Source organism: Abrus precatorius, unplaced genomic scaffold (assembly GCF_003935025.1).
Source record: "Abrus precatorius isolate BTA unplaced genomic scaffold, Abrus_2018 Scaffold6, whole genome shotgun sequence".
Classification (NCBI taxonomy): Eukaryota; Viridiplantae; Streptophyta; class Magnoliopsida; order Fabales; family Fabaceae; genus Abrus; species Abrus precatorius.
Window position 1 is genome coordinate 3,360,594 of NW_020874406.1, and position 72,089 is coordinate 3,432,682.

Here is a 72,089-nt window from a genome sequence, read left to right on the forward strand (position 1 = left end):
TTAAAATTAATGTTTTAACAAAAAAGTTAATGTGCATTGCAATGCAATAGTATAAGACTTCCACCTATCTATTTTATAAAAACTTCTAGAATTGTTTGTGGCCCTTTACAAAAACTTCAAAGCATTTACCATTTTTCACATTTTTTTTTCATTAATTAAATGTTTCTAATTATCTAGAAAAAAAAACTTGAAATATTATAATTATCTTTTAAAAAAAATCAATGTATTAACTACTTTTAACAACTTTTTAAATGTGTAATTTAGTTAAAAAATTCTTATTAAAAAAAATACTGGAAGCTGTGTAAAATTAATACAAATCATGATTTTTCAAAATAGAAAGCATATCTTTTTGAGAAAAATACAAATAAAAAAGAAGCATGAAGTTGTAATTATTGTAAATCTCTTACTAATGAATTTTTATAAAGATAAAGTGAACAATTAGTGGACTATGGAGTAGAATCAAAATTTTGAAGAATAAATATCAGCATAAATATTTAACTGAAATATTGTTTACAATTTGGGACAATTACAATTAGAGTCAAATTTTACATAAGAGAGAGGAAAAATGAACGGGTCAGAGCTAAATATGCCAACTTTCAAGTTTCTTTCATAATACTCTCCACCACATTTAGATTTTACTATAATGATGAATTTTTTTTCTTTTTTTTTCAATCTCAATTTTAAAATTTTAAATTTCTAATACACATTAAACTTTAAACTTTGATGGATTTCATGTTAAGGAAGAAAGTGAAGAGGAAGGGAGGGATTAGTAATCACTAACCCTTATTTAGAAGTTAATTAGAGAATTTTTCTAAATCTTCCCAACTCTTTTAACCTTTTTTTTTTTTTTAAATTCTCTAGAGGGTTTTAGTGACTCATTTAATAAGCTTTATCATTTATATTTCTATTTGTTAAATAAAATATTTAATGCGATCTAGAGTTAGAATAGCAAGAAAATAAAAAATGATTTTTTTTCAAAAAAGTTAGTTTTTAGAGTAAATATTTTTAAAAATTATAAAAAATAGAAATAAAAGTTTTAAAAATATTAATTTTTAAATAGAGAAAAATATTTATTTTTTTATTTTTTGAAAAATAAAAAAATATATAAATGAAAAATATAAAAAAGTGATAATACAATTTATCTGTTAAACTCTTTCATTATTTTTTAATATTAAACATCTAAATAAAGAAAAAGTTTAATATCTTTTCCTCCTTACCTCCTTAAAATTTTTTCTTTCTTTCCAAATTTCAAAATAAAGCTTTAATTAAATATAATTATGCAAGGGTAGTCTTAGTAAATTTCATTCTAATACAATGCACATAAGTGCTTAAATTATTAAAATTTAAGAAAGATAAAAGCTCGTTTCTAAATAATCTTTCGAACTTCTTCCTTATAAATATGATCCAAATATTTATGTCACAATTAAAAAAAAATTTCTGTCAGTTTTTGACCTTATAACAATAAAATTATCAATTTTCAAAGATGACAAAATGTTATCAAAATTTAAAGATAATTTAAATAAACTATCCATTAAAATAAACGACAACTTGAGAGTTAAACATATGATTTATTTATTTATTTTTATCATCAAATGAAAAATGAAAACAAGTCTATCCAAACAAGATCGATATTAAAATCAAATTTCTTCTAAACAGGGATACTTAAAATATTTGCAATTAAAAGATGTATTTGTTACAATTTGTGAAAAACTATTATACTAGTATATCAAATTTTAATTTAACTTATCATATTAATTAAGTTTAATTTAATATATTTTAAATTTGTTATTTTAAAATCATTTTGTACATGTGCATATTCTAAATATAATTGTCATATTTTGTTTTTGTTTACCATGAAAATACTACGATTTGAGATTTTTTTTACGGCGTGTATTGGATTGTTAATTGCATCGTCACAACATATTTAATTATACTTTTTCAAATATTTTACCAATTGAGTAAATAATAACAATAATTTCATTCATCTTCAATATTTCAAAAAATTATAATTTACAACATGACTAATATCAAAAGTAATTTTTTGTAGTCAATAAAAAAATCAAGTGAAAATCAAAATAATTATGCAAAAAAAAAAATTGTGTAATATTCAGAAAAAAGAAAATCATAACATAGTTATGATTGAAATTCAAAACTAAACAAAATAAAAAATAATCACACAAATTCCTTAGAAGTACCCACAACAAAATTTGAAACAATCTTAGTATGTTTTATTTCTGGGCCTGGCAATGGCATTTATAACGAAATGTTATACTTAGAAGTGTTAGGCAAACACCAGAGTCATCATAACATGAAGATGTTCTTTTCTCCCTCTCAACCTTTTACTTTTCATTTTTCCATGAAACTTAGTATTGTCTAAATAAGTAAAGAATAAACAATTATAATAATCGGAATGTTAGCAGTACAGATATTAAAATATTAAATTAGAAGTGAAAAAAAAGTAAGATTAATACAAAAAAAAAAAAAGCATTTGGAAGGTTCTAATTTAACTTTATACTTGTAATTATCTTTTATTTGATAATAGTCATTTTGCTAAATTTATAATACAGTGAAGTATAGAAATACATGTTTTTAAGGTTAGAATATTATATGAATAAAAAAAATACAATTCATTCCACTCCGTTTACTATCTAAATAATTAAAATAAATTTTTTTATTCCATCCTAATACATCCAAACAATTTAATGGAATCTTTACTCCATCACGTTTTATTCCGGTCCATTCTATTTTAATCAATTCCATTTCTTACTCCATCTTCTATCAATCCAAAACATGACATTTGTGATATTAAAAGAAGTGACCGTTAAGAGGTAAATGTAATTGACCAAACCTTTCCTGTTTTTCACTGAGGCTATTTACTTCAAACGTCAAAAGTTCCCCATTCTTGTGCTAAATCGCAAAATATTCTATTCACGTCCCAGTCTAATGTAGCTGATTAAATCTTGGCTAATATCAGTTAGCCTCTATTGGCGAATGGAACTTGGACAATGTCCAAACGATCACCAAAATAATTGGAGCTATTATGGACGAAAAATTCTGATAGCCTTTGTAACCTGAAGCCGACAAAAAGGGCATCTTGATACTGCAGAAGAACATCTGCGACACAATACATGACCACAAGGAACTATTGTTATATCAACCTCAGCACTAAGACAAACCCGACAAATCCATGCTGCTTTTGCTGTATCAGCCTCTTTTGTTGCCTTCTCAACCTTTTCCTATACAATGCATTATATCATGTCATTTAAAACTTATCATATACGCTACCAGATATATGCATTACAAAGCATCAAGCAAACTACAATCACTTTTTTCTAATCTATAATAAAACCATCTCCAAAGCCTTAAAAAACTTTTAAGCAATATAGATGCAATTTTCTTCAATTGATTGTTAGAAGTGGCATGCTTCCTTATAATATCTGACTCAATCCATACATCAGTAGGCAATGATATCCAAATCCCCAATTAGAAACCTACTTAAAAGATAGTTGAGTCTGCAATGCAAAAAAATCTTCAAACTTTTCATGTTTGATATGTGATAACTAACAGGTTTGTATCTGTCATACTCATACTCAACAAAACTAGAAACAGGTTTCAAATAAGTGGAAAATAAAGAATGCCCTCCTATTCAGACAGAAAATATTAATTACAGGGTGGAAAAGAAATGGAAGAGGTGTGTGAAACTTATTGTTCAAGGAAATATCAATTGATTTAATACCAGGAATTGAAACATCAAAAACATTCATATTGATAATAGATTATATGATAAAGAAACAGAAAAATTTCAAGATTATCATGTGTCCCCGTTCATAACAGCATACAATTGCACAGAAATTGCAGTACTAAAATTAAAACCACCAACCTGCTCCAACAGAAGCGCTGCCTGAGATTCTTTGAGATTTTCTTGCAAATTTATTGTTCTTTGAAGTAGAGCCTGCTTCTCGACATCCATTTTGATCCCAGCAGCAGAGAGTATTTCATTAACAGCCTGCACCAGTTCTGCAGCTGATACTTTGTCAGACTGCTCTCTAACAGGCTGCATCTGTGCACACAAAGATATCTCATTTAGATTAAGCACAATGAGACATACAAGCAATACAAAAAATGTCACAACATGAATAAATATGTTTTGGGGGCTAATGAGATATGCAACAATTACAGGAAGATAAAAGGATTATGGCCCTGTTTGAACAAACTCCATATCGAAAGAAAATAGTGAGATAAAATGAATCAAACTTCTCCCATTAGTTAAAATCAAGTTATGCAGTTTAGCTTCAGTAGAAGTTAGTTGAGAAAGCTTCTATAGAAGTAAAGTGCATAAGTTTATTTCAAATTTTAGAAAAGTTTGATTCATTTTACCTTTTTTTTTTTTTTTTACTCCCAAGAGTACTTGATGAAAATTTTATCCAAACTGATCTTATCTGCTTGATTCAATGACCTTTGCCCCAAACTAAGCAAGAAAATATTCTTAATTGCATGCTTCATGTTTCTTCCCAACCGTAACAACTAAAAGATATCTCTCTCATGTGTGCTGACACACTGTTCATGTGCGTTATTGGAAAGCAAAGGATGGATCATGAATTACAATTCCCATAATGAATGCAAATATACAGAAACAAAAAATTCTAATTAGTAACAAGTTTCAAGGGCTGAACCTGAGAGTAGCTCTCTCCCCTTCCTGAACTCTCTGGGACATCAACTCGGGGCCTGTTACTGTCTAATACAGGGCTATCATGCACCAATGTTTCTTTCAGGGGACTGCTTGCTGATACACTTTTAAATGAAAATACTTGTGATGAAAGCAAAGCATGAATAACCCCTGTCCCAACTTCAATTTTAAGTCTGTACAGAGCTTGACCTGCGGATGGTCTTACATCTTCAGAAACGTTACCATATTTCAATTTTTCACCATGTTGAGACCGCCATGCCACTATTTCACCAGAATAAAAGGGTCTCAATGGATGGAACTGAACAAGACGGGCATCTTGTGCCAATATTTCCCTGCCAACCATATTGCTGCTGCCATTTATGGGTTCAACTTCTTTCTTATCAGAGCAAAGTTTTAAAACATTAAGAACTGAAATCTCTGATCCTTCAGGACAACCAAGTAAGGATCCAAAAGGCAATATGACAGGAGAGCTTAATACCTGGCTGACTATAATAGAAATGAGATCAAAAAGGGAAATATAAGTTGGTGGTTCAGCAACTAGAATACAGGTTCTTGATTGATTCATAAAATAAAGTGCTTGATGTCCAGATTCATTCTTCAACTCTGGGATGGTGAAATCTTTGCCTGTCCTAGTAACATCTACTAAATTGGGCAAAAGCATAAATTTTGTCTTAAGACTCTTAACAAATTGCAGTTTTTCTGCAGTAGAGATCAATAAGCGTTCTAGCTCCTCCAATGAAAAGCTATTGAATGCAGAAACATGACTGCCCATGCTATTAACAATAGTCCATACAGCAATTTGAAGAGATTTGCTTGATAACTTCTGTTTGATGGTCTCCAGAGAAATAGACCCTAGAGATCCCAAAGTCTCTAATGTGTGATTGTCATCTAGTTCCTAAACATCCAAAACAGAAACATTGCAGTAAGTAAAAGCCATTTGCAGACAAAACCTATATAACATTAAATAGGAAAATGTATCTTAAATCTAGGTACCTCTATGATGATGTCGGACAACTTTTTTATGCCTAGCACAATACAGACTCTCTCAGGAAGATCTGCATGGACAAATCTAATTCTTGAAGTATTGATACATTTTACATATCGAGAACCATAAGAATCAACATAGACACAGGATGCCGAATGAACAAGTCTGCAGCCATCATCAGGAACTATGGCTTCTGATTTCCAGTTTGACCCATCAGATGTGTTCCCCTCAAAAATCTGATCACAAATGAAATTTAAAATTTCCATCACAGCTCGTAGTTCATTGGGATTTAGACGCTGATATCCACAAGCTTTTTGAAGATTTAATAGAAGATCACTTGCAGCAGAAAGTGTTAGCATGTCCTGAAGTCCCAAATGTTTAAGAATCTTTACAAATGGGAGATATACAGCAGGAAGTTCAAAAGCAAATGGAGACAAATTAATCATCAAACGAGCAAAAAGAGCATCAGCAGTCACAAGCCGCGTTCCATTTGCAACAGGAAGAAAAGCCACTTCACGAAGCGATGCCACATCTGGAAATGCAAAAGTGATTAAAAATTCATCAATATAATGCATATACCATCTTTATGCTTTTTTTAATACATGATACATCATTAGATCAACAACCTAAGCAAAAGTGCTTAATCAATTCAACAGAGCATGAGAGGAAATTCAAAGACAAATGATGCCAAGGTGGTCAGGTCTGGTAATTATAGAAAGTGAAAGGAAAACATACAATGGTGGTTGAAAAAATATCCCACTGAAAAGGGAAAATAAAACACAACAGAGCCTAAAATGCTTAAAATTGAAAATCTCAGCATCAGCATATATGACTAGGAAACTTCCATGATAAGACTTAAAAATAGTGGGCAAAACAGACACAATACTATTTCCAAAAATTAAGAAGGGTCATTTAAGCACTTCCCCAACCAAATACACCAATGACCAGAATAAATTCCACCTTGCCACGAAGCTTTTGGCCTGTATTTTCATTCAAAATAGAACTCCAAACAGATTATGCCATAAGAAAGTAGCCACTGTACAATGCAAAAAGAGATAAACTCCTATTTCCCAATTAACCCACAACTAGGGAAATAGCATCGGAAGGTGCAATTTCAAATGAATTTCAATCCTATTGAGGATTTATCTTCAAATAAAATAAGGGTAAAACATGTTTTTAGTCCTTAGAAATATGGCTAAATTTGGTTCTTAGTCCTTTGAAAGAGTTTTTATCAATTTTATTCCTCAAAAATTTTAAAACTTTTTAAAATAGTCCATGTTACCCCTTACTAATAACATGACAACAGTACTTGTCACCTTAGAATGATCCCTAAGATGAAATGACTAGAAGCATGCCACATCATTGCAAAATAGTAATGTTGAGAAAAGAGAACAAAAAACATAGGATGAATCCGTGTGTCTTGACCACACATTAGAACATATATTTATAATAGAAATTATTGGCCGTATAGAGAGGGGCTGGCGATGGTGATATAGCTGCAGAGGGTGTGAATGAGGTGGTGCGGCAGAAGCATGAGATGGTTCTGGTGGAAAATAATGGAAAGGCACAGAAGCTAGAAGAGGAGAAGCAGGAGACTAAGACATTGAAACAGGAGAACTGGGTTTAAAGAAAGAAACAAATTCAAAGAAGGTGACATCAACTGAAACTAAACAGCGACGAAGAGCTGGAGAGTAACACTTATAACCTTTCTGAGACCTAGCTTAACCTAGAAAAACACATTTGTGAGAGCATGGTGAGAACATCACTCCAAAAGAGGAACCTAACTATGACACAATAGAGTATGAGCAGTTTTAATAAGATGTATATTTTTTCATTCAGCAACCCCATTTTGTTTGTAGAGTATGGGCACAAGAGGTCTTATGAATGATACCATTAGAAGCCATAAAATATTGAAATTGATTAGATAAAAACTCACGAGCATTATCACATTGTAAAGTATGAATTGAAACACCAAATTGAGTTTCAATTTCAAGAAGAAAGTCTTAAAAATAGAAAAACTCAGAACAATCTTTCATTAAAAATAACCAAGTACATTTAGAATAATCATCAATAAAAATAACAAAATATTTTGAACTTAAAGTAGATACAGTACGACTTATAACCCACACATCAGTGTGAACTAAAGAAAAGGGAGAAGTAGAACATCGATGGACACACCTAATAAAAGAATGAGTATGTTTTCCTAATTAACACGACTTACAGAACAAAATAGATAACTTAGGAAGACTTGGTAGTAAGTGTTGTAACTTGGTTAAACTAGGATGTCCTAACTGAGCATGAATAAGAGGTAAATCAATTACCGAACCAGCATGAGCAGAAGCATTTAAATGGTAAAGACCATAAGACTCACATCCGATGCCAATCATCTTCCCTGAGCTCCGGTCCTGCAGGTAAACAGAATCTTTGGTCAAAGAGATAACACAATGAAGGGAACGAGTGAGATGACTAATGGAAAGTTAAAAGGGGATCCGGGAAAAAGGGTGGACACTACCAATACCCTGAGATTGTGTTTGGGACTCATTAGTCATTGTGACAGAGGGTAAATAATCAAATGTAGAAACATTGGAGAAAAAGAATTTATTACTAGTGATGTGGTTAGTGGCCCTAGAACCAAGGACCCATGGTCCAAGGAGGAAGAGGGAGAGATACCAACAAAAGAATTACCCGTGTGCACAACAAAAGCAGTGGGACCAAAGGCCTGACACTCCTCCCATCGAAGAAAGCCACTGTATGTGGGTGAAGGAGCATGTGTTGGCAGTTGCTGAATTTTGATGTAGGAAGGAGTAGAGGCAGCCATGGCACAGCGTGAACAGTACCAAACAGGAAAAGAAATGCATAAAAAATTAGGGATCTGTAACCTAGATCGAAGAATAAAGGACAGATTGGAGGATAACAGCACAAAACAAGCAGTAGCCGGAGACAGTGTTGGATGCGCCACAGGAGAGAAAGCTGGTAAAAAAAGAAAAAAGCATGCAGAAAAGTTGCTGGTAGTAATCAGAGAGTCTCAAAAAAAATTTACCCCTATGAGCAATGGGCCCACAAGGAAAGGATGGATTATGGTTTCCTCCTTGTTAGGCTCTTGATATCATGTTGAGAAAAGAGAACAAGAATCAGGATGAACCCGTGTGTCTTGACTACATATCGGAACACATTTATAATAGGAATTATTGATACAAAATAAGAAGTTACTATAATTACAAAAATACTAATTTTCCTATTTATAATATTACTATAACAACATAATTCCAATAAGTAATGAGCCATTTTCAAAAATTATAAAATTTATAAGAACCAAAACTAATAAAAACAATTTAAAGGACTAAAACCAAATTTGGTAATTGTTTGAATCAAGTGTAAATTGAGTCGTACATAAAATGAGATATGGACAAGTTAGCGGTCTATAAGAAGATAGACCCATGCACTCATTGCCTTAAGGTTTTGGGATTGCATTGTGGTGTCCTACTTGTGAGGCTCCCTACCTAAACTCCTCTACCCATCAGTGGTATCAAAACTAGATCATTTCAGGTGACCGGCTCAAACAAGCAGATGAGCCATGATTAGTGTAAGAGTACACCGCAGGAAAAACGATGACACTAGATGAGCCTAAGTAGAGAGCTGGTGGCACTCACATGTGAAGGGTGTGGAGCCCAAAATGTATCGTTGAGTGGACGATAGCCCACGTGGAAGAGAGCAAGAATTGCTCTAGTATAGACCATGGATACTCGTGATAGAGAAAACTTTCGCTAGAGAAGGAGCCAATATGAAATAGATAGATTCATACTTGAGGAGAAGTGTTGGAATTAAGTGTGAATTGTGTCTCACAGAGAATAGGATATGGGCAAGTTAGGGGTCTATAAGGATATGAATCCATGCACCCATTGCCTTAAGGTTTTAGAGTTACATTGTGGTGTCCTTGTTGTGAGGCTCCTACCTAAACTCCTTTTACCCAATAGATAGTGTTAAGATGTCTCACATTAGTTAAGAATAGAGCTAGTATATTCCTTATAAGGGCTAGAGTAGTCCTCCTCCTATGAGCTAGCTTTTGGAAGTGAGTTAAGCCCAAGTTTCTTATTATAGCATCAAAGCCTATCCAATTTGAATGTTGAGCTACCCATAGATGTCCAGTCCTGTTGGAACTAAATATTCAGTCCTACAAATTTCATGCACCAGATGTCCAGTCGTGGGCGTGAGGAAAGTGTGTTAAGATGTCCTACATTGGTTAGAAATAAAGCCAGTATACTCCTTATAAAAGCTAGGATAGTCCTCTTCTCTCTCTTCCTATGAGCTAGCTTTTAGAAATGAGTTAGGTCCAAGTTTCTTAACACTCCTTATAAGGGCTAGAATAATCCTCTTCTTATGAGCTAGCTTTTGAGAGTAAGTTAGGCCCAAGTTTTTTAATAGTAATATTTAAAGGGACTACAAATATATTTAAGCCAAAAAATAATTAGACCATCAAAGAGGTATATATTTCTAATAAGACCTATCATGAAAATAGAATTTTTGCAAGCCAAGTTCTGTAGACCCAAACTCCTTTCCTATTCAAGTCTTCAAATAAGAGAATGTCACAATTTCTTTGCCACACTAGTCCATTGAATGTCCTCGTAATTTTCCCATCCTCTAAAACATTTCACCAAAACTCAAAAGATTAAACTACTGAAGAATACTGAATAACCAAATCCAAATATTATGAAAATGCCATCAATCTAATCATCCAATACCTTAAAGACAGTCTAAACCACTGGATTTCACCCCAGGGATTAGTCCAAAGAGAAATTCATAAATTATATGTAAATCAGCCATAGAAGCATTAGAGGAAAGGATTTGATTTTTATACGTAAATCAACCAAAGAACTGTCAAATTGATCCTAAAAATTAGAGATAAGTAGAGCAGCATAGGAGGAAAGGGTAGAACCAACCAACCCATTCTTAAACCAAATTAACCAACAAAACAAAGACAACTAGTAATAATATTCACAGAAGTTTCCCAGTCCATCCTTCAACCAAAACAACAAAGGCATCCCAATGCACAAAGCACAAACTGCCAATGTTAGGTTCTCGTTTAAATTATCATAAATTTAAAAATCTTTTGAATAAGTATCCAAACACAACATTTTTGTGTGAAAAAGTATTTTAAATTCACATAAAAATTATATTCCCTTCCTAAATTATTTTATCCAAACACTCAGACAAATATATCTTAAAAGTTAGAGATAACTAGAGTCTAGATAGGCAGAGGAGGAAAGAGTAGAACCAGCCAATCCACTCTAAACCAAATTACATTCCCCTCACAAGCCTGGCAGGACTTGTGAGCGGAGAGGCTGCTTCTGCAATCAGAACCTGTGTTACTCCCCTATCTTGCCCTCTACAACCACAAAAACCCAAGATTTAAGTTCAATATTCACAATCATTGTCAACCACAAAATAAAAACTGTATGTTAGCATCCATCACGTGCATTTGCAAGACTCATAAAAGGTCAGAATCAAATTCTCTCAGAAGCACAGGTTGTTAGGTATTAGGTAAGTGCTCAAGAATGGTTCAATATCTAACAAGAATAACGGGATGATCACAATGGCTCCACCTAAAACATTATCATGTCAACCCCCAAGAGCAATGCAGCATTAAATAGAAAATAAAAAGTACTATATTTGAGGTTGGTAGCAACAGACACCACTATTTTCCCTCAACCCGTAGCCCAAAAAGAATAGGTGAGAATAGTGAAGCACCTGAGGAAGAAAGCAAATCCCAATTTTTGTCTAAATATTTCAAAATCTCACAGATACATTCCTCAATGTTCATTCCTGAAGCAATGGGCCAATGAGCAAGAGTATCTTCACCTCTATTTCTCCCAATTACCTAGGGAAAAACAGAGCTAGCATAAATGCATGTAGATAAGTAATGCAGATATAAAAATGTAAAACCAAAAGTATCTTTTTACTTGCAAGTGCTTCAAAACTGTGGAAAAAGGAGGAGGACTCCGTAGATGGAGAGCTCCCCATGAATACTCTGGAGGAACAGTGTGTTGTCTGGACAGAATGGGAGCACAACTCCAAGCTAGAGGCCAATCTTTAGACAAAATAGCTTCATTATACGAAGCAAGCACCCTCTTGCAACCAACACTAGGAAACCCCAGTTCAGCAGGTACACATGCAATCTTGCCAAGTAGGTCACAGAAATTGTTGCTAAAGAAAAGAGCAAAGTTCGAGAAAACAAACTCAATGACAGATCCTCCCAATGCCCACACTTCTTGTGAAACTTCAGATGGAGAGTTGGACATGTCTGCCTCAAAATCATCCAAATCACCTGATTTCATGCACTCAAGTCCAAGAAACTCAACTCTTTTGGCACATTCAATTATTACATCTACTTCAGTAGCAGTTCGAAGGCCAAGTTTCCTTAATATTCGAAGCCACCCATCTGTACTAAACCTTTCTCCAGGGAATCTTCTTCTCTCACCAAAGAAAATAGATATTAAAATAGCATCACCTGGATCAAATAAATCTGTGGGCTTCAACAAATCCGTCGAAAACTCATCAGAATTTCTGACAAATTTAGTCTCTTTCAAAGCGTCAACCACCAATTGATCTGATTGAATATCATGCCAATTTTTATAAACATATATTAATATTTCCTCCTGATCATTCTGAGGTTTCCTCCCAAATCCAGGCAAGCCAAAGCGTACTAAGATCTGTTGATCATTCAACTCCAGAACCCCAAGAGCTCGAAGAAATGAACATTCAGTTGAATCGGTAGCATAAGAAAGACAATGCTCATCATATGGCTTTAAAAATGAATTTGAAGGGATCATACACTGATCTTGACCTTGCAACTTAGTGTAAGAACCAACAACTGTTTTATATATAGGGAGAGAACGCAAAGCTTCAATTTCTTCACGTGTATAGCCAGAGCCATTAGAAAAGAATTCATCAGAAAAAAATGAAAAAAGTGCATCACAATTTGAAGTTGAGAAGTTAGTAGGTTCAGTGAAATATCCAGATTGTTTAGCTGCCAAAAGTTTGGATGCAATAATTTGACCTAGGGATCGACCAGGCATAGCAAAACAATTGCTTGAAGCAGCACAATCTATAAATGCCTCATCAAATATGGGTATATTACATTGGTTTAACATTGGCAACAACCAGGGGTAACTAGTTTTGAATCGTTCAAAAGCTGAAACGTAGGAATCTAACTCAGCTTCAGAAGTACCATCCCTGGACACCCTAACCCCACCTGCATAACTTTCAGTGGATTCTCTTTCTGAAATCCCACTTGTCAATGTTGGTTGCTCCAAAGGAGGTGGAATGAAGACCAGATGCTGCTCTCTTACACGGCACAAGACTGGCCTCCCAAGAAAAGCAGGAATTAGGGGCCAATCAGAGAAAAGAGATAATTCTTCCTGTGAGCCCCTAAAGCTTTTCCAGAATAATCTAATCCATTCAGAAGAAGGACCCCCTTGACTACCAGAACTAGGCAGTTTCTCCCATGAAAGCCATGGAACCATATGTGATCCCATTACATGATTCACCCATTCTTCATGGAAAATTAGTTTCATATGATTGGCCAGCAGATTAAGAGAAAAGTTCTGCAGTTTCAACAGCAATTGAAGGGAACAGTTAGAAAAAATGTCACCTAAGAGAGGCCTGTCTAATATTTTCGGATGAATAAATTTTTCTCCCAAGGGAACCATTAATAACTGCTGCTCTTTATTCCCAATCCAAAGTTCTGTTAAGCCTAATTTTTTTAAATGGCTGGTTGCAGTTGGAAACGGTAAACCTTTGAGTTCTGCAGCAATTGATATAAACTTGTGATCCCTATTTTGGTCTATGCCTTTCACAGCATTCTTGTAAGCCAAGGGTGTTCCTGCTCTACCAATATCTTCAACAACACCTCGACCAAAATCAAATAAAGCCTTCCCTAAACTTGTCATCATTTCCAGTGCATCTCCAGAGCTGGCTGCTCCCTGTGTGGCTGTGCCAAAGGAGCTGTGGATATTAGACTCTGGCTGAGAAGAAGTAATTCTGACATCAGTTTCTCGACAAAGAACATTGGCACTAGCAGGATCATTATCTCTGGCTGAGCTGGATGATTCTGCTTGCTGAAAATCTGACAAACAATACTCAAGAACATCTATATACATGTCAACTGATCGTAGAACAATTGATTTTGAAGAAACTTTAAGGAGATCACGAACCATTTTTGGTCTAATTTCTCGCACTGAAAAACCCACTGCTTGAATTTCAGTTACCAATTCCCATGGTACCGAAAATACAGGATAATGCTCCTTTACAAAGCTGCAAACTGTAGCTGGAAGTAAATTACCAATCAACCCACTCCCAGGCTGTGAAAGAAACATGCCTTCTTCAGCCTTCACCAAATTTCCTGAGTACAGCTGCCACACTGGAAGGTCAATAATACGAGAATAAAATGGATGTATTACCTGTTCTTTAATGCATTCCCAGTCAGCTTTAAGAGCTGTTGTTCTATTTAAAGGAGTCTTATCCTGATTATCAAGTGGATCACCTGGAACATGCCTCTCAAAAGAACGTGGCCAAAAGGAGTAGGTTTGATCTCCATATGCCTTTAAAGAGAGACTGATTGCAGAACTGGAACTAGAATCAACTATAGAACTTGAAATATCTCTCCTTAGCTTTTGAATCTCCAAAACCATTTCAACATAGGAATCACAAACGCAAGACATCAGCTCTCTGTTCCAAGATTCAATTAATTGATTTCCAGCATCAAAGTGGCCCTCAGCTGAAGCCCCTCTGTCTTGGTATTTAAAGAGATAACGACCTCTATTGTGGCACACAAGGAAACAACCCAGGATAGTAACAGGCATGTTTATACAACCAGACAAGGGAAAAGGAGCCATAATTGAGTTCATTGAGTAAACATTTGCATGATGACCATTGCTGGATATAAGTGCTGCTATTCCAGCAACAGGAGTCAAGTTGTAGGCAAGATACCGCCTGAACAGAAAATTTGGAAGTTCAATAGATGCTATCAAACAAATTACTTCAGATTACAGAATTTTCATGAGATAGACAGAATATGGAACATGAAACTTCAATTGTGTTAATGAGTAATTGAATTTAAACATAAACCAAGCCTTATTTACTCTCCTTCAAACTTTAATTGAAAAAGACTACAGAATTAAAAATTTGAAGCATGAACTCTTGCTTAAGACCAAGACAAAGAAGCAATGCCCAAATAAATGAAAAACATCCAGAAATAGACCAAACTACGGAAAATATCTTCCACATTCATAAACTTCTCACTCTTTCCAATTCTTATTCTGTTTCATATTTGTGTGTTTTTTTTTATGCCTGCCCAAGGGACTCAATAAGAACCTATATATAGTAAGTTTAAGGTTTTAATAGAAATAACACAATGTCAAAGAATCTGATGCATTGAAACATTAAATGTACAATTTTCAATAAAAAATTACTATTTATTGATTTTTGTATTGTGTGCCCAAGCACATGTTAAAAAAATCATTTTATATTTTTGAGATTGCTTTCTCATGCTGAGCCATCAACAGGTGAAAAGGTCTTTTAAATCAAGTAGATAAAAGGAAAATAACAACCAAGTTATAGGAAGTCATCAACACAGATTCAACAAATGACATTGTCCTCTATTACAAAAACCAAGTTATTGTAGGACATCAAGATGCATTTTTGACATCCATGATATTTGAGCATAAATACCACATGATATCCACCACATTCTGCACTTAAAACCATACCGATCAAGAGCCATATTTCTTGTTTGACCAGAACCCAAGCTGAGTACAAGAAGCCATCGATCAATGATTGTATTTCCTTCTAAATATAAATTCACATCAATTACATGCATCTTTATCACAGCATTGGAGCTGCTAAATAGTCTTGATAATTGAAACTTTCTCCACTTTTTTTCTGAAAATGGATTCCTCAAAACAGAAGATGATGGATCAATGCTTATTGAAAAATTCTGGCATGGATGAGAATCTCCTTCTTCCCATGTTGATATTGAGACCTGAAAGGCAAGAGTCATGTCAATTTCACTGTGGCTCAAAATAGATTTATGAAAGCATTCCAGACAAGAGTTATCTCACAAGGTAGCAACAACAAACAAAACACAGGAAATATACAGGTGTCTTTCATAAAGAATTTTCTATTAATAATAGATAAAGTAAAAGAGCCAGTTAATAACAGAGGGTAAGGTATCCACAAAAAAAATTACCAAGATACTTAATTAGTGCTTTGACTATTCACCCCCCCAAAAAAATACTCCTTCATTAGATCCAATGTTGTTAAAATTGCGATTAAAATCACAAGATCGTACGATTTTACGACCCTAAACCTCCCTTGCGATCTTGATCGGAACTGGGTTCGCAAATCTGTAAGATCAGCTGGGATCCCAATTTTCTCCCATAGGATCGGTGATCCGATCCGATCCTAGGCGTGGGTTTCTGGGTCAGATTCTGGCCTTGGATTTTTAGGTTGGGCTTTTGCGGGTTGGATTTCCAGGTCGGGTTTTTCTGACCCAGTTTTTAAAAATAGTTCTAGGGTAATTTTTTCCCTTTCTCTCATCTTCTCTCTTCCATGCGACATAGTCTCCCATCTTCCCTCTTCTGTGCGACCCAGGCTGGTCTGGTTGGTCGGTGTTTGTTGCTGTTTGCTGTTCTGATTTGCTCTTCCTTTTGGTTTTGTGTTGATTAGTGTTTGCTGTTCTGGTTTGCTATTCTGGTTCGGTGCTCTGTCTCACAATTCTCCGTGGGTGTGCCGGTTCTATTTGGGTGAGTATGTCTCAGTTCTGTGTGGGTAGATCTGCATGGGTCTCAGTTCTTCATTTCCCCTCTTATTTTGTTCTTTCATTGCTGCATGGCAGATAATATTAGGAAGGAAGTTGGTAACTGTGGAAAAGGAAAGGGGATTCAATCAAGTAGAGCTGTAGAGCCTAACTTTGACATTGAGGATGTTGCTTCTGATGATGACTGGATTGTAGAGGAGGAGAATGAGCTACTATTAGATATGGATTTAGATGAGAACTTGATTCAAGATGGAGAAGCAAGTAGTAGTGTTGTTAGTGCAAGTACACCGATGGATGATTTGGACCTTCCACTTGCTGATGATGATGAAGAGGCTAATGTAAATAATATTGATAAAGATGACTATTTAGAAGATGATTATCCAGATTGAGGCTTGCAAAATTTATTGTAATAGGTTAGTACTAGTTTGACTAATTAGGTGTTGTATTGGATCTAGAATCTATGACTTTTAAGCAGTGTTGTCAAATGGCCGTTATGGCGGCGCCATGGCGGTATGGCGTGGCGGAAATGACGGACACCGTTACGAAGATGGCGTGGCGTGGCGGAATGACGTGGTGGCGCCATGGCGGCCGTTACGAGCATGGCGGTAACGGCCGGCCATGGCGGAAATCGTGATAAATGGCGTTTTTAAAAAAAAAAATGGATTTTCTGCACTTTTGGGCCAGATCCGACCCAGCTCAGAATCCAACTGCCTAAATCCAGGTTTTTTCTCTCTCTTCTCCTTACGATCTCACTCTCCCTCTCTTTGCAATCGCACTCTCTGCGATCTGACTCTCCACTCTGCTCATCTCTTTGAGCTCCCTCCATCTCTCTCTCTCTCTGCGACCACTTCTCTCTCTCTCTCTCTCTCTCTGCGACCACTTCTCTCTCTCTCTCTCTCTCTGCGACTGCTTTCTCTGAGATCTCGTTGCTGAGATCTCATTTTCTTGGGCTCTTTGTGTTTCTATTTTGGTGCATTTCGGTCTGTATTTTCGGCGACTGCAGCTGCATCTCCGGTGACTCCAACCTCCATTTTCGGCGACTGCACTTCCATCTCCGGCGACTCCATTTTTCTGGTAGTTATTTTTTTTCATTTTTCCTCTCAGTTTTTTCTTTATTTCCCCCATTTAAATTTTACCCTTTCCATCTTTCAACTTTTACCTCTCCCACATTTCTATTTTTCTCTGTTTTTTCTCTGTTTTTCCTCAAAAAAAAATTCTATTTATTTCAGCTACTCTTAACATGGCTCAACATGAGTCTTCATTAAATTGTTCAAGAACTTCTAATCGTTCTGACCCGGGATGGAAATATGCTCATTCGGTGAAAGATGGAGATACAAACAACATTGTATGTAATTTTTGTGGAAAAGTTATGAGTGCGGGAATCACTAGAGTGAAACAACATTTAATTGGAAAGAAGGGTAACGTGAAAGCTTGTCCCAAGTGTCCGGAAGAAGTTAGAAAAGAGATTGAGACATATCAAAAGGAAAAAAAGAATCAAAATAATTTTGAGATGCCAAATGTGAGAAGCTTTGAAGGTATATGCTATGATGTAAGTGAGAATGAAGAGGATACCCAAACCCGTAGCGTTGCCATTGGAAATCAGAAAGGGCCAATGGACTTGTTTTGTAGAAAGCCTGAAAGTGCAATTGAGAAAAGAAAAAAGGAAAAATTGAGAAAAACAAATATAAGAGAACGATGTGACAAAGAAGCCAAGGCAAGGGTCCATCAATACATAGCTCGATTTTGGTATCAAGCTGGCCTTTCCTTTTAACCTCATTAAAATGAAGAGCTTTCAAGAAATGCTTACAGCTATTGGTGCTTTCGGTCCAAATTTACCAGCTCCAAGTTATCATGATATTCGAGTTCCACTTCTAAAGAAAGAGCTAGAATATACCGATTCCCTCATGAAAGATCATAAAGAGCAATGGAGCAAACATGGCTGTTCCATAATATCAGATGCATGGACCGATCGAAAGCAAAGATGCTTGATTAATTTTTTGGTCAACTCTCCTGCTGGTACTATGTTTGTAAGGTCTATTGATGGATCTAATTTTGTGAAGACCGGTGAAAAATTATTTGAGATGCTTGATGCTCTTGTGGAAGAGATTGGAGAAGATAAAGTTGTGCAAGTGATAACGGATAATGGAAGCAATTATGTCTTGGCTGGTAAGATGTTAGAAGCGAAAAGACCACATCTTTATTGGACTCCTTATGCAGCTCATTGCATAGATCTTATGCTTGAAGATATTGGAAAGCTTCCTTTGATAAAGAAGACAATTCAAAGGGGAATATCGGTTGTTGGCTTTATCTACAGTCATTCAAGTACCTTGAGTTTGTTGAGAAATTTTACAAACAAGAGGGAATTGGTAAGACATGCAGTTACTCGATTTGCAACTTCTTTTCTATCATTAGAAAGACTTCACCAAGAAAAAGCAAATCTTAGAAAGATGTTTACTTTTGAGGAATGGTGTAAAAACAAGTTATCAAAGGAAGCTAAAGGGAAGCAAGCAACAAAAATTCTATTAAATCCTGTATTTTGGAATAATGTGGTGTATACTTTGAAAATCATGGCTCCTCTTGTCCGGGTGTTACGTTTGGTTGATGGAGAAAGAAGACCAGCTATGGGGTATATTTATGAAGCAATGGAGAAAAGTAAAGAAGCTATCATGAAGTCATTCAAAAATAATGAAAGTAAATACAAAGATGTGTTTGCAATCATTGATAACAGATGGACTTGTCAGCTTCACCGTCCATTACATGCTGGTCACATTTTAAACCCGGAATTTTACTATGATAACCCTCAAATTGAATTTGATTTGGAAGTTACAAATGGGTTGTATGATTGTATCAAGAGGTTGGTGCCAAGTCGGGATGTGCAACAAAGTATACTACTTGAATTACCAATTTACAAGAGCTGTGGTGGTCTCTTTGGGTACGACTTTGCAAAATCACAAAGAAAAAGCATTGCTCCCGGTAATTTATCAAATTCTTCAATATTTTAATTTTAAGGTTATACTTCATCTTCAGAGTTATAATTTGTCTTTCATTTTATAGCTCAATGGTGGAGAATGTATGGACATTCAGCTCCACATTTGCAGCAACTAGCTATCAAAATTTTGAGCTTGACATGTAGTGCATCCGGATGTGAACGCAACTGGAGTGTTTTTGAGCAAGTAATTTTTTATCTCTCGAGCCTACTATTTTCTCTTATAAATTAGAGAGAGAAACTGATTAATATTCTTATAATTAAACTCACGTTGCAGATTCATTCGAAGAAGAGAAATAGGCTTGATCACAAAAAATTACATGACTTGGTTTATGTGAAATACAACCAACAACTCAAAGAACGTTACAATCTTAAAGATGTAATTGATCCAATTACACTCAATGATATTGATGAGTGTAATGAGTGGTTGGTTGGAGAAATGGATGATGATGCTCTAGATGAGGATGCTGGAAATGACTTAGTTTTTGATGGTGATAACACTTTAAATTGGGCAACTGTTTATGAAGCTTCTGGAATTGGAGAGCCTACAACATATACTAGGCGTCATTCTAAGAAAAGAAAGAATCCATCAAGTGGTATCACTATCAAAGCTGCAAAAGTTTCCAAGATTAAGGCATGTTCAACAACAAAAGGAAAAGAGAAAATGGTTCTTGAAGATGATGATGAAGAATTAGAAGATGAAGAAATGTCGGAAGAAACAAAAGATGAATTAGAATTTAATCTTCCACAATCTGAAGGAGAAGAAGAGGAGGGATATGCCTTGGTGGATGAGAAAGAGGATGATTATGTTGGAGTTGAAGAAGAAGACTAAATTGATAATCTTTATTTTTATTGTTAACTTGACATTTGATAATTACATATTTTGTATTTAATTATACTTTAGATTGAAGGTTATGTTACATATATTTTTAGTTAATTATTTTCTATTATTTTCTGTGACCTATAGTATTTTTTTATATATTTTATTACATCCGCCATAAATCTGCCATAACCCGCCATGGCGGCCGCCATAACTTTATGGCAGTTTTTTGAGTTTCCGCCATGAACCGCCATCCGCCATTAATAACATTGCTTTTAAGTTATGTTTAATTAAGTTATGTGACTTTGATGTTAATTTCCTTATGTATGTTATTTTTTATGCTTTTATATATGTTTAAGTATAGTTTTACATGTTTGATAGGATCTTACGATCTATTTTATGATCCCACGATTTACGATTTTTGACCCCCCTCCCGATCCTAGGTAAGATCCCGATCTTGACAATATTGATTAGATCTATAGTTAATTGAGGTTAATTAACTTTGTAATTAATACTTGATTGGATCCTGTACTTAATGCACTAATGGTATGAATAAATTGGACTGTTGTAAACAATAGACACATTTCTCTCGAAAAAAGAAAAAAAGAAAGCCCCCAGGTCTGAAAAATCCTAAATAAGTTATTAAGCAGCTATAAAATAGTGAATGAAGAAATTTATATGGAAAAACCCTAGCTAGCACCAGGCATGTGTTGTAATGTTTTTCTATTGGACCTGATGCCTAAACAACTGTTATGACACTGAAAGAAATTTTCCTTTCTCATCCTTGACTCTAATTTCTTAGTTGCATCAACAACCCAATCGTATTTCCCCAGCAGAAAGCACAACACTTTTCACCATCACCATGTCAAATTCCTAGCATTTCTTACTTGTATTTGCCACAAAACCTAATCTAGCATGCATTACTCATATCCCATAATCCTCAATGGCTCAACCTAATACTTTCAAAACCACCTTTCCTCCACATATCCCATACAAACATTCAGTTCCCCAAGTTCTAATATCTACTTTTAATCAGAAGAAAAATTAATTTTAATCAAATCCCATGTTTTTTATCCAACCTGCATCAATCTACAGCAGAAAAGTTATAAATTTACCTGCAAAACTGACTTCAAGAACAGGAGTGCTCTAGATCCATGATCCATAAATAAGTTAGTAATATGCCTTATTCTGTTAGATCCAAAGTCAGGTCCAACGTTCAAGCAATCAGATGACAGAGGCATGCGAATAATGGTAGAATCAGCTAATGACCACAAGTCATTCCGATCAATAAGCATTGGACTAAATTGATCACAAAATCTTTGTGTCAGATCAGTTCCTGAAACCTCAAAATAAACAACTTAGTTTTCTAAAATTGTATGGGAAATTAACAATAAAATTAATAAATAATCAAAATTCATGAATTCATTCTTCAAACTGAAAAAAAGAATAAAAGAATAATTAAGTTGTTTTATTTTATAAAACAAAATAATTAATAGAAGGTGCATTAGACGATCAATACAATATACCTATCAAAGAGAACATTTTTGCTGAGGGGGCATTAGTTGAAGGTGCAGCAAGTACCAAACCACGAGGATCGAACATATAAAAGTAGCCACCAGAAATGACTGAGAGAAGGTCACATATGGAATAGCAGCAAACCAATCCCAAACCATAGTTAATTGTGTTGCCACGTAATCGCCATGGAGGACGGAGTTGGAAATTACAAAATTCCTCTCGACTCAAGCAAGCACCTTCAAAGATTGCTACAAGAGCAGGCCCTTGGAATTCACCTGTATAAATAAATCTTGCCGTGTTAACAGCAATTTAGGAAAGTTATCAAAAACAGTTGAAGCACACAGCATGGTCATTTCACAACCAACAAACAGCATAAACTTTGAAATTCCCTAAGCTGCAGATTGACTATTGGTATTCCATGAGGATGTAATTAGCTTATTAACACTGTTGCATACAATGATGTCCAAACTTATTTGTAAGGACAGTCCTGTGTACGAAGCTCCCACAAATAGAGTCTAGGATAGTCCAGTCTCTTACCTACTGGAGCAGAGAAGTTTCTGTGACTAGAACTTGTGGTCACCATGTCACAAGGCAGCAACATAACTGCTGGATGAGAACAAGAGAAAAAATACTTCCTGAACACTAGAAGAACATATGCATGAGTTACAGCAACTGAGCCACATCCTCCTACTTGATGAGTTAATTCTTTGATGGTTATTTATAGAAAACTTATGGTTCAAAACGCTTGACTCAGGCATGATGGGCTGGAAGTGTAGCAGGAAATATTCTCTACCCTGTGAAGCCAGACTGAGGCAGTGCCCCATCATTGATCCTCACAGAGCCTCCACCACTAACACAAAAAGAAAGGTGAATTTTCCATGTACTTTTACTTTTGACTAAAAATCTTAAAGTTGGCCTCAACAATTATTCTCTTTCTATTTAGGCCCCCACATCTCCAGTGAAGCAGAGCATCATTGATCCTCACAGTGCCTCCCTCAACCCCACAGATAAAAAAGGCAAATCCATGCATTTTGTCCTTTTGACCAAAAAAACTTAGCCTGAGCAAGGACTGTTTCTATTTGGGTCCCCTCAATAAAGTGGTCTAGCTCTCAAGGTAGTCAAAATCGACATTCTAAGTAGGATCGGAGAGGAGATGAAAAATCGTAACTCGTAGAATCGTAACACAAATCGTAAGATTCTACAAAATTATATAAATACATGTAAAATAGTATAAATATAAAGACCAGAGGACAAATGAGAGAAGTGAGCCACCCCACCTCAATCAGAGATACTAAGAACAGAAACATAGAGGGAAAAGATAGATTAAATATTGTATTCTGATAAAAGATTATTTTATCCTTAAAGAAACTTAAAACAGAACCACTTTAAGGGTAAAAAGGGAAAGCCAAATTATTTTTAAATGATGAGAAGTCTTGTTTTTACCCTTAAAAAACCCTAAAATCTGCTTCATAAATCCTAAACCCTAAAGAATATTTTATCCTTAAAAGAAACTTACAACAGAGCCACTTTAAGGGTAAAAAAGGAAAGCCAAATTATTTTTAAATGATAAGAAGTCTTGTTTTTACCCTTAAAAAACCCTAAACCCTAAATAACTTTTACTCCAGCCGCACTGTGAATTAGGCTACGTTGGCTGCAAATACAGCTGCGATGGCCACCACAGCAGAACACTATGCTATAACAAGGTCGCCGGCACAGAGCAGAGTCGCTGACACAGACAAGGTTGCCGGAGCAGACATAGTCATCATAGCGAAAGCTATAGGGATCGCAGAACAGAGGAATGAAGTTGCAAAGTCTTGGTCGCGTCCAAAAATAGTGGAGAAAGAGGCGATTTGAAGGAGAAAGGGTAGAGAATGGAATGAACAGATTTGCTGTGCTGAGGAAGAAGAGAAGTGCGCTTCACAGGTTGCAAAGAGGCAAGAAATCGGAAAGAAGAGTGAAAAAAAATACCCTAAAAATAGGGCAAACAACTCGCCCAGGATCGCAGATTCCACGATTTCACGAGGAAGATCGTGCGATCCCAGAAATCCCACCAAAACGAGTTCCAGCCCAGGATCGGGATCATTGGACCTGCGTTAGATCGTAAAATCGTATGATTTTACGTGTTAACTCGCGATTTTGACTACCATGCTAGTTCTGACTCTTCTCCAGTCTACAAAAGTAAGACCTAATAAGACGTGCCTTTTCTCATATCACATAGCTCAACTCCCAACTTGGAGTAGGCAGGTCATTATGGTCAATCCACCAGTCCAACCCAGACAGACAAAGCCAATTTCCATTACCTTGGTGACACCACTCCTTGAGTTAAAAAAATTAGCACCACCTCTCTGACCTAGAAGAACATCATCCTCCAAAACCATATAGAACAAAAGGAAAAAGAATAGAACCCTCCAAGTAAAAATCATAAAATCCTCCAATTATGCTAAGCATTTAGAAGGAGAGAAGCAGAGCACCGATTAAATTATCAAGTATTCAGCAACATAATCTGGTCTTTAAAGGCATCATCAGCATCCAACCATATAAACACTGCACTACAGCTAAAATTGACACATCACAAAATCTTCCATTTATTAATATTATTGGGGAAATGCTTAAAACCAGAGATCAAATTAGCACACCATAAAAAGTTTATATGACAAATAGCATGAGCTTCTCAAATGATGAGGATAACAACAAAACAAGATTACAAGAAGCATCAACCACATTAATATCTGCAGTTCTGTTGAAAGAAAAGCCTATATATTTTCCTTAACAAAAATATGAAAGTTTATTAAAAAAATAACTAAAAAAGTTACCTAAATTGTGCTGCAGCAAAGTTTGACAAGGATGTTCCCTCTTGTCATAAATCAGGTGCAATCTCTTTGCTTTGCAGCAATCTGCTAACTCGAGAAGATCAAACAACAGAAACTCATTGTTTCCATACAGGGCCAAAAGCTCATTTACTTTATTGTAGTCCATGCATGGCAGATCTTTAGTTAAATCTTCACTGACTAAAGAGAGGCATCGAACAGACTGTACACCCAGTCTGTCTGCCAATTCATTGCTGATACTTGGATGTACAAAATGTCTCCCAGTAAGAGAACTGTTTTCCATCCAAGGTGCATCATTATATACAAGATCTCCAGCATGCATCAGAACTCCAAAATCATTAGGAATCAACAAAGGACTATCAAAAGGCTCAAAATGTGGCTTCTCCAGGAAACATTCTGCTATGGCTTCAAGTACACAATGGACAAAATTTAACTGATCTGTTGAAAGAGGAAGTCCATGCACATCATTCTGCAACCTTTGCAATACATGAAGATAGTCTGAAATACCAAAACTTAATCTAACTCCTAACTTTATCATCAAATCTCTATACTCTGACAGTTCAGATGGAACAACATACAAATAAGGAGTAAATTTTACAGGTGAATCAAATGCAAGTGCATTTGGTGATACAAAATCATCACCAATCCAAACCCATGAAACACCATCTAACCCTGCTTTTAATTCATTCAAGTCATTGGTATTAATATATTCTTGCAATTTTGAATAAAGGCGAGGTATTTCCTTCTGTAACTGAGCATCAAAACCAGGATCCAGCAGTGAATGTGTCTTAAGCTCTTGATAGGACTTGGACAGCTCAATTAACTGTCTCGTTAAAACACCTATTGGGCAATCCATCCACCCAAGTTTATTTTGTAGGTATATCATGTCACATTCACAATCTAAAATGAACATTGAGGAAGATACCATCCACATCTGTGATTTAGGCCTCACACTAGTGGGGGGTGCTACTACTTGGTTACTGGGTTTTAACCATGGAAGTCCCCTAACAGCTGCATCAGAAATTACTGGACACCAAGAAATTAGCTTCAATTGAGACCAAAATTCATCCTCTACCATATCACAAATCGAGTTGCTTACAAATGAAGCAATATCAGTAAGTGAGTTCTCATCTTTAGGAAAGCCATCATATACAAAAGCATCATCCATTACAGTGCTACATCCTGCAGCCATGACTCCTTGTTGATCATCATTATTACTTTCTCCTTTATTTGAGAGCTTAAATGCTAATGTATCTAAAAAAACCAGTAATTGTCTACCATGCTTGAAGGCTTCAGTGTCCCCAGAATCATGCAACAGGCTGACTGATCTAGCGCAATCAACCAAACCAGTAAAACCCAGAGTTGTCCTAAGTCCAAGGCAAACTAAAGTATCCAAAATTTCAGGATCTAAGAATTTGTCACATGGAAAGAAAACATTCCCATTCAGCATTTTTCTAAGCTGCGGAACCCGAGGATCATAAAGCCTGCAATAACATTATAGTCAGCAATCCAAACAATGTCAGGCTTTAAGCAACTAAAATTCTTAATAAAGCAGCTTAACCCTTCCAGGATAAGACATCAACGATAGCTGCACCTGAAATTCAATGGATGCATTTAAAAAACTTAGTTGGATTAATCTACAAATATTTTGGTGTCTAATTAGTAATTACAGTATGATTTTATCAAAGTAATTGATTCATGACCTGTTTTGGTTGAGTCAAACTCCAACACAAACTGCAAACATATATTGATGTCAAAGCATGACTAAATTCCAATCAAGTTAAGGTAGCAGGTTAATGCCATTCTTTTAAATATTATTAAAGCTAATTAATTTAATATAGATCATTGAAATATCAATAAACTCCTCATTAATACAAATCATTGAAATCATATTACGTCTTCATATTTAAGCTAGCTTAGCTTTTGGTCCCACAAGCAGATTATATGTAAAGGGGGAACATCAGCAAGTTCAGATGGTACAAAATAGCATGGTTTCTTATAAGAGCTTCAGACTAGTACAAACACCATAAATATTAATCACATATACAATTATATTATACATCTATACCAAATATTGCAATTGTGGGAGATGAGTGACAGCTTAAAATAATGCTAAAATGGCAAATACTACTCAACCATAACAAACAGCCTTCTAATAAAAGGTTAGTAGACAACTCTTCAGATATGAAAGATGTTTCCTACCATTTATTTTAATGCCAAAATACGTCTAGTGTAATAAGTAATATCAACATTCAAGTTACACAAATGATTTTAAATAACCAAATTCATCAACCAATTAAAAAAGAATAAAGATGAGGAAACATCACAGACAACATACATGTTTGCATTATTTGTTGAAAGAATTTAAGTTCCAAATTTAAGAAACTTGAACAAGTTACATTGCAAATTTGAAATTAATGTTGTTCCTAGTACAAAACTGACCTACCAGTACTGAGCATTTAGAAGCAAAATCACAGAAAAGGAATTTTTTTATATAATAATGGAAGACGAGAGAATTTTTTGAAAATACACACACGTGATATTACCTAGCCGGTTGTTGCCAAGATCCATCAGCTGCTAGAACAAATGGTGCAGAAGAGAACAAAGGCTTGAGAGAGATATCCTCTTTAATCAAAAGCTGTACATCATGCAGAATGGCTGAAACAACTTCTTGCTTTGAACAGAAATCTGACATGTGATTGAAAATGTAATCTTTGTAGAATTCCGCTTTTGTCGGTTCTTTCATCCCCAAATACCTTTTCATAATGACCCGCTCCATTTCCGATTCAGTTCTTATGAAATTATCATTTAAAAGATCTTCACGAACACCAGTAGGACCAAGCCATTTAGTAGGCTTACTCAAACTTACTAGTTTTCTGCTTTTATATGACTCAAATATCGGGAGGTGTTTGATGATTTCAATGTGTGTGCTATAAATTTGCTCTTCGGAGAACCATTTCAACTGAAGAACAAAACTTCTGAGTTCATGAAGCTCCCCTTCAGACACATCAATGAAGAACCCCTCAATCTTCTGTGGCTCCCCGGCAATAGCTAGAAACACATTTAATACACCACTTGCTGTTGCTGACTGCACAAAGTATTCCAATTTAGGGTGATCTAATTGCAGGTCATGTCTCAAGAATAAACATCCAACCTTTAACAACAAAGAATACATCTTCTCACTCCATCCATCATTTTTTATCACTTTCAAATTTGGTGTTAACTGCATCAGGCAGTCATCCCCAACAGGCAATATAGGCCATTTAGAAAACATCACAAGATCATCACAATATGATCTCAGATAGTTCCACAGTAGTTGCAACCATTCTAAATTGGGTTGACCATGAATACCAGGAGTCCAACTTACTTGTCGAGCATGCTGCCACTCTACAGGCAGTAATTTCACAAGAAGTTTCTCAAGCAACTGGCATGACAAGAAAGAAATATTTGTGCCATCTGTTTGGGCAATGTAACAAAGTTTTCTATGAATTTCTTTTGGAATAGAACAATCTACAAGTTGATGAGGAATGGAATCTTTAAGAAGGCCGTATTCATCACCACGTGCAATGTAAACTCTTTCTCCAACCCCCTTCATATCAATTGAAGTAAAGGAGCCATCTGCAAGTGGTAACAAAGGCAAGCCAGATATAGCATCAAACTGCATGGATTCTTGTAAGTCATGTAAGCAATATTCGAGGGTCAAAATCATTGCATCCCTGTCCTTGAATTCACGCTTCTTTCTGATTAACAAAGTCCTTAACAGCTTCGGTGTCAGAAAATGCAATGATGGACAGATTTCCTTAAACCTTTCTAAAAGTAACTGTGGAAGTGTAATAACAGGTAGGGAAGCACCAGACAATGCTTTTATAAGCTCAGCTGCCTTGGGGAAAGTAAAATCGGGAAATATAGCATTCTTGGTTGAAATCCACTGACCTCCTCTTGCTTCAGTATACAATACACGAAGATTAAATTCAGCAACAAATTGATAAAGTTTTCGTACTACTGATGACCAAGGTTCTAAGCCTAATGTTGTTGGCCATAATGAGAAGAACAAATTGCAAGGGCCGACCTCTGATGCTATCTTCTCAAGTAAATGACCATAGGCAGGAGCAACAACATTTTCAAGGAGGTAAATATTCCAGTCTGAGCGCTTTCTTCCACCTCCAGTCATATCAGAACCAAACCAGATATCCCTGCGATTTGATGATAATTCGAAGTATGCATTTACATGGGCAGGAAGACCAGTACAGATTGGTAAAGGTAAGAAGCAGAATGCACGACCTTCAAAATTTTCCAGTAGATGTGTAGGAAAACTAGCACTTCGAAACAGATCAGGAGAAACAATACATTCATCCTTCCCTTCTGGACTTTCAACCAAGTCTCCATCAAGCTTAATAGAATTCAAATATACAGCTACACATGCCCAAGGAACAAAATTGTGGCAGTTACTATTGGCTCTTTCAGATGTTCCCTTTTGAGCATTCCCACCACCTAAACATTCTGTGGTTATCCAATAGTGTGAATTATGATTAGTTGAGCTTTTTTCTGTAATTAGGATCTTCTGGCATCTATAAGGCAAATCTCTGCCAATGGATAGGCTAAGTTTCTTCAAAAACTGAACTCTATTCATTCCAACACGTCTACTTTCCTTGAAAAAGTTGAATACATCCTGGGCTTTGGTAGATCCAATTTCAGGCTCACCAATACAGGTTCTGCTTACACATTGCAGTAGGTGCATTTCATGTCCTGTTCCTTCCTTTACAAAAATAGAAATAGATTTCACATTACGTAGGAAAAGTAATGTTTCAGAAACCACCTCAGAAAAAGCAGCAAAGAGAGATCTGACATCTTCGGGTGTATAAACTTCATTTTTAATTTGGCTACGGGTGGCAACACCTGCAGTTCTAAGAGGGAATCGAAATAGAGTACCAGGAAAAGCGTGTTGTAAATCACAGCCAAAATGCAGCAAAGAAGAAAATTGATCAGGAAATTGGTCCAAAATCTGTCGTCCAACAAACTTAATTCGTAAACCAGGATGTGAAGGAGAAATCCCTGGCAAATTACTGGCATGAGGATCAAATATTACAATATTTTCTCCAGAAACAAACATGGGGATGTCTGTGAAGTGATAGACACAATTAAATCCAAGACCAAATCTTCCTATTGCAAAAGCCTTCTCAAGTTTACTTTCTTGACCGATACGAGAAATTGCATAAAGATCTTGAGGGCTAAAAACTGAGTCATTGAAACAATATAGAGCAGGACCTTGCCAATCAGCCATTTCAGGAGAAAGAATAGAAGAAGTCCCATATTGAGACTTATCTAATAGAAATATTACTTCAGAAGCTCCTGCATCTTCTGCATTTTGTACCAGCTCAAATAGAGTCCCAGGTCCATCAGCATACATTTCAAGTATATGCTTAAGCCGTGTAGTCAAAGCCTCATGCTGTCCAAAAGCCTCAGCAGCTCCAGACAGACCAAAATTCATTGAATCTGCACTCTCAGCCAGCAACATCCTGCGAAGAGAGTTGACTCCAAGCTTTTCTGCTACATCATTAGAAATGTTTCCATGCACAAATTTTTGAACTGTTCGCCTTGCATTCCAAGCCACAGTTGATGCATTGCCAAATGAGCCATTAGGATCATCCGAGCCAAGCAACCAGGGGGCATCATTGTAAACCAAGTCACCAGCAAGAAAAAGTCTATTTGACCCATCTGGCAGATAGAGCTGAACTTTTTGTTCATGATGGTAAACTTCAGCTAGATGATGCACTATTAGTGTCACAGCCCTGATCTCCTGCATGTCAAGAGGAGATGATCCTTTTCTAACTGCCATCCTACAAAGAATATTACCATAGTCAGCAGGTTGCAAGATTTCACGAATACCAAGTTCTAGAAACAAATTTTTGAAAACTGCCAAGTCAACTGGTATAACACGTATATATGGAGCCAAATGAAGAGGACCATCAAGGACAACCTCATCAGAAGTTGCAAATCCATCCCCCACCCAAATCCACCGACTTTCTTCAAGAACAGCTTTTACAATCTCAATCTCATCCGAACCTGTCATTCCAGTCAGTATTGAGTATATCCTTGGCATTGCTAAGGCTAATTCCTGCCTAAGAACTTGATCAGACACAATCTCATTGTTTTTTCCAAGCTCCAGTAATTGGGCAGCAATTACACCTCCTCCAGGTGGAGACATCCATCCCAGGCTATATAATAAAGCTGTAGAAGAGCATTCACAATCCAGTATCCGCATGCTAGCCGAGACTAGCCACAAATCATTTAGTGGTCTTACAAGTTTTGGAGGAGCAACCATTGATGACACAACCGGCCATGGTAATGACTGAAATGGAGTAGAGACCATCACTGGGCACCAGGAAATCAGCCGTAGGTCATTCCAGAACTTTTCAAGATCAGATTTTATGCTGCGAGACCTAAAAGCAGTTGTTGCTCGTGACAACATTCGGTTAACTGCTCCTTTATTGTCAACAACTTGATCAGGAAGCCACTTCAATGCATTAACTTCTAGGTAAGAGAAAAGAACTTTCCCTTTTAAATATGCCTTCTGTTGATCCTCATGCATCAGACGTTCTATGCATCGAGCACTTTCTAAAACAGTATCTGGAGACACAGAAGTTTTGAGGCCCAGGCCTCGCAGAATATCAAGTATTTCAGATTCTTGAAAAGCACCAGCAGGGAAACTATCTGAGTCTTCTAGTAATGCATTCAGTTCTTCGTTACTAGGATCATATAAAACTGAAGGGCACTTGAGAGCACCAGTGAGTGTCGGGATGAATTTCAAATTTCTCAACAAGTCCCTAATAGATATGTCCTCAAGGGACAAAAGTGGCAAATTTTGGAGAACAGATAACATTATGCTATCACGAACATCATCTTGCAAATCCCCAACTTTATTAAAAATATGTTGCTTGTAAAACTGTGCTTTCCCCATTCTCTCAACTCCATAATATTTTGACAGAATATCCTCTTCGATATCTGAGGATCTAACCATGAACTCACTTCCCACCAAAATAGTCTCCGGCACATCCAATGGTGGTAAGTACTTTTTAGGATTCTCTAAGCCAGAGAATTGGAAATCTTGAATAGACTCTCGGCCATAGACTCGAAATATAGGTAATCTCTTGCAAAACCTTATGCTAAATTCATCCATAGAGTGTCCAAGATACCATTTAGGGTCAAGAAGAAATCTGCGGAGCTCGTTTCGCTCTTCAGTTACTAGAATATCAAGTGAAACTTGCAGAGCATCAGCACTTGAAAATGCATTAAATATTGATTCCAGAACACCTGCTGCACTGCCATCACACACATAATTAGATAAATCTGGATGTTCAATTGCATAATTTGACTTCAATATATTACATCCGATTTTCACAAGGATATCCTGTACTTCATCAGAGAGATTGCTTCCATTAATCATTTTAAGTTGTCTGGAAGGTCTTAACAGGTTCCCAGAGGTGGAAGGTAAAATTGGCCAATCACTAAATAGCGGCAATATTTCAGTCTGTTTTCCTAGATATTGCCATAATAGCAAAAGCCATGATGATGATGGCTTTTGACAAGACTCAGGGTCCCAGAACACTTTACTTTTATATTTCCATTCAGCTGGCATAAATGCAGGGAATAGTTGAGCAAAATGATGAATGCTACAAAGAGTAACATTGGTCTTTGAGGACATTGCTATACCAGAGAGTCTGCTTAAGATATTGGGAGGAACGTTATGATCAATTACTCTATTAAAAACTGGCTGCAGCAGCTTGTATTCTAATTCATCACAAATGAAATAAGAGATTCCTTTTGATGCTTCCGAAAATGACGCAAAATTTCCATCTGCTAATGGAAGTAAAGGAAGATCATATGCTTCTCTACCAACATCATCATCAACCAAGTCCTCTAGGCAATATTCAAGCAATAGAAGCTTGTATGGTCTGCTTAAATAATTAAATGTTTCACATTCCCTAAGAAATTGGCGTACTGTACCAGAAGTAACTACCTTGCTGGAATTATATTGTAGAAGCATATCAAACAATGAATTAGGCAAATGCACGACTGGCATTCCCAGTTGCATCAGCGCCAAACCAAGGTCCTTGCTTTTGGTGAATTTTTCATCATGAAGAAAGGCTTCACTTGGTGATACCCATCTTCCTCCATTGAAATCTGAATACATAACTGGAGCATTACCAATGATTTTGTATATTTGTTGAACCAAAATATTCCATGGCTCTTCAAAAGAACCAATAGGCCATGAAGAATAGTAAATGTCCGTTGGCCCTAGCAATTCTCTAATGCCAAGCAGCATATGCACAAAAGCTGGAGCTATAACATCTTCCAGAAGAAGCCTATTCCAGATAGAGCGAATTTTTCCACTTCTATCCATGTCATCCCCATACCAGATCCCACGACGATTTGATGCAACCTCAAAGAATCCATTGACTTGTACGCTGAGGCCAGTTCTAACAGGCAGTGGAAGAAAACAGAATGCCTGACCAGTCCTAAGAACATTGTTCTGCAAAAACCAAACATGGCAATATGAGGATGAAGAAATATCATTAAAGAAACCCCTTCAAGAAAATAAGTGGAAACTATCCTTCAATAAAAATGGTCAAAATTGGTGTTCCATCTTTTGTTTTAAACTTTTAATAAATCAGATGCAAGAAAAGACTAGTCAAAGGTAATGTAGGGAGATCCCTTCCCAGTGCCACCTTGAAGACCTGGACAACCCTTAGTTTTTCACTTCTCCGATGTGAATTTATGGCAGCATTAGCCTATTGTTCATGTTACGGTGACTCAATCAATTTAGTAGATTTACTGTCTTATTTCCTTTTTATCTTTTCCTTAAATTTTTATGGATGATTAAGACTTACAAAAACTTTTAAAGTCCAATTTTCCATAGGTAGCCTATTGTTGCAATCTACAGTGCCTGTAAAAAATTCAAGGTCTGTGATCAATAAAGCCCTACTTTCTAAATGCTATACATGTAATATCCTTTTCATAGGTAAGTTTATCATTTTCATCATACTTATTTAGATACCAAAATAGTTCCCAAAAAAAAAGGTTCTAATAGATGCATCTAATGGAGCCCACAAGGGAATTGGGACTGACAGGATACTACTGGAAATTCATTCAGAACTATGGGAAAGTTGCAAGACCCCTAACTGAGCTGACAAAGAAAGATGGGTTCTGTTGGAATGAAAAGGCCCAAAAAGCTTTTGAAGAATTAAAGGTAAGAGTAACTACAGCTCTGGTATTTGCTTTGCCAAACTTTGAGAAAGAGTTTGAAGTGGAGTGTGACGCTTCGAGCATTGGAATTGGAGCTATTCTTATGCAAGAGAAAAAACCTATTGCATATTACAGCAAAGCTCTGAGTGACAGAAATGTTTCCAAGTCAGCACATGAGAAGGAACTTATGGCCATAGTCCTAGCCATCCAGCATTGCGTCCCTATCTGTTAGGGAGAAAGTTCAAGGCCTATACAGACCAAAAGAGTCACAAACACTTGTTACAGCACCGTGTGATCAATGGCAATCAGCAAAATTGGTTAGCCAAGCTTTTGGGGTATAGCTTTGAGATTGTATACAAAGAGAGGGGCGGATGCACTGTCCAGGCGTGGAAAGGAGTTGGAATTGCACTCTGGTGTATTTTCCTTATGGTTAGACAATCAGGCCATCATAACAGAGGTCCATGCAGATGAAAAGTTGAGGAAGATCATTGAGGAACTGGAACAAGGATCTAATAAACAACCTGGTTTTTCTTATAAGCAAGGAGTTTTGTTCTATGGCCACAGATTGGTAATTTCTGAGAAATATGCATGGATTCCTAACTTGTTGCAGGAATTTCATGTTACATCGCAACAGGGACTCTCAGGATGCTATAGAACTTACCGACGCATGGCTGCTAACATTTATTGGCATGGGATGAAGAGTGTGGTGCAGAAATATGTACAAACGTGTGACATTTGTCAGCTACAGAAATATTTGGCTACTGCTCAAGCAGGACTCCTACAGCCTTTCCCAATTTCATTAGATTTCATCATAGGATTGCCCGTTCAAAGGGATTTGAGGCTATTTTGGTGGTTGTTGATAGGCCGACCAAGTATGCTCACTTCATTCCTTTTAAACATCTTTATACAGCTAAGGGGATTGCTGAAATTTTTGTCAGGGAAGTAGTTAGATTGCATGGTGTTCCCAATTCAGTGGTGAGTGATTGAGACCCTTTGTTTATGAGTCACTTTTGGAAAGAATTTTTTCGATTACAAGATACAATGTTGAAGATGAGTACTGCTTACCATCCTTAAATGGATGGCTAAACGGAAGTGATTAATTGGTGTCTTGAGACTTATTTACGTTGTTTCATCACTGATCAGCCTAAGGGATGGGTCCAATGGCTGCTATGGGCGGAGTATTGGTATAACACTACGTACCACGATTCAACAGCTTCTACTCATTTTGAGTCAATTTATGGCAGAAAACCTCCTATTGTGGTTAGATGTATGCAAGGAGAAGTTAGAGTAGAAGTTGTGCAACACGAATTGATCGACCATGATGAAGCACTTAGACAATTGAAGAACCACTTAGTGAGAGTGCAAGACAGAATAAAGACTCAAGCTGATAAGCATCGACATGAAAGGAGTTTTTTGGTAGGAGATTGGGTCTTTTTGAAAATGAAACCACACAGGAAGCAATCTGTCATGACTAGGATCTATCCTAGACTTTCAGTTAGGTACTATGGACCTTTTGAAGTGCTGGAATGGATTGGAGCAGTGGCTTACCGATTGAAACTTCCTCCATCTTCAAAAATACATCCCATGTTCCATATGTCTCTCCTCAAGAAGGCAATTGGTGATTATCAAGTGCAAGCTGAATTACCTGCAGATTTAGAAGATGATGGTTCTGAAGTGATGGAACCACGGTCAGTGTTAGCAACTCGAAGCATCATGAAGCATGGTGAAAGGGTGAATCAATGGCTGATACATTGGTCTGGCAGGACAGCAGAGGAAGCAATGTGGGAAGATGAAGTGATTTTTAGAAGCAAATTTCCTAGCCTCAATCTTGAGGACAAGACTATTATTGAAGAAGGAGGTATTGATGGAGCACATAAGGGAATTGGGCCCAAGGAGCCTCTAGTCCATGAATTGGGAACTAATCCTAAGGCTTGGAAAGTTTATGGCCTGAGTAGCGGGAAGGTGGTTATAGGAGAGAGAGTAATTCTCTGTTATTTAGAATGATGAGAGTACGTGGGGGGCTCATTTTCTGTTTTGGCTGGATAATTTCTGTTAGGATAGGAGATTCCTTGTGATTCTTCTATAGGAGCTAGGCTCTGGACAGAGGATGTTTCTCTCTGTGTAATTTTCCTTTATCACAAATAATACAAATACTAAGTGTACTGTGTTTCCTTCTTTAATTCTCTCTATTCTCCATATTGTCACTCTGGTACGTATCAGCATCATTGACTGCATTAAATATCTTAACGGATTCACCAAAATGGCAGCTTTAATTTTAACAATATTCTAAAAGTAAAGTTACAGCATGCAAAATTCAAATGAATTTAAAATTTCAGACATTTATTATTTTCAGATAAACAAAGGACAAATTTACTACTAGAAACATGAACATCTATGGAGTATCCCATAGCCTACAGGGAAAAAAAAGGAAAGAAAGGACCTCAAAACAAAGAAGGATGTCCATATCAGTAAAGAGCTCAAATGCTCTGGATGGCCAGTTAAAGATACATCTCTGATTTAAATGTTATAACCAGAACACCATAAAGAAGCCAAAAGTCATAAAATCATGAATTTGTAATTAAGATCCTAACATTCCTTTATAACCAAGACAAACAAGAAACAGCAAGCATTGCATTTTCTATGAAACATTACCCCCATTGATCTCCCAAAACCTCACCAGAGGAGTAAAATCTTTTAAGACTTTCTGAACAAACCCAAGAAGTTATTAGACTTCAAATATATGCCTAGCTTTCAATCAAAAGTTGCAGTCAAATTAATTGCAGGGCTAGATGGGCCACTACTTTCAACTGTGTCCACATTCACACAAAGATGAGTAGATGACAGTTACCAAGGGTGCAGAACCAAAGGTAAAATTTAAAATTATAGCAACAACTTGAATTCTGTGTTGGGGGAAGAGAGAGAGGAGGCTTAGGCAACAGGCATAAGTATAAGATATTGCAAATTACATTCAGCGAATTATCAGAAATGCATGCCGCGATTGATGCCCATGGCAGCAAGTGAATGTCATATTCTTTTGATGCAGTAGTAGCAAAAGAACCAATCCTACTTGATGCTGAGGCCATGGTTTGCACCACATAAAATCTCTCTGTTAGCCTCTCAGTTTCATCTCCATTTACCATCTCAATTAAGAAGTCCAATGGAAATGCATCCATTTCAGTAGTGGTATTTAAACACTTGGACAATCTGACCAATGCCTGCCGATGCCAAACTGTATCATCAGTTACTGAAGTAACAGAACAAGAATGAATTTTCCTTGGTTCAGGTTCTCCAGCCTCCCACTCGTATATTTGAATGCACAGCACACTCTTTAGAAAGAGAAGCGTCAAAATGCCTTCTTCAAAGAGTTGAACAAACATAGAGGAAATGTCTTCTGGTGAGTATGCTTGCCTTGAGAGCTTACTTTTGGCTGCCTGATCTGCACTCCTCAAAGGGAAACGGAATAATGTTCCAGAAAAAGTACTTTGCATGTCACAACCAAAAGCACAATAGGGGGAAAACTGGTCATTGTAGAAGGAGAGGGCAGATGAACCAGTGTAGTCAATCCGTTTCCCAGGATTTGCTGCAGAAACTCTAGGAAGATAAAAACCCTGAGGATCAAACAATACAACATATTTGCCACTCACAAAAGAGGGAAGATCTGTCAAATGGTACACTGAGTTGAAGCCAACCCTAAGAATCATACAGAGAAACAAAAATGAAGACAGGAATTAGATAAGTACAAAGAACCTAAATATTGGGTTAATATGAAAATTATTTACAAAAATATATGATAGAAAGGGAAAGAGAATGTCGATAACTAAACTAGAAGACAAAATTTTTAAAAATATATACACAAACAACTTTATCTACAGATACACTAAAAATGACAGGCACTAAAACACGACATTATCCCTCATTCATTTTTATGAATAAAAACTATCATGACATTCCAACACACCGCTCTCATTATCAGAGCCTTGGCATTAGAATACACAAAGTCCTGCCTCAGTTCTAACAGTTCACTCGTACATGAAAAGGGAATGTAGATCAACAAAACAAACCATCCATAAAACACCAAAAACACTCGAACACTACAACAATAAAACTATCACTTCTCTCACCATTTCCCAGTTAAAACTACAGCAACAACTTCACACCTAAATCCTGGCTTTGAACCAATCATTGTAGTCAATCATCAACACCAAAGCAAGTACACAACATTAATCAACCCAATCACACTTCAGCAGAATAACTTCAATCCAACAAACGCAATAACAAAATTACCCGAAGCGACCAGTCTTCCCAGCTTGTCCGTGCTTGCTGCTTCCACCAATCTTGGAGATGCTGACGAAATCGTCTTCGGTAAAGACGGCGTCGTTGTAGGCTAACAGCGCCGGGCCCTGCCACTGCGCGAGGGAGTTCGAGAGCAGCGAATCGCAACCGTGGGAGCGGCGATCAAGGCAGAAGGAAACGGTGGTGGCGCCGGCATCGTCGGCGTTCTGTATGAGCTCCTTGAGGACGGTGGTTCCCTCCGGATAGTTCAACAGAACTTCGCGAATGCGGCGCGTGAGGTCTACCGTCTGGCCGAAGTCTTCGAGGAAGATTGATTCCGGCGCCGGCAACGCCATTTTTCCGGCCAATGGAAGGGGATTGGGAACTTTCTACGTTCTTTGATTGTGCATGAGATACGATGCTGTTGGGATGGGTTTTGATTTCGATTCGATTTTGTGGAGAGGAGAAAGAGAAAGACGGTATTTGATTGTGTCTTTTTTGTGTCTCCTTTACACAAGAATTCTTCAACGTAATGTTAACGTGGAGTCTGCGTGTTATAACATTTTCAATTTTGTGACTGATCTATCCTTGTAAGGGGATTTTTTATTTTTTCTTTAAATTTTGGAAATCAAAGTAAATTAACATTGGTCTATCTCAACAAAATATATATATATATATTGACTGGTCAATATTACAATAATTATTATTATTTTAATTAGTTTGAAATAATACATGATAAAATTATTAATTTAATAAAAGTTTGTTGAATCATTATTAAGAATAAATAAAATAAAAAAGTTAAACAAAAATAAAATAAAACATAAACTTAATAAATTTTGATCAAATCTCGATAAGCATCTCATAATTTGCTGGATATTATTTTTTTTAGTAATTTCGATGATAAGAAATAAAAATAAATAAAATAAATAAATTAATAAATTTTTAATAACTTATTATAAATTTATTTAATTGCATGACAAAATAAATAAAATAAAGTTAAGTTTAACGTATTCAATTATTGGTATATATTAGATAAGTCTTTAAAAATTAATTATATTATCCTACTTTATCTTATAGAATATAATATATGTAGATGATAAATTTATTTATTTATTTTAATTTTATATAGGTCCAATTTAGATAAATTTTTTAATTATAAGAGTCAAATATTAACTATAAAATGAATCGAAATTAATTAATATTTTTTTATTTTTTTAAAATTATTTAATTTATCTAAAATTTGACCAACTTCATCTTTAATCAAACAATGTTTGTCTTTAAAAGTAACTTTAAATTCTCCTTTTTCAATCAGTTGACCAACACTTAATAAATTTTGATCAATTTTAAGAACTAAAAGAACATTATGAATTAATTTTGTGCCTTAATAGCTTACTATTACAATTGTTTCCTTTCTCTTGGCTGAGATGAAATCACCATTACCTATTTTGACTTTGGTGATGTTAGTGAACATCAAATCTCTAAAGAGTTTTTTTGTTATTGGTCATGTGGTTATTGTAACCACTATCAATTAGCCAACCTTCTTTTAATTTAAAGTCTGAGAAGCAAGTAGCAACAAATAAATGATCTTCCTCTTGATCCACAATCTTAATCTCTTTATCTTGGTATTGTCTTATTTGGTTGCATTTATTGCATTGTGCATTAGGCCTCCTCCAACATTTGAAAGGAAGATGACCAATTTTTTCATAATGATGACATGGAGGATTGTTGTTAGCAATCTAAACACTAGCAAGTGCACTAGTATTACAGCAAGTAATGAGTAATTTTTAAGAACAGGATATCGTCTCCACAGGAAATTTAGATTTCAAGTATCAATTCACAAAATTGTAACCATTTGAGCCATACGAATTTGGGAGAAGAATTGTAACATACAAAAGCAATAAACCAAAGCAATTAAGAGTAAAGAAGAATGTGCAGAAAAACAGATCAATGAATGCAATGTGAGATTAGAAATGGATTGAAAGGTAGTTAGGAATTTACTTTACAAGAATGTCAATATTAATTCAATTATGCTTCTGAAAATTCAAGAACTTGGTTAATTGACAATCAGTTTCGCATATTAATAGCCAAAGGTTAATCCCTTAACTCATTGACCCTAACAAGCAACTAAACCACCATAATCCCTTAGGTGAAGTTCAATTTCAAGTTGCATTAAGACTTAGAACCTTAAGATTGCAGAATTAAGTCTCCTTATCCCTAAGAAATCCCCAAATTCTGATTGCTAACTCAGATCGGAGAATCATATCCAACTTTCATTGGTAATTGTTCCTCTTTGATGAATCATACGAATTTCCATTCATAGATTGCAAGAAAAGCAGAATTCACAATTCAATTAATCTAAGAACCCAAAATTCAGAAGTAAGAGTCAAATCAATACATCAATTCGAGTTCCATAAACCCCTAACTACAAGAAAACTACTCAAACATGGGAGAAGAGAAAGAAGAAGAAGAAAAAGAAAAAGAAAAACTCCAAGAAGCCATAGCCGGAAGCTCCAATCTGATTCCTCTTTTTGGAAGCTTCAAGACTTGACCCCAATCTTCTCTCTCAAGCTCTCTCAACGAGATCTAACAGAAAAACAGAAAAAAAAAATGAACTCCAAAAAATCTGCACGTTTCTGTTATTTATAGAATTTTCCAGATTTGCGCGTTATCACTTTTATGAGAAATAGTAGCCAGGCAGAAGGTTTATGGTTGCGCGTTAACACTTTTATGAGAAAAAGTGACCACGCGCAACTTTCCTGATATTGAAGGCTCTCTAGAACTATCACTCTTGCTGATAAAAGTGATTACGCAGAGCTCAAGTGGTTGCGCGTGATCACTCTTATGAATAAAAGTGATTACGCACAACTCACCAGGTTGAAGGCTCTCTGGAACGTTCACTTTTGCTGATAATAGTGATCACGCAAAGCTTTTCCTGATATTTGCCTCTCTGGAACGCTCACTTTTACTGATAAAAGTGATAACGCCCAACATGTTAAGTCTGAGACTTCACAGGATCTCTCACTTTTCCTAGCAGAAGTGATAACGCCCAAGTTTTCTTCTTCTTTGAACTCTGGAATGATCACTTTTACTGACAATAGTGATCACGCCCAGTCTGCACTTTCTTGGTCTTGTGTTTTTGGAGTCTAGACTTGCTTCTTTCTTCTTCCTTATCTTCAAGCCTCCATTTCCATGATCCTTGCTCAATTTATTCCTTCAAAAACAAGATTAAAAACTTAATTTCTAAGCAAAATTTCTACAATTGCTAAAATAACTACATATGTAAACAAACTTCAATTCCTTCTCTTTTTTTTGAGTTTTTCTACTTTCTTCATATATTTTTCTTATTAATTGTGTTAGAATTATGCTAAAATATCAGTAAAAATATAGATTCATCAAGGATAAGATTTTTTCTTGTCGTATCTTGCATTTTCATGATGTGTGGCATGTAAGGCTCCCACAATAGCACCTTATTGTCTTATTGCATGCCTTTGCTCTTATGCTTATAAGGCATTTAAAAGTTTCACTGTTGTGATTTTAGACAACTACTTGATATTCTCTAAGGTGGTGATTGTAGCCTCAAATCTTTTGAGCGCCGTCACAAGAATTGTTTCTACAATTCTAGAATTGGAAACACAGTAACTAGTAATCTTACCTTGTTAGCTATGTCAAGCAACTTGTTTGAGTATATTTTGATTGTCTTAAACTCTTTCGTTCTTTCACTACTAGAAACATGCTTAATACAGACAGATTTTTCATGTCTGTAATACTAATGAAAAATATTTTTTTTTTATTTGTAAAAATTTGTCTATAAATCCATTTGTATTACATACAAAAAAAAATTTGTTTGTTATTTTCTTCTGTGATTGGCTCACCATTTGGCGTGAAATATTACAAACAAAAATTTTCGTCTATAATTTGAAAATGAAGTGGGAATTTTTTAGCAAAAACTTGGAAAACTTTTACTGACTTTTTATGTAGCTCGTTATAGGCGGATTTTTCTGTCTGTAACAACCTTCAGTGGATTTACAAACAGAAATTTAGAAAAATTTTATTGACTTTTCATATAGCTCGTTACAAATAGATTTTTCTGTCTATAACTACCTTTGGTGGATTTACAAATAGATTTTTCATCTCTAAGTGAACATGCAAAACGTTCTTTTTCATTAAACCATGTACAGACGAAAAAAATTCGCCTATAATATGTGAAACACATCAAAATCGTGCCTCCTCCTTTTTCCTCACTTTTCACTATTTCTTCTCTCTCTCTCTCATCTCCCTCTTTGTCTCTCTCTAGCATCTTCAGTTTTTTGGCTTTTGCGAGTGGTTGGAGCATCCATTTGAAAAGTAATTTACATCATTATATTCCTGGTACGATACTTTAACTTTTAATCGGTTTAGTTTTTTTAATTTTAGATGTATAATAGAGACTTATAATTTCTAAGATAAAGTTGTAGGACTATAGATTGTATAACTGGGAGGTATAGAGGCCCTTCCCTGAACTTGATTATTGTTTGTTGTGAAATTGTTTTTGCTTGCGGAGATTATAGAATTTGCATGTTGTGGAGTTACAAAGAGATGCGCTCTATAACGATTTAGGATTGTGATTTGTATGTTTTTTATGCTTTGATTAATATATTTTTATATAATATATATATTATGTGTGAAGGAAATTTAGAGGGGTTAACATACATAAGGAGATGTTCATGTATTAGGAGAGATTCTGCCAAAATTTATATTAGAATTTTGTGTAATGTAAAATAAAAGGTTGATACAGTATTGTTTGCTTGTATTAAGTTTATATAGTTCTTGATCCAGATGTTTCTTGGAAATCATTTATGGATGTATGATAGGTTACACCCAGGTCGGGAGGAATAAAACCTGAATTCTATAAAGGTGTTGAGGAATTCATACATGTTTATTGTAATTCGTAGCAATTCATTACTGACTAGAAAGTTAGGTGTCCCTGTTCTAAGTTCAAGTGTAGAAATTTTTTGGATATCGATTCAATTAGGTACGATCTGTATAATTTTAGATTTAAACATGATTATTAGATATAGACTGAACATAGGGAAGTAGTTAATATAGAAAATCAATTAGGCAATTCAAGTATTCACCAATCAAGTGAGGATGTAGGTAATGTGAGTTGGGAAGAAAGCAATAGTTGTTATCAGGAAATGGTTTATGATGTTGTTGTGATTTTAAAGCTAAACAAGAACCTAATAGAGAGGCTGCAAGGTTTTATAGTCTTTTAGAGGCAGCAAACAAGCCTTTATGAGATGGGTGTGTGCGTTCAGAGTTATCTTTAGCAGTAAGAATGTTAACCATAAAGTTAAAAAACAATCAAAGTCAGAGTTCATTTGATGAAAAGACTATATTAATTAGTGAACTTAGTCCCTAACCTAACTATCCCCAAAATACTTTTTACCAAGCAAAAAAATTAGTTTCTAAACTTGGTTTAAAAGAAGTCAAAATTGATTGTTGTTTGAAAGACTGCATGCTTTATTACAAAGACAATGTTGTTTTGACCAATTGTAAATTATGTGGAGAAACTAGGTTTAAACCAAGAAGAAATGGTAGAAGTGATAAGCATAAAGATGTACCATAAATTAGAATGCATTATTTGCCTTTAATCTCTAGGCTCAAAAGGTTGTATGTGTCTATTAGCTCAACTCCTCACATGACGTGGCGTGCTAGGAATAAGAAGAGTGATGGGATAATCACTCATCTATCTCATGGTGAGGCTTGGCAACATTTTGATCAAGTTACGCGCATAACCTTTCTCCCCTAAAGCCTTCAGAGTGGCTACTTTTACCATGAAAAGTAGTTATGCTCACCATGTTCTTACTTATTAACCTTTGGAGTTCTCACTTTTTGTGCTAAAAGTGCCTACACTCTATAACACTTTCTTTTCATTTACTATTTGATAAATTGTTTTATATTAGGTAATTTTGGAATGTTTTAATTTTATTTAATGAGTGTTTAATAGAGGTCTGGTGTAGGGGGTCTCGCTCAGGCGAGACGGAGTGTACAGAATCACATGATTCAAGAGCAATTTCACTCAGGTAGGTAAGATAGGATAAACTTAGCCCAACTATCCTCTCACTCAAGCAAGCAAAGATCTTGTGCAGGCGAGATGAGTTGCTCAAGCGAGGACTCACAGAAAAAATGACTAACTCTCTAGACCCCTTCTCGCTCAAGTGAGAATGAGCCTCACTCAGGCGAGAATATCAGAAAACTGAGAAAAACTCTTCTGTCTAATTTTCTTGCCCAGGCAAGAATGGCCTCGCTTAAGCAAGAGTGCATGAGCTAAAAGGTATTTAAGGAATTTCTAGCATGAAAATTTTCATTTTCATTTCAAGTTTTGTTTCCTTTGAATTTTCTCTAAACTTTTACTTCCTTTTCAAACCTTGAACGTTCCTTGAATACGAACTCAGACGTCCAATCCATTTGACTCCAATTAAGTTCCTTGGAGCTCAACTCTTCAAATGTGTTTTGATTTTCTATTTTCTCTCTTCTCAAAGGTGTTCTAGTTTAGAAATATGTAGGAAGATCCTGGTTCTTTGAAAGATATTCTTCATAAATCTCCTTAATAATCTTTATTTCAAAGTAAGGAGGGCTCTATTCTATCCTTATAACATAATGAAATTTTGTACTTATAATAATACTATTTTGGGTTTCTTTTTTGTAAATACCTATCTGGATGATATTCATCGTTGTGTAAAAGTTGATTGTGTATATTTGATCTATTGAGATCAAATATTATTGGGGAACTTGGCATTTCATTTGGGTAGTGTTTGATTGTAATAAAAAAGTTAATGATGAATGTTCAGCTAATTTGGTGTGGTATTGTATTCTGGAAACATGTTGTGTTATGGCTTAGTCTGGAAGTGTTTTACTAAGCATGATCTTTTAGCAAAACAAGGATATTGATAAGATAAGTAATATGGATGAGTATAAAGTGGTGGAAGGAACTAATGTAAATAGTTTTAGAGATGCATTGAGAGTATAGAGTCTAGAGACGATGTGGAAATCTAGAGAAAAACGTAGAGTGATGAATGACATTCGCGTATGTGTATACACTCTTTCTGAGCACGAATGTGTTACATGGCCTGACACTCATTTCCTGACTAGACTTATTACTATACCTTTACTAACGAGCCCATTATTGTATATGATGCATCTGTGTGCATGGGCTAATCAATGATTATTTACCTAGCTATGTAAGACCTTTAAGAAGTGTTAGAGGTATCGTATATCTGTGATCACAGTGTATTATGAGTGCATATTTGAAATAGAAAAATATAATGTCTTGTGATAAAATCTATGTAGATATGATTATGTGAGAATCACTAATATACTATTTTTGTGATTGATATTATTAAGTTTTCTTTTATTCTATGATTATAATTATATTGTGATGTTAGTCATTGAGATTAAGTTATGTTCAATGATAAGTAGATGTCCATCCTTACTAAATGTTTCAGGGAATAAGGATGACGGCACCACAAAGGTAGATTAGATTAGTAGACTATCTTGTACAATGAAGGATACACCATGTGTTTAATGAATATCAACGATTTTGCTATTTTAAGTTTGTTGTAGACTATGATAATGTATCTAGCCATGTTTATACTTTGGAAATAGACTTGGATTATAGTGTTTGCTAAGATTTTCTTGTAAACAACACTATGTGTTTATATTTATAGAGGAACAGTTAGGATCTAGCAGTTGTGAACTATCTATATACTTTCCTTGATCATGATCTCCTTGGAAGACTAACCTAGTTATCTGTTGCGCGAGTAATAGGTGTTAAGGTTGAAGTTGACTCTAGAGATCTTGGAAAGGATAAATATTTGAACCCAGAAGAGCTGGCGGAGATAGAGGGTTGGCACTATGATGAAGACTAGGACTGAACCTAATAAATCCACATTTTACTATATTTTTAGCCTAGTTTTTGTTAGTAAATAAGGAGTTAAATAGTAAATAAACTTGAAAATATCATAAAAATTGCATTAATATTCATAATTGTGTAAATAGTTTAGAATTTTAGATTTTATTCCAATTCTGGACAATTTTGCTTAAAAAGACTTAATTTTGTGTAAAAGCTTGAGCTAAAGATGTTTGAGTTGAAGATTGAACTCAAGGAAGTAGAGGAATTGAGCTTAAAAGATGAAAAATCAAGTATTATGTGTTAGGCATAGCTACTTTGGGTGCATAGAGTTAATACTTTGCAGAGGAAAATCCATTAAAATCAAAGAGAGTGTCCACTCTAAGTGCTGAGAGTAGTCATGCGTAGAATAGAGTGTCCACTCTAAATGCTGAGAGTAGCCACGCGCAGAATTGAGTGTACACTCTGGTCACTTAAAGTAGCCAAGCACAAGACTTATTTGCATAAAACACATGCACGTGGACACTCTAAGTACTGAGAGTGTTCACACAAAATAATAGAATTTGGGAAACTATTTTTAAGTGTCAACTTTGGACTTTAGAGTTCCCACTTCAGCCTTAGAAGCTTCTGGAAGACTTTCTACGTTATTACTCTCAGTGATTAAAGTGTCAATGTGGAAGGTGGCAGGAAAAATTATAAATAGTTGTTAAGAGTTCAGATTTAAAAGTCTTTGGTCATTTTTTGTTTTCTTTTCATTTCTACACCTTAGGAGAGTTAGAAAGGAAGATTGGGGGTGACATCCAAACTCTGGACCTTGAGGAATCAGGCTAGGGATTGAATTTATAAAGAAATTCTGCAGCTTCTCTTCTTCTACTCTTTCTCTCTCTTTTTCTTTTAGGAACATGTTTTGATTTCTTTTTGTTAGGGATCATAGATCCAAATTTGATATTGTGATGTGATTTTGGATCTGAACCTTGAGGTTTTGATTGAATTGAATATGTGATTCTACTTTTAATGCAGTTGTGAACTAATCCTTCATTCAATTGAACCTAGAGGAATCTTCATCAATGGAAATTGAGTTTATTTCTCATATCTGAATCATATGCCTAAGTTATTGAGATATTAGGAATAAGTATCACAATCTAGTAATCCTATAATTTTCAAAACTTAATGCAATATTAGATTAAATTTTACCTAAGGAATTAGGGAGGTTTAATTAGGTATTAGGATCAATGAGGTAAGGAATTATCCTTTGGTTAAAGAAGTGAAATTGATTATCAATCAACTAGAATTCTTAAGGATCCAGAACATGATTACATTGCAATTGAAAGTCTGGTGAAGTGATTCCTACCTATTTTTCACATAGCATTTTAATACAAAATTCGTATTTCTATTTTGCTGTATTTTTTAGATTTGTGCACTTTATTGCTTTTGTTTTTTAAATGATTCAAAACACTCCAAATTCGTTTGGCTCAACTAGTTATTGATTTGTGAAGTGGTAATTGATAGACCTAATCCTTAAAGACGATACTTGGAACTCACATTGATTTTCAAATTTTATTACTTTTTACAACTACATAAATGTATTTATAAGAAGTCCTAAATGTATTTTAATAACAATTTGTAAATATTAACACTTTGCATATAAATGGAGTTCAATACATATATATATATATATATATATATATATATATATTTCTCTAATGTTTTAGTGTAAATGTGATTAGTAAGGAACAATTTATCTTTTATTATTCTAATACTTCTGTAAAATTTTGTGAATGGTCTTATTTATAAGAAGGTTTTAAATTTTATCATCTCCTTATATTACAAGTTTTGAACGAAATATATTTAATTTCTTCGTCTTGTATAAATTATTATGTAATTTTAGACAGTAAATTAAAGGATGTTACATGCTCCACCTTATTTGTCTTCCAAACCTCTGAAGTATTCACTTTTTGTGTCTAAAGTGACAACGCTCAACCCAACTGACCTCTTAATACCTCTAACTCATGTATTTTTACTTAGAATCTCCTGCAAATTACTAGTTTAACAACAAAAATACATAAGAATTCTATTAAATCCAAACAATTTTAATTACTAAAAATAAAAATTGAATTTATTAAACTATTATATATTTTTGTGTAGTTTTTATCTCCCAAATTACTCTTTTCTATTAAGAAAAATCCTATAAAACTAATTAAAAACTAACAAAATATGGATTTATCACATTTGGTATAGCAAGACCAATTTTTTGGAAGCATTTTTTATGATCCTAACTTGCACTCCCTAACTTTCTATAGTTGTGTGACACAATTTGAATTAATGGGGTGAGTGAAGATGTCATCCGTTTGATATTATTTCTTTTTCCTCTAAGGGATAAGGCGAAATATTGGCTTCAAGCTCAACCACATGGAAGTATAATAACTTGGACAAACTTAGTGAATAAATTTCTGATCAAGTATTTTCTTCCCTCAAAGGCTACTAAGTTGAAAGGAGAAATCACTTCCTTCATGCAACATGATGGTGAGTCTTTCTTTGAAGCGTGGGAAAGATATAAGGAGCTATTGTAATGGTGTTCTCATCACTGCATTGTAGAATGGATGCAACTTGAAACATTTTACAATGGAATGAACATTACCACTAGAACAATGGTGGATGTAGCTGCTGGTGAATCTTTAATACAAAATTATTAAAAGAAGCTTAACAAATAATTTAGATGATGGCAACTAGCATGTATCAAAATTTCAATGAGAGGCATTCTACAAGAAGAGGAGGATTTGAAGCAAAAGTACTTTCCAAAATCATATGCAAAATCAATTACTTTCTGAACAACTTGCATCCTTGACTCAACGAGTTAGTAATTTTCAAGCTGAAGTTGCACAAATGAACCTATTGGTATGTAATTTTTATGGTGGAAATCTTATGACAGCATGTGATATATTTACATTAGAACCTTAGGAGTAGATTTATTACATGGGTAATTTTTAGAGATCACAACTTCTATTTCATTCTGATTTTTGATATCAAGCCAATATAACTCAACCAAATTATCATTGGAATCAATAAAGTCCTACATCAAAGAGTAATAATGCAGCAACACCATTGTCCAATGCTAATTTTCAACCTCCATTATCATATTTTCAAGCATCCTTATCTCAACCTCCAAGAGGGCAACAATTTTTAAAACCTCTGTCTGAGAGGATGAATGAAATGGAGGAAACACTACTACAATTTATGAAAGTTACATGTCAGACTTGTATTTTCGTATGTGTATAAATGTTTATTATATGTTTTTCCTTTTAAATTGTGTTGTAAGTGCTAGAATCATATGAATTTTCATACATTGGAGTATTATTATGAGAGTTGAGCAAGTATTGGTTAAAAGTTGTGTGTTGCAGTGGTGTGTGATTGCCTTGTTTGATATGACTAGTGGTTTTTTTTTCCTAATGTGTGTTTGATGTAAGAGTATATCAAAACCTTTTTGGTATAAAACCCTCATTGTGTTGCCTTTATTCTAAGAGAGATAGTGATGAAAAGAGATTTGTCACGAATCTTCATCAAAATATAAACAGAATTTAATGTAATACTAGGGTGTTAACCTAGGTCGACTCCAACGACAATGGTTGAGAATATGCATCAAACATGTTAAGAACATTAATTACAAAAGCGATTAAAAAGGGAGTTTTGTTTGATTCCAAAATTAATATGAAGGACAAGAAATAGAATTATAATGTTCAATCAATAAAAAGTAGTAATCCCTAGTTTATTCATATGAACTCTATCCTTATTCCTTTCAAGATTTTAATACTCTTTCTCTCCTCCCAGAATTAGGTTAATTTAACAAGCGAAAATCAACCTTATGTTTTCATATGAATTAAGCAACCCAATGAACACTCATTACTTGATTACACAATCTTAGAATTAAACAAGAATTAAGCAATTCAAATTTAGAATTTCATTAAAACGAATTCGGGTTTATTATGCAATGCTCCCCTCATTCAACCTTTAATTCAATTCAAGAGTTTGGGAAGAAGAAATTCATGGAAGAAAAAGAACAATATTAACATTCAAAACCCAGGAATTCAAGAGTCTAAATGAACTCTCTAGGGATTACAAAAGAGTTTAGTCCTCCATGAAGATGGGTCTTATAATTATCAAATGAAAATAAAGAGAAGGAAATGACATTAATGTAGAAATTAAAGAAGAATTAACAAGAAAATAGAAATCAAACCCTAGATTCGGTCCTTGGCTGTCACTTAAGGATGAGCTAGTCTCTGCAAACGTTCCTAAATTGATAAGAAATCTTAAAGTGTGTAAAAGCTCTTAACCTAATTCCCAAAAATCTATATATACTAAGTCTGACGCCACTTCATAGTGATCACTCTTGTAAACAAGAGTGAACACGCGCAACATTCCTTAGGTTTCTCCCTTTTTGTAGTGATCACTCCTGTGTATAATAGTAGTTACTTTGGGCGCGCGTAGTTACTCTCACTTATGAGAGTGAACACGTGCATAGTGTTCTAGTTCAGTCTTCACTGGAGTGATCACTTTCACTTCTGAAAGTGGTTACACACAAAGTTCTTCATCCTGAGGCTTTATGGAGTGATCACTATCACTCACGAGAGTGATTATGCGCAGGCACTATGGTTCTCTTTAGCTCTGGAGTGATCACTGCTACTTCTAAAAGTGGTTACTCTGGCCTATTCTTTGGAATCAGCTCCCTGAAGTGATTACTATGGAACCTGAGAGTGATTACTCTCAGTTTATATTTTCCCAAAGGATTAAAAATCCATGGAATTTGTCTAGAATCTCCTGCACAATTATTCAAATGCTCAGAATTGTGAAATATATTCGCAAAAATTAGTGTAAATAATATAAAAATTAAGAAAGCTAATATTTGACCTAAATGAGATTTTTATACTATTTACAATCTCTAAGTCTATTTTTCCTATTAAAACTCTATAAAAAGCTAGACAAAATATCTATAAATTGTGGATTCATCACAACCCCAAACTTAACTTTTGCTTGTGCTCAAGCAAATCAAAACTCAAGAAAATTGAATGTAAAGGGTTGGATTTATCCAAAAAAAATTTCTCAAAGATTTTCATTCCAATCTTAGACTCCAATTGGCACTTCCAATATTTCCAAAATCATGGATTCATTCAACAAAGCAATCACACTCATATCAATTATTTTCATGCAAAGTCTCACTAAACTGAAACAAAAATCCAGCAATGTTTCATGCAATCCACACAATGCAAAGAAATGATCTAACTCATAGTATAGTGTTTCACTCTTCACTCATTAATGTTTCAGGCCAAGTGTTTCTCTCAATGTATACATTTTGCCTCACCCTACCATATGCTTGCCCATATTCTCAATCTCCTTTGCCTAGATACAATGAACCACCTATCATAAGGGCTTTGTTAGATTAGGTTCAATTTTGATCAAGAAAGAACAAAAGCTCAAGTGGGTTTTTAAGAGGAGGGAATTCCTTTGAGTGAATGAGTACAACAACTAGAATGGAATGCATTAAATGATGCAATTTATGAGGTTCAAACATTCTTTCACCATGTTTTTCATTATTTTATCTTATGTGGGAATTCTTATTCTATCAAATTGACTTGTTGTATTTTCTTTTTCTTTTTCTTTCATTCATCATTATTTTTTCTGACTTATTGGACTTTGGTAATCATTCTTTTCTTCAAATTCAAGCATTCTTTTTTTTTAAATGTAATATTGACATGTGTGATGCTTATCACCCCCAAACTTAAGAGTTTGCTTGTCCTCAAGCAATTACAATGATAATTGACACCCCAAACTTAGTTTCTTGCATTCACTCTTGAGGCGACTCAAAAGAAATACCTCTCTGAAGGTAAGGAAATTAGTTGTGCAAACAAAGTTTGGCAAAAGGGGTAAATGTGAAAACAAGAAAATTAGGTGCAAGGGTATTCTAGGGTGGGTGGGTGTGTGCAAAGAAGGCCTCAATCATCTAGATGAAAAATTGCACAATGCATATTCAATTAAGAAATAGGGCAAGTTCTAGAGGATAGATGCAAGATTGGGTTCGTGCTGATTTAAGTGTTCTGAAGCGATCTCGCTCAAGCGAGATCAGATAAGAGCCTCCAATTGTTCTCTCGCCTAAGCGAGAAGGAATCTCACTTAGGTGAGAAGCGACCTCGCTCAAGCGAGACAAGCTTACTTAGGTGAGAAGTCGCATAAAAAATGGAGAGCTCTCTGGACCATTCTCGCCTAGGCAAGAATGCAGCTCGCTTAAGTGAGAATAGCAAAAATTTGGGTAGTTCCACTTTCTAGTTTTCTCGCTCAAGTGAGAATGAGTTTGCCCGGGCGAGACCAGGGCTCGCTTAAGCGATAGTTTGCTCGTTCAAGTAAGAGCACACAAAAAACCTTCATTTTCCCAAACAATCTTTGTCTCTGTTCTCTGACCTTTTTCTCTAAGATAAAACCTTTCTAAAGCCAAACTTCTTCCTAATCCAAGTGGGAACATCTACTTGGTGCGGATTTAGGTGAGTTCTTGGGACTTGGTTCTCGTTCTCATATTCTACTCTTGTTTCTTCGTTTTTCTTCTTAAAAGTTTCTTATTTTGTCATAATAAGGAGATATGAGATCCTTGAACTTTGTTTCTTTCGTTGGGACTTACGAGGATTTCAAACTAAGAAAACTCATTCCAGATAACGGGAGCTTACCCTAGAAGGTTTTTATTACTCACTTGGGTGTTGTGATATTGTACTTGATCTTATGTTAGCTAGGAACGGGTTGATATACTGGCAAACCTTAGGGTAGAACACATCATACATGTGATGGGCTTCTGTGTTGTTCTGTAGACGGTATGAAATTATCCATGCTTGAGATGAATTTTTGGAATGCTATGGTAGAACATAACATGCTGAGAAGCTGTGATATGTGTACTGAGAATGTTTAATATATGCTGAAATACTTTATTAATGTTGTGAGTTACTTGGTTTTATTGTGAGAATATATATATATATATATATATATATATATATATATATGTATATATATAGCTGTGCTGCATTATGTTAATTTGCATCATTCTAGAGGTAAGTTACATGTTTAGGTGGTTAGACATGTAATGATAAAAAAATGTTGAGTTGTGCTTTGTCTAGATCTAGATACTGGGATGGGTCACTCCCAGACCGGAAACAATTCCTTCTAGAATACTTGAGTTGTAAAATTAGTTGGAACTGAATTGTTGCATTTGCATTAGATGGGTTTAGAATGGGTTGAACATGCTGCATCAATTGGATGAGATTGTTGTGTTGCTTGCTGAGAATTATGAAAGTTGTATAAACATTTTTTTTAATATATTTTCATACTCTATGATTATGACTGTTGATTATATAAGCTCACCCTTACATTTTGTCTATGTTGTTGTGTGTATTGCAATGATCATACGATGGTACATGAGTAGATGTGACAAGTGATGCATCTACTTCTCATGGTAGAAGGTGTGGTTGAGGAATGTTGGAGTCATCATGGTTTTTGAAAGAATTATAGCTTTATTCACTTTGTTAGTCTAGATCTTAGTGGTGGATCTAGGCTATTTAGTTATAATGTCTAAGAAATGTAATTTTGATTTTAATCTAGAAATTTTGATCTTAGTGGTGGATCTTACATATGTTGAGCAACTTTTGTATATATATATATATATATATTCAAAAATTTATTAGAATGGCCTTTTTGAAGATTACTTCGCTGTTGAGACATCGAATTTTTATTTCTTCGTTACTTGTGTTGAGATAAATTTCAATATTGTTTCCAATGCTTAAAATTTATATAGGCTTCAAGTGGAAAGTATGTCATAGATTTCTTCCAAAAAAAGGTTGTGACATTACACAGACCAACTTAAAAAATCAAGAGGCATCTATAAAGAAGTTGGAAACTCAGATAGGCCAACTTGCAAAACAGTTGGCAAATAAGGGAGATGGCATATTCCCTAGTGATACTATTGTGAATCCAAGGGAGTAATGACATGCTGTCATAAAAAGAAATGAAGTAGTGATTTCTAGATCCCAATATGATGAGAGAAAGTCAGCTATTAAAGAAAAGCAACAAGATGACTTCAAAAGAGAACAAATTTCTCTTTTAAGAAGAGAATAACCAAAGGACAATAGCAAGACATAACACGAAAGAAGAACCAAAAAGTAGTTGTTTGAAGAAACATGTAAGTCCATAGAGGAGGTTAAGTATAAAAGACTTTTATTTCCTCAATGAGTGCAAAATTCTAGGAAGGAAAAACAGGATGATGATCCTATTCTAAGATACGTCCTTGTTTCAGTAAGATATCAAGACAATGAAGAGTATAAAGAGAAGTTTATTGCTAGAAGTCCCTCCACACTTATCTCTTTCAAGTGCTTAATTAAAAGAAAAGTTGTAAGTTGATGAGAAAAATGGGAAAAATCTAAAGATAGAGCTATAGTCGTTACCATCAAAATCATCTCCTAGAGCTAAAGATTATTAAGCGTCAAGCTAGTGACATTAAAGAAACGCTTTGTGAGAGGTAATTCACATTCCTTTCCTTTCATTTCTTTTCAATTTCTAGTATTGATTGCATTTTTCTACATAATCTGAGTTTCTAGTTGCAGGTAATTGCTTTTGGTGGTAAAAGTATCAACATACAAGAGAGTTTGCTGGAACTTCCACTCTTAGTGTCAAAAGTGGTTACATGGAAGTTATACTTAGCAATATTAAGAAGAGAGTTTTGTTGGAACACTCACTGTGAATACCTTTCATGAAAAAGGGAGGGGGTTAAATTCTTTGTCTCTACATTCATGTGATGAATTTTATCATAATTCCTGCTTAGTTAAATAAAGAAACCATAAATATATATTAGTTCATAATTGTTTGTGTATTGGATTTTTTTTTTTTCATTTTGTGATGAATAAATTAGGTTCCTCTTTCCACTGCTCTATTTCTAATTTCTGAGTAAAATTTTGTTTATGCACTTCATATGATTGTCGCACTTCATTTTTAAAAGTAAGGAGGTTCTTACCATTTTGTGCATATATGAATTTGTAAGGTGAGTTGTGAATATGTTTGACTGATATTATCACCTTTATTCCAATGGTAAGATTTGAGCCTTGCATATAATATTCTTTCTTGAGTGCTTGATCATAATTTTGTTTCACTCTCTAGAACTTGTTTTGTTTCTTGGTTGAATATGCATTATGCAATTTTCACATATATGATGGAGGCCTTGTTTGTCTGAACCTATTAGCCTAATTAAGCCTCCTATTGCACTTTAATGTCCCAGTTCACCCCTTTAAACTTAACATGCCTTCCTTGACTTTCCCTCATTACTAGCCTTGATGAAAAACTATTATAACCATCTAAAGGAGGTGAGGCAAATTGAGTCTAATCAAGGATGAGTTTAAGACTGTTTGGAGTGGCATCCAGATTTCAATTGCTTGAGGATAAGTAAAGTTCTATGTTTGGGGTGGAAGAATAGCAAAGCTATCTGAATTACGGTTTCAAATGAAAATAAATAACAAAGTTGTGCTCAAAAGAAAAATATTTAGCAAAGAGTTGTTAGAAAAAGAATATTAATGAAAGGAATGAAAAAAAAAGTGAATGAAAGCAAAAAGAAAAGAATGATTGAATTTGTCTTGCATAAATGAAAATTCATACATTTTCATTCTAGTTTTAAGCTCATCCACTCAAAATATCCCTTTTCTCTTTAGAATACTAGAATTATTTCTCATTTGTTTAATGTAACACCTTAAATTTGATTCCAATTAAATAATAATTTTGCAAATCGGATAACTAAATTTTTCATAAAAGATTTCGAAATAAGTGAAGAGTTACAAATTAATATCAAATGACTACTACAAGACTAGTTCAATTACAACATTTTTAAAATAAATTCTATGTCCTATACCAGTCCATCTGTCCCTTCATTGAGTCCGGTGCTGATTGTCTTGATTACTGATGAATCCATATTTTTACTGATATTTTAGCATAATTCTAGCTCATTTAATAAGAAAAATATATGAAGAAAGCAGAAAAACTCAGAAAAAGAGAATGATTGAAAGTTTTAATTCAATTTGTAGTTATTTTCGCATTTGTAGAATTTATACTTAGTTCTTAAGGAATTTATCTTGTTTTGAAGGAATAAGCTGAGCAAAAGTCATGGAAATGGAGAATCAATGGGAAGGAAGAGGAAGAATGGCAATGCTGGACTCCAAAATACAAGAATTATGGGTTGCAGCCTGGGCGTGATCACTATTGTTAGTGAAAGTGAGCGTTGCCAGTGTGCGTTATCACTTTCGCCAACGAAAGTGAACGTTCCAGAGAGACTTCATTCCTGATGAGCTGTGCGTTGTCACTTTCGCCAACGAAAGTGAGCGTTCCAGAGGCACTTGTATCAGGACAGCTTGCGCGTGGTTACTATTACTCACGAAAGTGATCACGCGCAGCCCTTGACCTCCTGCGTTGCCACTATTATGAACAAAAGTGAATGTTCCAGAGAAGCCTTCAACTCTGCAAGTTGCGCGTGGTTACTCTTGCTCTTGAAAGTGAACACGCACACTACATAAAGCTTCTGCGTGGTTACTCTTGTGAAGAAAAGTGACAACGCGCAGAACTGGGTTTCTATAAATACCTGATTGAAGCGCGAAACTGGGATCTTTTTGCTCATTTTCTGTTTTGTTAGTTAGAGTCTCGTTGAGAGAGAGTGGAGAGAAGATTGGGGTCGAAGCTTGAAGCTCCAAGAAGAGGGATCGGATTGGAGCTCGTGGCCATGGCTGCTCTGCATTCTTCTTCATCTTCTTCTTCTTCTTTCTCTGTTTTTGTTGCAATGTGTGCTTAATTTCCCATAGTTAGGGGTTTATGGAACTCGAATTGATGTATTGATTCGACTTTATCTTCTGAACTTTAAGTTCTTGGATTAATTGAGTTGTTAATTCTGTTTTTCATGCAATCTCTGAATGGAAATTCATTTGATTAATCAAGAGGAATCTTTACCAATGGGAATTGGATTGTTTGCTCCGATCTGAATTGGCAACCAGAGTTTAGGGATTTCTTAGGGATAAGGAGACCTAATTCTGCAATCTTATAGTTCTAATTCTTAATGCAACCTGAAATTGAATCTCACCTAAGGGATTAGGGAGGTTTAGTGGATTGTTAGGGTCAATGAGTTAAGGAATTAACCTTTGGCTAGATATATGTGAAACTGATTGTCAATTATTCAATTGCTTGAATGTTCAGAGGATTAAATTGGATTGATATTGATATTCTTGTGAAGTAAATTCCTAACTATCCTTCATTGCTATTTCATTTCATCACAAATCTTATACTCTGTTTCTCTGCAAGTTCTTTGCTTTAATTGCTTTGGTTTATTGCTGTTATATGTTACAAATCTCCTTCAAAAATTCGTATGGCTCAAATGGTTATAATTCTGTGAAGTGGTACTTGAAACCTAAATTCCCTGTGGAGACGATATTCTGATCTTAAATTTACTCATCACTTGCTGCAATCCTAGTGCACTTGCTAGTGTTAGATTGCGAACAACAATTACCTGAAAAATGAATATAAGGGTGAGTACTCTACACTACCCAAAAGCACATATTCAGCATAGAGTCTCACCTCCAGCATGTTACCAATACATTAAGCAAATACAATCACAGACAACATGTCTCATTCACAAGCATAACACACAAATTTGTGTATACACACAACAGCCACACTCACTATAGCACTGTGATCACATATTTACACCATGAATGGTCGCCGGTTACCCCCGCCTCACGAATACCACGTGAGCAGTCACGAGTCGCTCAGCAAAGGTAATAGTCAGAGGTCTAGTCAGGAAGAGAGTGTGTGGCCCGTGGTACACAGTTAGTGTCACCACCACTCTCTCTTCCCTAAGGTATTTCTACCGTCCTCATCTCTCACACCCCCAGTGTATCGCTGAACCATTCACAACACGTTACAACGGCGCTAACATGCCCATTCACACATATATTTCATTCACGCATGCAATAATCATGCTTACAAACGGTGCACAGCCCACATTGCATTCAAATATACGGTACTAGGCCCACATTCATTTCGCATTACATGGCACACAGCCAATATTTATCAATATTACACGGCCCTCGGGCCCTCAATTGTTCACAATATATGGCACATAGCCTTCATTTATTCACAACCACATTAATTCACCAATCAAAGGCATTCCATCACACACAATCACCCAACGGGGTCTAACTATTCCAGCACACATTACGTCACACACTAATTTCCATCAAACACACAATTCCTACTCTCTATCTCAGCCACATTGCATTAATCAACAAAACACACAAGAATTATAGTGCATTGAGATAGGGTAAAGTCCCCCTTTACCTCGAATTGACGTCCTACACGCTAAATCCACAAAGAAGTGCTCCCCCTCACGGATTTTGTCCTAAACACATGGAATAATTCCATGAGAACCCTGAAAATCACCAAAAACAGAGAAAGGGAAGGAAAACGAAAACCCTAACCGTTTAAAACTCACCTCTAAGCGTTACCCACACAAATCTGAGCTCCAATCTTGCTTTCGAACGGCTTTGGAGGCAATTAATTGGTGGAATAAGGCTTTGGGCATGAGAGGATCGAAAGAAAAGGGAGAAATAACTCTCCCCGAACCCTAACCCCCTTTAAATCCTTTCTGGTCGCGACACTCTCGCTACAGGGAGGGGACCTCGCTGCAGCGACACGCCCTCTCGCTACAGCAAAAAAACCAGAGAAAACTGCACTCTAGTTTCTGCAGAATCTCGCTACAGCAAGACTGCACCTCAATCTGTCGCTCTGTCGCTACAGCGAGAAGGCGACAGTTCTTGTCCTTCCTCCCAGGACCCTCTCGCTGCAGCGAGAACAGCCCAGTATCATGCTCTACACTTAGGCACTTAGCCCATCTCAGCTTTATCCTGTCATGCATACACATAAATACACACATCCATGTACTTAATACACACACACACACACACACATATATATACCTTTAGATTTATATAATTATCAATAAATAATATTACCAAAATTCGGGGCGTTACATTTAACACTTACCTTAACCTCAACTCCATTATAACATGAAAAAGTCCTCTTGATGTGTGATTGACTATATATAAGCAAGGAGATTGAGAATATGGGCAAACATATGTTATGGTGAGATAAATTTGATGATTTTGAAGAAAAACATTCACCTAAAACATTGATGAGTGAGAGGGAAACACTATCTTGTGAGTTGTGATAATATCTTTCATTAATGTTTTAAATGAAGGTTTGCTGATTCATTGGCTCAAATTAGTAAGATTCTGCAATAAAAGATTTTCTTGAGTGTGACTTTCATTATGATTGAATGTATAAATGAATCTATTGAAAGGACAATTGGAAGGAAAGATGTGGAATGAAGAATCCTTGTACAAACTGAAAAATAATGTTGTAGAGAGATTTTCATTGTTGTTTTAATAGATTCTTTGACTAAACTCCTTTGTGTGTTTTGATTTGTTTGAGAACAAGAAAAAAATCTAAGTTTGGGGCGGTGATAAATTCATATTTCACTGGACTTTTAGTTAGTTTTCTCGTAGCTTTTTAATAGAAAATTGTAGTTAGAAAGGTTAAAACTCATAAAAAATGATAATTGTTCAAATAATTCAATTTGTTTGAAGTAAATCAATTTGTTTGGATTTAATAGTGTTCTTATGTAATTTTTGTTGTTGAATGAGTTTTGCAGGAGATTTCAAAGGAAACACATGAATTGAAAACTTTAAGAGGTCAATTTGGCTTAGCGTAGCCACTTTTAATTCAAAAAGTAAGCATTCTAGAGACTTTGAGAGTGAAATATGTTGAGCGTAGTCACTTTCTCCACTAAAAGTGAGCATTGCAAAGGCTTTTAGGGGGATATACCTTGTGCGTAAACACTTTTAGTGTAAAAAATGAGTATTCCAGAATGTTGTTAAGAGAGAAGAAGTTACGTGTAAACACTTTTCCCATTGAAAGTAAGTAATTCAGAATGCTGTCAGGAGAAAGACCCTACGCATAAACACTTTCAGTGCAGAAAGTGAGTTTTCCAAAATGTTGTTATTTGAGAAGAAGCTCCGCGTAATTACTTTTGGCACAAAAAGTGATTATGCTAGAAGTGCAGGAAATCTATAAATAGCTTTAAACTCATTTTTTTTATTATTTTTTCTCATTTTTTTTCTTTCCACACTTTTAGAGAGTCAGAGAGAGAGGATTGGGAGAAAATTCCAAGGCTTAAATCTTAAGGAATCAAGTTAGGAATTGGATTCATGGAGCTCATCTTCCACTTCTATTCTAGTTTTTCTTTCTCTCCTTTTTTCTATAATGTCGTTATAATTCTCTTTAGTTAGGCATTGATGGATCTGAATTTGATATTGTAACTTGCTTGTGGATCTGAACCCTAAGATCTTAATTAAATTGAGAATTTAATTCTTTCCTTAATGCAATTCTTAGATGAACTATTCAATTGAATTGAATTTAGAGAATTTTCATCAATGTTGAGTTAATTTCTCATATCTGAATTGAATGCCAAGGTTATTAATATCTTAGAAATAAGCATTTATGATATTGTGATCTATTGATTTCTAACACCTAATGCAATGTTTGATTGAATTACATCTAAAGAATTAGAGTAGTTAATTGAATATTAAAATCATTGAGTCAATGAATTAAACTTTGATTAAATTAGTGAAATTGATCATCAATCAATTAAGAAACTTAGGAGTTCATAGCACATTCAAGTTTGTAATTGACAAATTGGTGAAATTTGTAACACTGCTAATTTTGTTATTTATTGTTATTGCTTTATATGTTATTTATTTATGCATGATATGTGAAATTAGGAGAGTTTAAAATGTGAGAGTACAGTTGTAGCGAGACAGATCGTCTAGAATCAACCTCTCTAGAGCATTTTCACTATAGCAAGAGATTTTCGCTGCAGTGAGAAGTGGATAAGACTACCCTAACCACCCCTTCACTGCAGCGAGAGATTTTCGCTGTAGCATGATCATTGCGAGTCTGATGGGTATTTAAGAGATTTTCAACATGAAACTTCATTCATCCTTCATTTTATGTGTCCTCTCTTCACTCTCTCTAAACTCTCACTTCTTTTCTTCAAATAAAACCCCTTCAAATCCAACTTGGATGTCTAATCTAAGCGACTCCAAGTAAGTTTCTATGAATTCGATTCTATATTCACTATTTATTTCTCTTTGTTTCCTATTTCTTAAGGGTATCTTATGATATTTAGGAAAACTTCTACTATTCAAACGATAATCTTCATCAATCTCTCTCTAAACCTTCATTTTGAGGTAAGGAAAGCTCTATTTTATCATTATACTATAATATATATATATATATATATATATATATATATATTTGTGTTCATGGGAGTATCATTACATAATGATTGTATTGTAATACAAAGCTGGTAATATATGTATTTGATTGGTTGGTTTAAATGATCATGCTTTATGTATATGAAATATAATGTTATAGTCGAGTAATATGTAATGATGTAGAAAAGCTTATGATGTATATTGAATAATCTTAATATGATTCTGTATATGTTGATGTGAGATAGCGATGAAAGATTATTTGATGATTGGAATTGTATTTTAATATTGTAAGCGATGTGGACTTAGTTTGAAAGTGCTTAGTAAGAACGATCTTTTGATTGGATAATGAGAAGTGATATGAAATGGAATATGAGATAAGCATAAAATGCTGAATGGAACTAGTGTGAATATTTATAGAGATACACTAAGAGTATAAAGTCCAAAAACACTAGAAATCTGAGAAAAACGTAAGGTGGTGAGCAATATTCGCATATGTATACACACTTTTTTTTATAGAGAATGCATCACATGACCTCACACTTGATTTTTGACTAGACTCTTGACTATGTCTTTGCTAAGGAGCCCATTATTGTATACATTGTATCTGTATGCATTGGCTAATTTGTGACTATTTACCTAGCTAAGTAAGACATCAAGAAATGTAAGAGACATCGTATATCTGTGATCATAGTGCACAGAGGAGTATGTAGTTGAAAGAAAAGAATATAATCAATTGTGATAAAATATGTATGTCTATGTATATGATTGTGTGTTAAAAGTGTTGATTTTGGTTTTGTGTTTGTTGTGATGATATTTCCTTTTATTATATGACGATTAATATGTTGAAATGAATTGATGTTATGTTTAAATGATAAGACAAACACTCATCCTTACTAAATATTTCAGGAAACAATGATGAATGCAACACAAAGATAGATTAGTTAGTAGATTATACTGTATATTGTAGATTAAACTATCTTTTTAGAGAATATCAGCATTTTGACCATTTTAGTTTTAATATGGATATTGAGAATGGTTAAGTATGTACTTTAGAAATAATTTTAAATTATGATGTACCTTTTGATTTTTCCATAAATAGAGTTCACTATATCCTTAGTTTTTATGTTTATCGAGGCATTGTTAGGCCTCCAAGAGTTGTAAATAATATGTTTACCTATCACAACCATGACCTTTTTGGGAGACCTACTCGATGTACTTTTGAGAGCTTTTCCAGTATAGAGGTTGTGGCAGACTCTAGAGATACATACCTTAGAGAGGATGATGAGTTGGCTGCTGAGGACATAACTGAGATAGAAGGTTGGAATAGTGGTGATAACTAGTACTAGATGCTCAGTTTTTGGATATGAGTTGTGATTGCTCTGAGACTTAGTTTATTTTGGTTATGTAATTATTATTCTAAGTTCTACATCTTTTGATTAACAGTTTGTAAATTATTATACTGATTACATGTAAATAAAAGTTTAGTACCTTTACTTCCTTAATTGTTTTGGTATAATATAATTATCAAATTGCATTTTTCTTATCTCATTCCATCATGTTGGTAAATTTTAGGAATGATTTTATTCGTGGAAAAGTTTTAATTTTCTCACATTTTTATTACCTATTATAAGGAAATTTATCTTATTTTTTCCATTTCCATATGATATATTGTTTAATTTAAAAGTAAAAATTTAAGGATGTTACAAAATCTTCCCTAACTATATTTGATTACTAATTTTATTTCTAAATTTGTCACCGTGTTTTGTTGTTACTCTCTAATTTTTTGCTCTTTATTGCTTAGTTCTTCAAATGTTCAAAACACCTAAAGTTTCGATTAGCTCAAATAACCTTTGATTTGTGAAGTGGTGATTGAATGAACCAATCCCTGAGAATAATACTTAGAACTTAAAATTCTGAATTTTATTACTTGCTAAAACCACCTAATACACTTGCTAGATAGGACTTTAAGAGCATGACAACCACCATATGTTGGAATCTCAATTGTGAACAAGTTTAAGTGTACAATCTCTAATGATTTCTTTATTCTCCGTGACTTTTTTTGTAGGAAATGATTCTTTATTCTTCTTTTCCAATTGGCAAGCCTCACATACACTATTTGGAATATCCACAACAAGCAAGACAGAAACATACTCTTTCTTTGATAGATAATTCAATCCAAAAAAATGAACGTGTCCAATCGCATATCCCATAGCCAATCATGATTCGGTATGATAGAACCAAAGCAAGGATATTTTTCATGTTGAATTTTCAAAGATAATAGGCTATTTGGAATCATTTCTACCTTGGCGATATATCTCCTATTTTTGCTAATCAACGTGCAACTTCGATGATGAATCTGCATGTTGTAGGCTTTCTCTTATAATTGTCTGGCTCAATAGATTATGGTGAAGACTGGAAGCATAGAAAACGTTAGAGATGAAGGTTTGAGAACCATCTTTCAATCTAATTGTGATTTGACCTTTTTCTAAAATTGGAACATTGGTGTTATTGCCAAATTTTACTATAGACATCACTGATTTATCTAGAAAAGGAAACAACTCTTTTTTCCCACACATATAGTTACTATACCCAATATCTAAATACCAAATGTTTTCATCTTCTAAAAAATTATTGCTTGCCAAAAATAAACTTTGTGGATTGTTTGAAATATCGCCAATATCTTGGTACTAATTTTCTGCAATGTTAGCCAGTTGTCGATATCTACAATCTACTTCTTTGTGGTCAAACTTTCCACAATGAAAGCAATTAAAATTAATTTTTTGATAAAAAAAAAAACACCTATACTTTCACAGTTAGAATATCAAGAATTATTTTCACCTCTTCCTTGATTAAATGGTCTAAAATTGTTGTCTTTCCATTAATTGAAACTTTTACACCTTCCTCTTCTAAAATTTCTACGACCTCTAGCCTTGAAATTGCCTCTTTTTCTACTATTGAAATCATCACATCTTCTACCTTCTCCACTCTAAATTATGTTATGTTATTGAAATTCACCTAACTCTTCAACGCTTCTTCATTTATCTTTTATATTTTCTCCAATGTTCTTTTTACATGACTTTTGAATGCTTCCCTACAACTTTGCTACTGACATGGTGTATGTGTTGTGAGATTCTATTATTGTAGCTACCTCATGATCATATTTGATCGAAAAGGAGTGTATAATTTTCTCTACCACCTTGTTATTAAGTATCTCTTCTCCATACACCCTCATCTTGTTGACGACGTCAGTAATGCGAGTGAAATATTGTTTTAAAACTTTTTGAGTTGGACATCTCACATTTATCATATTTTCTCTCTACCACATGATCATATGGACTTTTGGCAGTTATGCATTTTGCTAAAAATAGAATAGTCTACTCTATGTTGGATTTGTGACAATGACAACTGGTCCTTCCTTTGATTTTCTTCATTAGCTTCTTTTGGTAAACTTGGGTCAACAAAGATTCAAATATTACAAGCTTTCAAATGGATAGTCATATACAAGTCCCAATAATTATAATCAAGCTTCCCATCTAGTTTGGGACCTAACCACACAATATTGTAATTGATTGTCATCTCTCACTTTCTAATAGCACTTATCTAAATTTTTTTTTTTTTTAAATGTGAGAACTTTATTGTTCCTCACTCACTCTATTTTTTTCTCTTTATTTTTTTTTTTTACCAACACTTCTCTCAAGCTCACACTACCAATGTTGGATCTAACCAACTTTAATACCAATTTGATATCAGTTGGCCATTATAAACTCTCTCACATATAGCAAAATTAAGAAACAGAGGAAGAGAACTTTTTAAAATTTTATTTAAGAACTCACATGCATGCTTTCTATAGGCAAACGTTTACTACATATAATAATAAAAATATTCTTATTCAATAGCAATTGATTTTTCTTGTTGGCAATGGTTCCTTGTCATGCTATTATTTTGTCATATTAAATGGAAGATGAAAAAGTATTCTAATCACATTGCTTTTGGCCAATAAAAACTTGTGTTGCATGTATACTTGATTTAAATTTAACAATATAGTTTGCATTGTAGCTTTTATATATTATAAATAGATGAATTAGTGTCAATTTTAGGTAAATGAGAGAAAGATTATCATCCAACCTCTCGTTCTTTTGAAATTCAAACCCTTTTTATTCATACCAACACATTTTGGTAATGTTACGTTGCACAATTTTGTATCGAAGTGTATTGGGCAGTTTAGGATTATGTATTATGACTACATTTCTTTAATTATAAACGAGTAAGTACTATTTTACACCTTTTTTAATTTCGTGACCAAATAGGTGATATTCACAATAATGAATTTTAATGGTAAATTTCTTCATCTCGGCTTACATAATAATGACAACTTAGTTATTATACGTTTGTTTTGTTTGAAATGGTTTTTTTGGTAGCATGACATTAAAAACTTTCGGTTTTACCGAACCCGTTAAACGTATAATGCTTGCTTAATGAGTGGCGAACTCATTATCTGTATATTTTAATAATTATCTGGCCATTCACTAACGTCAACAACAGCTTCGTTTGTTCATGTAACGTTCCCAAACTAACTAGTGATTATGGCAAATGTAAATTTAGACAGTATAAGAAGCACAAAGGCTAGAATGAACTTTCTGTAGTGATCTATAGGCCAATTACTAGAATAGATTTGAGAATTCAAATTACGTAGAAATCATATCACAGGTGTTAAATTTGAGCATGTTGCTCAGTCAGAATTAGACCCCTGTTAAACTAGTACTTTCACCTATCACTTTAAGGTGCCAAAACGACCAAACCCGCAAAAGTTCACTATGAGTTAAATATATTAGTTGTTTATTAAAAAACAAAATGATTTGTAGTCCAAAAAAACGTCGAGCGTTCTTAAGATGGCTATTGAGGAGCCAAGACAAATTTTAAAAATAAAAAATTTTAGTATTTTCTGGCATAAAAATAATGCCCCTATTCTAAGAAATAAAATGTAATGTTTGATTTTTACGTCCCTTCTACATTGTTTTTCTTCCTCCAATCTACCCATAGGTGTAGCGGCTAATGATTCCTTAACTTGACAAAGGGGATCAAAATTGTTTTGATAAACTATACATTAATCAAGTGCAGCTTTATTTCTTCGACCGGTAGGCTTGGGCAAGCCATCAAAGATTGGTTTTGCAATTGTTGCAGTTGAAAATGCCTGTAAATCTGGTTTCAAACTCCACATTGAGGTTGGCCAAATGGATGAAGAACCACTGTTTTCTTCATCTTGTAAACAAGAAGTGCTTGATGATTTCCTCACCCCAGATGAACCATCATTTAGATAAGCCTCCCCCACACCTATAGGCACAGCATTCAAAGCACTTGATTCAGAATCAGTTGTCGCTGCAGTTCGGCTAGCCGCTTTCGGTCGCAGAGCCAAGCCCTTTCCTTTTCTTGATGGAAGACCACCGCTGCTGCTACTATCCTCCCTCATAAGCAACTCTGGTATCTGGGTAAAGTCAGCTACAGATTTCTGACGTCTCTGGACAAGTTTATCATTCAATTTATTGGAGTCAACTTCCCTGGTTTTTGCAGCTGGTGCAATATCAGACTTTTCCATAATCTCTTCCAATATTACATTGACCAAACTTTTGGATTTCCGGTGATGACTTAGAGGTCGGTTAGACATAGGTGAGGTTCTGGAGAATGAACCATCTGAGGAACTAGAGGTCAATTTAAGTCCATAGTAACCCTGTAATGAGCTCATGGCTGGGGAGACCTTCCGCTCAAACGACTTCATTCCCAGGGACTGGAATGATTCAAGCAGTTCATGGTGTGCCAGATTAGGTAGACTGTGATCAGAGTAACCATATCTGAAGGGACAACGTTCGTGGCTATCAGTGATTTAAATGCTAATGGGAAAGAAATCACTCAGAAGTAATGATATCAAAAAGAAAATTTATATTGAGATCAACATAAATGGAGAACAACATAAATCTATTCTCTTGTAGCACAATTCTGCTGAGACTTGCACATAAACCTGATTTATTTGTTCATAAAAATTAATATGGTAAGAAACTTGATACAAATGACACCTAAAAGTTAAAACGAGACCCAGAAGATATCAACGACAGAAAGAAGAAACAAAGTACAGTCATAAGAAAGAAGAAAATAACACGATATAATAGGAGAATTTAGTCATAGCATAATAAAGCAGAATAAAAGGAATAACTGTAACTTTAATGATATTATGGGTAAAAGAAGTTCAAAACTAAAAGAATTTGAATTAATGATGTGACAAAAATAAGGATTTAATTTTTCTCCAATGAGAGTGTGAAGAGTTTTACAGTGTCAGCGAACAAAATGTTGCCAACTACTTCAGAAACTGTTAGAAGCCTTCACTTCAAGCAAAAATCAATTTCTACAATTATGTGGCACTGTTTTGTTTATAGTAGCATAAAAAGGTTTTACACAGTGAATACAATCTAAAACCCTGTTCCTTGAATTTATTTATTTTGTAAAATCACAGCAAAGAATTTCATTCTAGACGCATTCAGTTTATCACTGTAACCTGCATATGTTCGTACAAGCATGCCCAACATATGCACTTAATTAAAGCACACAAAATAACTTCGCTGGCTATTTTAACATAAACCGTGCTCAAAATATCAAACTCCTATGAAAGCTCCCATTTAAGGTAAGACATAAAAATTTCCTCTACCGCCCCCTCCCTTTTGTTTCATACAAGATACTTTTACAAAAATTTCAATAAGTAACTCCAAAAAGTATAAGGTAGCATTTGACATGCAAATAGAACGGAATGAAACAGTTTGTCATTTCGATCGAACTCCTTGGTTCCACTAAAGGATGGAACCAAAATATACCTTATTCCTTGTATTCACAGACATAAACTATATGTTATGTTTTGTTACCAAACACAACCTAAGACCTAGCTTCTTGACTTTAGTGCCTATCCTTAATCCAATAGACATAAAAACATACCCTGGAGTATTTGAACCATTTGATAAACAAGGAGAAGGAGGGTGTCTTCCAGGTAGTGGAATGTGGAGACTTTTAAGCGCAAACATCTGATGGTCTGTAACAAGGCCATTCATCTTTTTGATGTCCGCAACCTACAATTTCCCAAAGCAAATAGATCTGAAGAAATTACACTTCATTATACAACTCAAATTGATTAAAGAAGGAAACTTAAGAAACAAGAATTCAGCACAATGTTATACTCCCATCAAACGCGATGTAGGAGAAAAGTAAACAACATCAATATTAACATTAAAGTCGAAAACACTTCAGAAACAAAAACGCAACAAGGGACTAAAAACATCGTAAGAAAAAAAAAAACATTTCAGAACAAAATTACTTTTGAGTTTTCAACATTATTAAAACCTGTTCCTCATCATTTAATGGCGTCCCTACACAGACGATAATTACAACAACCAAAACATTTCAATGCATATCGTATCAGAAAGAGGCTTCCCCAATGTCTCACAAACACTGCATGGATTTGACTCTTACGCCACCATTTCATTATTAAATTCCCCGAATGAGAGAAAAACAAACACCAATCCATAGAACAAATTTAATACTTCCTAAACAATCAAAATCAAGCTGAGACATAACAGGAAAAGGAAAGCACAAAAGGAAATTATAAACAAACAAGCAACTAAATAAAATAAATTAAAATAAAATAGATATATGAAAAAAAGAAAAAGTACCTCAACACCGTACTTGATAGCGATACCAACCAAAGTGTCGAATTTGGAAACATGGTGTTCGATGTAACCAAGTCTTGGTGGAGATGAAGACACCGAATAAGATTTCGTAGGGCTATGTTCTCTGCTCAGAACCTCTCCATCATCATAATCACACAAAAACGTATCGTAACACCCATTGTTATGCTCTTTCCACTTTTCCCTTTCCATCTTAATCTTCCGATTCAACAACCCAAACCCATTTCAGATTGTCGTCGAATTCAAATGGCTGTTGCCCCAGATATCGAATCAGATTCGGCTCAAAACGCGAAATTTGGGATTGATGAATGTCTTTTGGCACAAAAGTGCTGATTCGCGAGGATGCAATTTGCGGATCTGGTCGGGTTGTGTGCGTGTGTTTGCTTTCCTGAATTCAATCAGCGTTTCGTTTTGTTCCACTTTCTCGGAAAACGAAGGAAAATTGAGAATTCTTTCTCTTTTTTCTTTTCCTCAGTTAGAAAGATAAAATTTTCCTGCATTATAAATAATTAACATTAATTAAATAAATAAAAACAAGGGTTTTTTTTTCTGAAAATAAAATTGAATAAAATTAGAATGGAGGTAAAATAAAAATATATACGTAGGAAATTAGTTATAACGATGGTAAAACCGTCGCTAAATCCAAACAAATTGTTGGTCACGGTTTGCCATTGTTAAACTCCGCGTAGATTCGATGGTTTTTTATTTTTTTAATATTTAAAAATAAATAAATTATTAAAACAATTTTTTTAAAAATAATTTATTTGTCTGAATTTTGTTATCAGTGTGTTGGTTCAATTTTTTTAACTTTTTTAAAAAAAATAAATTTCATCCTCAAACAATGATACATGTTAAAATTAAAAAAATATTATACGTAACCACAAAATATTTATATTTTTATAAAAAAAATTGAAAATTTAAATTTAGACTATTAAAGATTAATTGAGAATAAGTAACATCACAAGTCTCACAGTTGCAAATTTTAGACATCAAACATCATTAATCAAATTATTAAACACATGTTAAAATTTTAAAAAGTTTTTTTTGTAACACAATGTCAAATTTCTAACACATGGACTACTTGATTAATTAGATTTTTATAACATCTTCCTAGCTCATTAATCATTTTTTTATGCTTAATTGGTTGAATTAGATCATTTTATGATGTTTGAATTTTATTTGGGCTTTATTTAATTTTTTTAGTATTTGATAAATTCTGATACTATTTTGGTTTCTGGACCATATCTTGAGTTGTAGAACTCCTTTCATTGTAATTCTTGATTTGTAGGAAAGCTAAGAGAAAGGTGCACAATTCCTATGAGAGGTCAAAAACCAATTCTGATGATAAGAAGCTGAAACTGAGCCTGGAAAAAGTCAGAACGCTATAGTCGCGGATCCTGAGCAAGGTGCAGTATTTGGGCCATATCTCAATCCACAGACCTCCGATTAAGCCCATTCCAGTGGCGTTTTGAAGCTGACATCCAAGGCTACAATTGTCCTTCAGGCCACAAACCAAAAAGAGGCCGTTTTCATACCAAAAAAATGGAACAAAGTAACAAACAGAATTTTGAATTTTGAATTTTGAATTTAATTTTTTTTTGCTCTTCTCTTCTCTCGCTCGCTCTCTCTCCCCTTTACAAATTGTTTCCCTCCATCCATGGAGGCTTAGATTTCCATCTAATTCAACGATTAAAAGGGACATGACACTCTTGAGGATTGGTCTCACATTGACATAAATTCAATAATAATTTCGGTTTCATCTCTTCCTTATTTTCTCCTTTTGCTAATTATATTTTTGAATTGAAGTTATTCATTTGGATTGATGATTATACATCTGGTTGATTACGTATTATTCAATTGATGTATGTAATTGAGTTTTAAGGAACATGAATTGGATTTTCAAGTTTGAAAACTACGATTAACGGCATTGATAAATTAAATTGGCACAATTCAATTAGGTTCTAGAGTTTTCTGAATTTTAATTAATTATGTGCTAATCGAATGCATGAAGGTTTTCATGTGAATGCTGAGTTCGAATTGAGGTTTCATTCAGATTCATTGTTAATTATCGAATTGTTTGTTGATGTATTCTCTTAAAAATCCAGTGATAGAGTAGTCATTTTTTTTCTTAATTTTTGGATTGGAATTTAAATTTTTGTTCACTCTTCATTCTAATTATAATTAAGTGCATTTTTTGTTTCTTTTATAAACAAACCCCCCATTTTATATACTCTCTAAATAGATTAATTTTTCCTTGTGATTCTTTGAGAAACGACCCTAGTTGCTTACCTCGTACTATAGTAATTAGGTGTATTTTGACCCGTGTGCGATCACGTGTCACTACTTAATAATTACATATTGTTGAAACCTTTTTTCTCTCTGTAACGCCCCGAATATTTGTAATATTATCATTGTTATATATATATATATATATATATATATGTGTGTGTGTGTGTGTGTGTGTGTGTGTGTGTGAATAGAGGTTAAAATTTACACTTAAGTGCGTGATGATGATGCTATTATGTATAAATACATATAGATGCGTATAAATGTATTTGTATATAATTGGATTGGATTGATTGGACTGAGAAACAGGTTAAGGGTGTAATACTGGGGCATTCTCGCTGTAGCAAGAGGGTCATGGGAGGAAGGCGCGAACGCTGTAGCGAGAGGTCCATCGGTGTAGCAACAAAGCGACAGTTTGGAGTGCAATTCTGGGTGTAGTCTTGCTGTAGCGAGATTCTGCAGAAACTAGAGTGCAGTTTCTTTTAAGATTTTCATTGTAGCCATAGAAGGCGTCGCTGCAGCGAGAATATCTCGTTATAGTGAGAGTGTCGCGACTAGAGAGTTATTTGAGGGGTTAGGGTTTGGGGATAATCATTCCCCACTTCTCCCTTCGAACTCTCTCTCATTTCCCTCAATTCCTAAGCCATTCTTACCGATTAAAT

The 72,089-nt window shown here is 34.8% G+C and overlaps 2 protein-coding genes and 1 non-coding gene across 3 annotated transcripts; all 3 read right to left on the reverse strand.

The window, feature by feature from the left end:
- Positions 1-2,513: 2,513 nt before the first annotated feature.
- On the reverse strand, positions 2,514-38,541 carry LOC113868414 (sacsin). The gene is made up of 14 exons (XM_027503971.1): positions 38,162-38,541; positions 36,844-37,567; positions 27,181-33,164; positions 24,620-26,118; positions 21,818-22,081; positions 21,407-21,627; positions 15,437-15,708; positions 13,729-14,660; positions 11,630-13,659; positions 11,418-11,547; positions 5,681-6,204; positions 4,674-5,582; positions 3,881-4,060; positions 2,514-3,236 (listed from the first exon to the last, which is right to left on the reverse strand). Exons 1-14 carry the CDS (start codon positions 38,503-38,505, stop codon positions 3,039-3,041), a joined length of 14,211 nt encoding a protein of 4,736 aa, XP_027359772.1. The 5' UTR covers positions 38,506-38,541; the 3' UTR covers positions 2,514-3,038.
- A 9,979-nt stretch (positions 38,542-48,520) lies between these two features.
- On the reverse strand, positions 48,521-48,627 carry LOC113870528. Its single transcript, XR_003505551.1, has one exon. It is a non-coding gene; the product is annotated as a small nucleolar RNA R71 (small nucleolar RNA).
- A 16,481-nt stretch (positions 48,628-65,108) lies between these two features.
- On the reverse strand, positions 65,109-69,604 carry LOC113869435. Its single transcript, XM_027505756.1, has 3 exons — positions 69,127-69,604; positions 68,396-68,526; positions 65,109-67,266 (listed from the first exon to the last, which is right to left on the reverse strand). The coding sequence occupies exons 1-3, from the start codon at positions 69,331-69,333 to the stop codon at positions 66,525-66,527; spliced, it is 1,080 nt and encodes a 359-aa protein (XP_027361557.1). The 5' UTR covers positions 69,334-69,604; the 3' UTR covers positions 65,109-66,524.
- Positions 69,605-72,089: the final 2,485 nt, after the last annotated feature.

Coding starts and splice junctions, on each gene's coding strand:
- LOC113869435 (XM_027505756.1), bottom strand. CDS start 69,333: ATGGAAAGGGAAAAGTGGAAAGAGCATAACAATGGGTGTTACGATACG. Junction 68,527..69,126: donor CTATCAAGTACGGTGTTGAG/GTACTTTTTCTT, acceptor GGGAAATTGTAG/GTTGCGGACATCAAAAAGAT. Junction 67,267..68,395: donor AATGGTTCAAATACTCCAGG/GTATGTTTTTAT, acceptor TTGTCCCTTCAG/ATATGGTTACTCTGATCACA.
- LOC113868414 (XM_027503971.1), bottom strand. CDS start 38,505: ATGGCGTTGCCGGCGCCGGAATCAATCTTCCTCGAAGACTTCGGCCAG. Junction 26,119..27,180: donor TCTTGGCAACAACCGGCTAG/GTAATATCACGT, acceptor ATGTTATTGCAG/GCTTTATGATCCTCGGGTTC. Junction 22,082..24,619: donor TTTGCTGCAGCACAATTTAG/GTAACTTTTTTA, acceptor TTATTTATACAG/GTGAATTCCAAGGGCCTGCT.